Below are 71604 nucleotides of genomic sequence, written 5' to 3' on the forward strand. Positions count from 1 at the left end.
TGATGGGAGTCATGCTCTGAAATGCGAGCATGAACATGGAGATGCCAACATCTGGGCTCCACATGCGTGGTCCTCATCTGGTCAGTAGTGGCTGAAGGAAGGAGCCTGTCACCTGCGCACTAGAGCATTTCCACTGCCTAGTGGGTTTCTTTGGCCTCCCACTGCCACTCCAAGAGGGGCAGAGTTGTCTCCAACCCTTGTGTCATAGGCCTCTGCCCCATATGGATGCCTCAAACGGCCCATGGGCAACAGAACTGCTTCCAGGGTCATGTGTTCAGGCAATCCCACCCCAGCACTGCATGTGGATGCTCAGCTGGAGGGTGCTGACTTCCCATCTGGATCCAGCTCTATGGATTTGGGCCTGTGTCTCAGGAAGGAAATCCAGTTCACTTGAGAGGGCCTAGGGTACCCCATTGACATTACACTGCTGATCCAGGTCAACCTGCCTCTCCTAGAGGTCCTGGGTCCTCACTGACAGCCCTAAGCAGGGCCTTGCTTATGTCAGAGGACTACTGATTGAATTGATGTGGAATTGTCTGCAGCCCTCAGTGTCCTGCACTCATCTGTGCCTCGGGTACCTTAGACATTTGAGGTCCTGCTTTTAACCAAAAGCTTTCCAGTGATGAAGAGGGCTCTAACACTCAACAGGTAGAATTCACTCCCAAATGAAACATTATCCCAGTCAGGAAAGTAAGCAGTTACAGACACCCCAGAGCAGGTGTGATCCAGCCTCAGTGGGCTTTCTAAAGCATTTCTACAACTACCATCAAGGACAGCAGAGCTGATGAGGGTGGACATTGCCATGTCCTTGGGCACAGGTACGTGGGCCCAGCTGTAGATCTCATATCCAAATGCCTGGAGCCCTGTCGGTGGTGGCTCAGCTGGCTTCCTGGCAGCCTGGAGCCAGAGCAGCAGCCAGCTTGGGGAAAGCAGGTGCTGAATGTGGGACCAAGAGAAAACATAGCAGTGCAGACCCCAGCACTACAAATGGATGCTCAGCTAGAGGGTGCTGACTCTTCAAGTGAATGCCATCCATCGATTTGAGTCTCTTGCCCAGTAAGCATTACCCAGTTCATTTAGGACAGCCTGGAGTACTCTACTAGTTCTCCCTGTTTCAGTTTTTCAGAGGGGCTGAGAAGGTAAGACCAACTTTTACAGATGTGCTCTGCAATAAGCAAGAACAGGAAGGATAGGATCACCTTGGAGGTTTGGTTCAATTGCCCCATATTGCTGCTGATATGTAGATGCCCTGGAGTATTCAGAACATGCATGAATCAGCACATGTACATGAAAACTGGTACATTTAGAGAGAGTTTTCTCCCATTCCAGGACAGATGTACAGAGGACATAGATGAATCATCTCCGGAAGTACTGTTGCTTCTAGAAGGGAGGAGCAGACAATCAGTTCAAACTCAAGTGTCTCACTTGGTGATGTCTATGGTTAGGTAAAATAAAACCTATACTTTATTTTTTTTTTTATCTGCCACCATGATGTCTCCATCTGAGATGCTCACCTGTACTCCCTTTATCATCCCTGTGCAGAGGGAAGAACTTTGAAAGCATGATTCATCTTGTTCTGAAATAAAATTCCTAAGAAGGGTGAAATGAACTGCTCTTTCTGTAGTCCTCTCATTGAATGTAAAGAATGACTTGTTACCCATCTACCATTTCAGGGCTCTGCATTTGGGGGGGAAATTCCTTCTTTGGTGACTTTGCAAAATGCCTTAAAGTGTTTCTACAGCCAAACCAATGGAATAGTTGAATGATGGACTGCTAATGACAGGTGCTGCATTTTACATGTGGAAAAGCCCTGACTCTTCTAGCATGCAGCATCATATTTTGAGTATTTTTATTTATAAGTTAATAAATATATTTGTAAACAGGGGGGAAAGGAAGGGAAATGTCAACTTTGCTGTAAGTCTTAGGTGAGGCATAATGGCTACTGGTAGAGATACTAGCCATGGCCAAATATATCTTGAATCAGAGTAAAAGCCAATGAGATAGCCACAAGAATGAGGCACAGATACACCCAGAAAGTATCAAATTAAAAGAAGAAATATATGTGTCCATTTCTGCAAAGCATTAAGCCACCTGTTTGAAGTTTTGTCAGAGATTTACATTAATCCCTCATAAAATTAAGGATTTAGCAAATTGAAATACAAACCTCCAGGGGATACCAGCTCTAGCTCTGGCAGACAGCTGGGTGGGATTTCTCATCGCTTACTGTTGGAGTCCAACACTCTCTGACCAGGTTCTTCTAGATATTCCACACAAGGAGGGTTCAATGCTTAATACCAAATTTACCTATTTGAAGATATTTGACGTTACATGGCATTTTGATTTAGCAAAGTGATACAGCAATGCACTGAAATCACAGCATAAGCAAAATATATCAGTTGCAATATACAGTTGGATTACAATGCAAAAGTGATTCCCTTTACCAGTATCTGTACACTCACTGTCATGATGCTGGGTGTCCCAGTTGCAGGGCATGAATACATGGGTTGAAGCCGATTAAAGTTCATTGCTCTCTTCAAAGTTGATTTGTTTGGTTGTTCAGTTTTTATACTCTGTGTTGGGCTGAGCCACATATACACTCCCCCGTGCTGGCTGGTTCAGACAGATACTACTTTCTATTAATTATTTTTGGGAAGGCCATCTATATAACTAGTTGACTGACTCAACTCATGTAGTGCTTTATCTAAAACTAAGGCCACCTCAGGGTCCCCTTTGTGTTGAGAGAAGTTTGGTTTCCTTCAGTGCTATGGTCACTTCCTACTTTCTCTTCTGAGCTTCATGAGCACATCACCCTTTTCTAACTTCTCTGAGCCTTCTTCCGTGGTAGGGTTTCTTTGATTGTTCACAAGTGGAGGCATAATAAATTCATCCTATAATGACCAAAGGGCTATGGGAGCATCAGGATTAAGGTTTAACCTGACATAATATGGCTGTATGGTGGGTGAGAGGAGCTTGCTGTGGACATGGTGCTTTCTCTCCAACAGTGATGTCCAGGTGAATTTACATTGTTTTGAGGAACTTTTGGGTGGCAGAAGTTAGGAGGGAATTACTATGTTTGCTCACACTGAGGCACTTTGAAAAGCTACTTTTTCTGGGAAGTCCTCCCCAGAGTTTTTGCTTCACTTTCTTGTTTCTGAATTTGTAAATGAAGGGTTTCAACACAAGAGCTAATTCCTGTTAAAGGTGTTGACAAATCTGTGTAGATCCAGGAAGTTCTGCACTGACAGCTTTATACAAAGAAACATGGTGGAGCCATACCAGACTGTGATGCAAGTGAGATAGACAGAGCACTGTGTGTCAGTGCAGGAGAGGGCAAGGCAGGAGTCTTTATCACAGAGGAAATGATTGATGACTTTTAGGCCACAGAATGTCATCATGTCTGGATGTCAGAAAGGCCAGCAGAAACAAAGCCTCCTTGCTAGGAGCTGGAGGCCAGCTGAGCAGAAAAGACACACTGAGACTATTAGCATCACCCACCAGCTACACAAAGGAGAAGGTACTCTGTTTAACCTCCCCCCTTCACACCCCGCACCCCCTCCACCACTGTGAGCTGTTCTACTCCTTGTAATACCTCTTCTCCAGCACTGGAGAATCATCAGTGTGGCAGGAAATGGAGGCCCTCTGCTCATGAAATCCTGGGAGATTACCATTTCTGTGGACTAGTTTTTTCCTCTGTGCACAGTGTTTTTGGCCATTTCTGTTTGGTGGAGTAAAGAGCTGGCCCTGGAGAGCAGCTGTGGTGGAAGGTGACAAAAGCAACCATAATGACCAAAAGGAGTAATTAGCTGGATTTTCTTTCCTGAAGAAGCAAACATGCAACGATTTGCAGTGAGGTCTTTTGAGATGATACACAAAGCTCAGTCTTTGTGCCAAGGTGGGAGTGGATTGGGTCAGAAGGAGAGATGGGAGAAAGAGAATCTGAGGGAGGCAAAGACAATGAGGCATCTGGAGAAAAGAGATGTGGGAAACTGAAAGGTGAATGAGTAGATTCATTTGCACACAAAAACAGGGTAAGAAAATTGTGGTCTAGGTCCCAGTAGGAGGATGATTGTCATTCTGTTCATGCCTGGTAAAAAAGCAAAGATGTATGAGAGAGGGTTCAGGGTTTCATGAGAAAAGGGCATTTGAGAGACCAAATAGTGAATATGTTACAATATGCGGGCACTACTATGCTAGAATGTGTTTTTCTGTCCCTTGTACATCTGATACTAGTTCTGTTCATGGGACTAATCTTTCCCTGTCCCTTTATGTTCATAACCTCCTGGGTGGCCTGTAAAGCAAATGCAATAACTTAGAATTGCTTGAGGTTTTGGAGGACGACTTTTCCAAGACTGAGAGTGCAGTCAGAAGACATGAGCTCAGAAAACATGCTCACACCTTTCTTGTCCCTTTGACCACAGTTGGGGCCAGAGCTGGAAAAACATTGCAGGGAGTTCCAGGACCATCTTCCACATCACCATGGGCAAGTTTTCTTGTGTTACCTCCTGCCGCAGATGGCTCATACTCCACAATGACTGACCCCTTAAAAGCAGAGAAAATTGCTGGTCACTTGTTCCTCCTGTCCAGATCCCAAGGCAAGAAGGGAAAGAAGGTCACCAGAAGGTTTCTCCTCCTAAGGCCTGACTCAGGAGACATCACTTCCTATGGGGTCAGGAGCCTTTTGGCTTCGTGAGGTACTGTGGTTTTGTGGTTAATGACCTGCTTGCCCCTGAGAGGCAGAAATGCTCTGTGCTAGGCTTGAGTTATGCTGAAGTAACTGGATGATCTCTGCAAGTGTCAGGGGCCTGAGCTCTGCCTGTGGAATAACTGATGGGAGGTGATTTTTTCCACACTAGGGAAGGAATTCAGTCTTCCCATTGAACTATTCCTGGGCCTGAATGTCTGTCCTCCTCTTGTTGTAGGGCACTGCTTGCTTCCCCCTGAGTAAGGGAAGGCAACATAGAAGTCTTCACTTGCGAGCTCTACTTCTCTAAATATTAGATCATGCACTCCAGGAAAGCAGAGAGGAATGGGGGTGTGGGGTCTATGAACAATGGACCTCAGCCGTCCTTGTGAGACTTGAGCATTTGACCAAGGCACTGTGACTCCCAGCATTGCTTGCTCTAACCACTAGGTCACACCTTTCCTCCAGACATGGACCCACAAGTCCAACACTTTTAACTGGAGCTCAACAGCAACCCCTCCCTACTGAAAACCCAGGAGTCCAAACTGCAGTCCCCCAGTGTTCTCTAGACTGTGGGATTCTAGGCTCTGCCCAAGTGTGGTATCAAACAACAGAGCTGCAAACAAATGTGCAGTTTCTTCCTCCTCCAGCTCTCAGGAATGTAGACTTTCTTCGGTTTGTAATTCTGCAGAAAGCAGTATCTTATTCTGCTTTGGTACATCTTTGTCATGTCTAAAGAAAATTACTGCCCAGACAAAAGCAGGGGGCCCAAGCAGTGGCAGGATAAATTCATTGTCTCTGTTGGCATCAGAGGGCCAAATTACCCCCACTGTTGTAATTTATGGTAACCAGTTTATCCCATATAAAGCTCTGATCCTGCTTTGCTTGGGGAACAGGTGGTAGATCAGAGTAAAGATGACGTTACAGATCTCTGACAAATAATTCCTATCACAAAATGTCACAGTCCTACGCAACTCGTTACGTACATGGTAATTCCAAAGTGCATTCATTTCTGAATTGCCTAATGGGCTACATCCTTGCAAGGTGAATCATCCCCGATGCTCACTGGGAAGAGCTAATAACACACATCCATGGTGCCTGTTTGCCATAATTCAAAACCTGTGTGGAGAACTCAGAGTGTGTGGTTGGGAAGAGGAGGGAAGGCTCCAAGCACCATCTTGTCAATTCTTCCAGCATTAGCTGGCTTTGCTCCCACACCAGTGCAGCCACCCACGCTCTGAGATGTGGGCCATGGTCTTTGTGCTGGCTGGGGAGAGAGGGCTGACCCTGGTTATCTGTCCAGGACAGCATTGGCCTGCTCTTCTGCCTTGCTAGGCGCAGTAGAGAAATCCCTGCTGGGAACCAAGAGTTCTAGGGCCTGCTCCCAGCTCCTCTGGGTACTGTTAGCAAGTTGCTGAATGCCCTGTGTTACAAAGTGAAGAGGCACTGGTGAGCCCTGCCTGGCTGCTCCTAACTGAGGTTTTTTGACAGGTTCAGGGGGTTGTTATCTCCTAAAGGAAAGAAAGAAACTGCATTGGAGTTGAAGCTGTCAGGTCAGCTCCAGACGTTCAGCCAAACCACATCTATCTGCATGCAAGGAAAAAAAATAAGACATGTAGAACAGCCCCTCTTGACAAAGACTCAAGTGTTCCTCATGTTTGCAGAAAAAAAAGAAATAAACAAATGAATACACGAAACCTTGCAGGTCCCTGATGATTAGTAAACTCCTTAGAGAAAGATGTGGGGGTCTGGAACCAGCCAGAGCTCCTGTGTGGGAAGCCATGCTGCAGCAGTATGTTGTCAGTCTAGGACGAGCCCAACTTCCCACAAGCTGCAAATACTGAGGTGAGGAAATAGAAATGAAGCTGAGCTGATGAAGTTACTTCAAGCATTAATTACTGACAAATACACTCTCTTCAACAGGCAAAAAATGGCTAATTAGCAGGTGGAAGTTTTTTATCAGCATTATCAGCATGTCATTTCACATCTGTCTTAATGTAATTACCTCCCCTCTCAGCAGGTTTTCCTTTCTCCCCTCTTCAGCTTCCTTTATGAGGGGCTGGAAGGTGTGCTGGGGCAGAGCACAGGTTTAGTCCCTGCTGCAGGGGGATCCTCAAGCAGGGCTTTGAGTGGATGTGTGTCAGCAAGCCCAGCAATTTCCTGCAAGCAGTTCAGGAGCTCCCCTTCCTCAGGTAGATGACATCCTCTAATGTCTTCTGTCAGTGAAAACAATAATTTGGAATGCTTCTGGCCACCCTTGGGACATGTAGGCAACACCCCATCCTCTCTTCCTGCAATGCAACTCTCTCCCTTCCCTCTCCTCACAACACAGGAAAATGTGCCATCCCCAGCACAACTTGATGCAGAGCAAGAGGAACATCTTTCCCCAAGATCCTGTGGGGATTCTGCCCTCTAAGGGTCTCCTGCAGGTCACAGGGTCCTCACCAGAGCCCAGCACTAGTCAGGGTCCACATCCGCAGGACATGTTCTGAGGCTGTGAGGCTATTTCTCAGGGCAGACAAAGTCAGGTAGGGCCTCATGGCCACTGGTTCTGCAGAAACCTTCCTTAGCTCCAAGGGACAGGTCCTGAAAGGGGTCTACTCAGTATGTCCCATTCTGCCTTTCCTCTGGGAATGGTGAAGTGTCACCATGTGCCAGAGCCTTCACTAGCGGCTTTAAGAGGGGAGGCACCTTCTGTTGCAGTAGCAGCTGGACAAGCTGTAGGAGCCACAGCCCCCATGGTGTACTGGAATGACAGGCACAAGGATTTCAAGGACAGAAGTGTGTTAACACAGGCAGAAGATGTGGACCAAGTGCCAGAAAGGTCCCATGTAAGCAGGTGATGTTGCCCTGGGCCCAGCTACTTGCACCCATGCAGTCCTCAGCCAGACACCCAAAGTCTTCTGTGTGAGAGGACAGGTTACACCCTTCTTTCTTCCTCCATCCCTTCCTCCAAGCTTGCACCCACCCAACTTGCCAGACAGGCATTTGTGTTGCTTCCTCAGGTGAGTGGGCTGTGTTGCTGGGACATGATTGAGAATATTGCCAGCCTGTTTGGCCTCCTGCCTACTCTGGAAAGTCTCTGATAGCCCTCAGCATAGAGTATTGATGTGTCGGAAGCTTTGTTCTACCTTGAGGTGCTCCAGAACTTCCCTGGTGGCATAGGATCCAGCATCTCTTCACTTAAGTCCGCAGTTAACTTGTGTGGATGCATGTGTGCTTGCTTGTGTGGACATTTGTGCATATGGATCACTGTGAATGAATGTGGGTGCACAAAACTGTGCATGACTCCATGCGGATCTGCATGATCATGTATATTTGTGTCTCCTTGTGTGTCCCTCATCATGACGGAATGTGCTGCTCATGGCAGAGGCACTCTCCACTGTTCCGTTTGTGAGCATCACAGAGCGGCAGGTTCCCCAGGAGGAGCCCAAGTGCAGGTGAGCAGTAATGGTACTGACCTGGCAAGAGCTGCCAAGTGCACAGGCACTGTTTCCTGAGTCCTCCTTTTCCTGTCTCTCCAGATTTCACACTGCCACAGGGGATTTTAAGTCCCAGCAAGGACAGTTTCACACTAGTATGGAATTTTAGTTTAATTCAACATAAAAATAATCTACATAAAAATCAGAGTCTTTCAGCTCTGCTGGCAATCACCTTTGTCTCTTCCTCCAGGCCAGGATATGTATCCTTTCCTCAGTGCTAAGGAGTCTGAAGGAATGGGATTAATTTTATGTACAGGGAAACAGACTGAGGAATCTTCTGATGGAGTGTCATTAATGTTTGCAATGGGACACAGGCCCTTCATGACCAAGTCAATGCCAAGTGCACTCAGCAGCTCATCGACATGATTGTGAGTCAGGCAGGGTCTGAGACAAAGGGACGGGGGCTCTGATGTTGTTGTGCTGAAAGAAGAAGGATGGTCCCTGTGGGTAGCACAGGGAGAGCCAAAGTAGTTGACAACTCCTTTGGTTTTCAGCCATCAAGATCTTGAAATCTCAGTCTGAGTACCCAGCAACTGCCCCTGGGGGAAAATGGACATCTGACTGAAGGCCACACACCCCAAAGCCTGCTGATATTCCATGGATGGATCAAGAAAACATCCTCTTTCCCTCAGGGACTTCTGGCAGTGGAAGAAAGGCTGCTTTAGGAGACCGTGAAATGCTGGCCCCTTTTGGGAAGGAACTCTTCTTTTGTATTTCTTCTTGGGCTATTCCTCTTGGTTACTTGCTTCCCTGCTTCCAGATAGGCTTTCCATATCTAATTATTGCACAGTGGTGCTTGCTGGTGAGAAATAGAGGCTACCACAGCAGCAGGACCCCCTCTTCTCTCCTTGTCTCCCACACATGCTCACACAGGTCCAATTCTCCCCATGCCCCCTTCGCCTCTGCAAGAGTCTCAGGCATTGGCTTTGGGCTGCAGAAAAGCACCTGGAGGGAAAATCTCACCTTGCTCATTGCCATCCCCAGGAAATCAGTGGACACTGTATCTAGCCCCTGAGCTCTTAGACTGGGATGCCTGCCATCTCTAGAGGTTATGACCACTCAGATGTTCCAGGACAGGGCTGGTGGTGTGCTTGTTTACTCTTGCTGGGTAATCTCCAGGTCATCTGTTATGTTGTTCTCTGCTGAAGTCATCTTTTCAGTCTTTTCCCACATTTTCCTCTTTTGCTTCTGTCTGTTGGGCTCGGCTGGAGGAAGGGAAGGGTCCGATTCCCAAGTGTCAGCACTCCTGCTTCTTAGCAAACATGGCTGCAGGCACAGGGGCTGTTTTCCAGGTAACATCCAGCAGGGATGGTGCAGCAGTCCCAGGCAAACCTGGACAGTCACGGCATCTTGCCCCTGTGGGATGTCTGAGTCAAACCACAGTTTCACTGAAGGTTTCAGTTGGACCCCTTGCTTTCATCCTGATCTCACCTGTTGACATCACAAGCAAATGGAAGGAATTTCACAACCATATACAAAGAGATGCATGTAAAAACATGCTCACATGCACACACAAAAAGTGTACATACATGGTTATTTGGACACACCTTTAGGTATTGTCACAAGCATGTGTACATAGATGTGTGTGCACATCTCATACACGTATATAGGTGAAAACACACACAATGTTCCTCCACAAACACAAACATTCACTCACATGTGAGCACACAGGTGTTGGGTCTGGCTGGGATGGAATTAACTTCTCCCATAGCAGCCGTCATAGTGCTGTGCTTCATATTTGTAACTAGAATGGTGTTGAAAAAACAGCAATGTTTTGGCCACTGCTGAGCAGAGCTCATACAGCAGCAAGGGTATCTCTCCAAGCCCCCTTCCCAAAGGCCAGTAGGCTAGGGGTGGGCAAGAGGTTGGGAGGGGACATAACCAGGACAGCAGACCCAGACTGACCAAAGGGATATTCCATACCATATGACGTCATGCTCAGCAATAAAATGCAAAAGAAAGAGGAGGGGGGCATTCGTCTTCTGAAGCAACCGCTATGTATACTCTGGCCCTGCTTTGTAGGAAGTGGCTGAAAATCACCTGCTGATGGCAAGTAGAGAATAAATCTTTTTGCTTTGCTTTGCTTCTGCACGTGGCCTTTGCTTTTCTTCATGAAACTGCCTGCATCTCGACCCATGAGATTTTAATCTTATTTTCTCCCTATCCCGCTGAGGAGGCAGAGTGGTAGAGCTTCTTGGTGGGCACCTGGCAGCCAGACAAGGTCAGCTCACCCCAGCCTTTTTGGTTCTTAACTGGGACTCAAGACAATGGCAATTTTGAATTGAGTGTGCTATAGCTGTAGTAGTTACTAACTGGCAGGCCTCTGTGCAGGTAAAGGAGTTTGCTTGCTGCACTGCTTATGTCTTTATTTGGCTGAGCTTGGGAACATGTTAATAGAACCAAAGGCTATGCGCGTTGCCCTGGCATTGAGGCCCTTACTGTGCTGGAGGAGCTGTCTTGTGGAGAGAATGAGGGAATACACCTACCTCTTCCCATCTGGGTTGTTTTATTGTGCAGGCTGCAATGTCCTTGTTCACCCTTGAGGTGTTTAATTAACAGCTGTACTAATTAACACTGTTGGCTTAATGTGTGGTTTGTGGAATCTGGTGTCATGCTGGCATAGGAGGAGACAACTTTTGGGTGTGGTGACAGTGAAACATACCCTGAGGTAGCTGGTGCCTGGGTGGCAGGGTGTGTGGAAGGATTTGGGCAAATGCCAAGGGCAGTTATCACCTCCCATAGTCTGGGATTTTACACTTGAACAGGCTAGCATTCCTGGTAAATTGACATGCCACCTGATAAAAGGGTGCCTTGCCTACCCCAGTGAAAACCAGCACCTTTTAGCACAGTATTGAGGGTATGCCTATCAAGCCATGATTCAGTTCTATCAGAGGACAGTGGTTAAAACATGGACCAACCTCTGAGAATGTCATGATTAATTCAGGGATCCAAACTACATCTAAGAACATGATGGTTGAGACAGCCACCCAAATCACATCTGAGGACACCGTGATTGAGATAGAGACCCAAACAGTAATCATCCCTTTCAACCCAATGAATAATGATGTATGAGTCTATCATTCTATGATTTTAGTGTTGAGTTGTTTTCTGTGGAAACATACCCATTTCCATTCCTGGTGGCATTTGGTTTAGACTCAAGGAACAAAATAGGCATTGTCTATGACTGTGGAAGACTTTCTGGTGATAGTCCCTTGATACTAGTATATTGAAACCCCCATCCCCACCCCAAACTTAAAATCTTAACTTGGTACAAAGTATTCTCTCTTGTAAGGCTAAAGAAGCAGTAACTTTATTCTATAATGTGTTTCCGAGAAATTAAGCTCATACTCACTCAGATCTAAGAACTGTTGGATCCAAGTCCTTTCTGGGACTGAAATTCCTTTGAGAAATTTGCTCTCCAATTAGAATGTCCAGGTGGTCCAAGCTGCACTGTCATCACATCAGGGTACAGTGCTCACAGTCCATCAGCCCCGTCCCAGTGGCCTCATTGCTTCACTGCTTAATTTGTGGAACTGCAAGTGCCATTTGTATGAAGTCAAATCAGTCCAGTTGACAACAGCTGAATGACATCATTTCAGCCTTTCTTCTAAGAAGGTGAACTGATAGAGAAGTTAGACTTCTTTCCTCCATCTGCCAATGGAAATTTAGCTCTTCTAGGTCTTTCTGAGCTCTGAAGGGCAGTGATGGCAGTAGAGTGGTGCATTGGATTGTGGTGCTACTCAGCTGTGGGTATACGGTCTGGCTCGTTCTGTAAGCTGGGAAAAATTCTGCAGACTCACCAGAAAATGCCATCTGAAAATTGGAAAGTGTGCTGAGCTCTGGTTATCAGAGCTACATTCATTTCCATTGGCTCTGAATGTAGCCAAGGAGCTGATGTCCACCTGCAAAGGCATGTGCTGGTGAGTAGAAATCTCTGTCATCCTGAGACAGTGTTGCGTTAAAGTGTTACAAATCTGTAATATAAAAACTCATCTACACAATGTATGTAGGTGAGCAGGCACTTCTTTATTGCAGCGCTGGACGCACAGGGGATCGCTCCACCTAGTGTGCGTGCTTAGTTTCTCTGCTACAAAAGTTATATACCATTAAAGTATACATATTAATCATATTTCCAAGAAACAATTAACATATTCGTACAATTGCCGAGAACTCATTAATATATGTAAATGCTCGTGACACACGCGCCTTCAGGTACACAGGTGGTTGTCTAAGGTCCTCTGCTGGTCGTCCATAGTCTTCCTCATGGTGTCCTTTAGTTGAACCCCATCTTTGCACATGCTCAGGTTGGTTGCAAAATCCCATTCTTGGCATATTCTTAAGTTTTCCTTGGTTTACTGACCAGGCCTACAACTTATCATTCTCTTGACAAGAAAATTCTACCTATTCACAATGCTACATTGTTCAACAGTTGGTTTATGATTAAATCACAGATAAATCATACCTAGTTACCTTCATACAGAATATATATATAATTTAATTTTTATTAATCGCTCTCTGGATTATACTATTCTATCAATATCCATACTTAAAATAATCAATGGTTATTTCTATTAATATCTACTGATTGGCATTCTTGATATTCGAATCAAGATGGGAAAGGCAAGGAATTTTTCAAGCAGTATCATTGGTGCATATCAGGTCACATTGTCACAGGACTCAAACAAGACTTTTCTATTCAATTCTTCATCATTCCATCTCGTTACTGTTAGTTCCTTAGTATGGAACAGCGACTCCCTGGTGAGGTTCCTATGGTTATTGTTTCTAATTTAACAATCCTAAGTTATGCATTTGTATTTTATTATTTTATTTATTAATCAAATTTAACCTTTCTATATGATCGTATTTTGATTATTTTAAAAATCAGAGTATTTACAAGAAAAGGGCAAGGCAATTTGGCAGAAAATAAACCCCCTTGCGTTCCAACTTGTCCTCAGATATCAGAGGGGCTGGGGGCGGCTGGGCTTAGATTCTGAGTGATGCCCAATTCTCTGTGTTACAAGTCCGGTCACGTTCAATGTGTTGAACTCTCACGATTACGGATACACTCATAACACCATACACTTTCAGTCTAATTGCGTTCCATGAACTACCACGGCCACACTTAAGGGATTTGGTGGCATTCAATGAGAACTCTCACGGCTAGATTAGTGAATAGTGCAGTTTATTGAAGCAACAGATACACAAGTTCTTTTGGATTGCCGGTGATAAAATTACTGCTTGCAAAGCATGTGTGAATACCAAGAATATGAGTAATATAGCCTGGCTACAAACGCGTTAAGTTATAAAGCAACTCTATAGAGATTTCTAAGTTTCCCGGGGAAGCACTCGGTATAACCAAGTGTTCGAATCTTACCCAAAGGCGTCCCTGTGAGGGGGGGAAGAGAGGTTCAGCCCGTCGACTGATCCCAGGTGTCAGAGGTGGTCTGCAATGGTATCTTCCCTGGCATCCTTCCTCTCTTAAGCCATTTTTATATTATTTGTCCTTACAGGTGGAGCTTGAGTGACTCTAGTCATACATACCTCTATTATAGTTGGTGTACAAGTTTCTCATTTTACTTTTAAAGGTATAGACTAAGAAAAATTCAGAGCGCAAGCTCAGTGAGGGGTGGTCGCACCTTGCAGGTGGGTAGCTTTGGGATGGAGGTGTGTTTTCTGGTATTATAATGAGATTATAATGAGCAAAGTTCACCCAAAGGATAGTATTTTGTCAAAAAATGACAGACTGTTGGCTCAGGGTGGTAAATATGCAGCTCAGGGTAGTAAATATGCAGCTTGTCAATTCCATAGTACCTTCCAGTTCCTGTCTTACCACAGAGCCTGGCCGCGGTGTCTTCACTCCGCTCCATCCTCCATGTAGTTTCTCTTAGAGTCAGAGCACCAAGCTCTCCTGGTGTTGCCAACATCTAAGGGTGCCTAGGGAACTTCTGTGGGATGGATTCCTTGCATATTCGCCACACTCCACCCTGAAGATTTCTTCAATGCTGTACCTTTAATATAAATTTAATTCCTAAATTACCTCCAGCAATTATTCCACATAATCCACCCCGTGACTATAGTCACTCAAGCTTTATGATATTTAGAAGGAAGTGGGAATATCATACGTGTTCTCGTGGTGAGGATTATCAAGTATGTATGCATCTTGTGGGGATACTAGATGAGCTAAGTGTTTCATCATAATCCAAAGTTTGATATATAGAATGAGCGTCACAATAAAGCACAATATAGTGAGTATTAATAAAAGAACAACAGGGTGAAGTATTTTGTTGAGGATTCCTGTGGCAGTTGGTGACCATCCAAAAAGGGTGTCCCACCACTCATGTTCTCTGTCTCTTTTAACTCTTTCCAACACTCGGTGTATCTCCTCTGTATCGTGAGGGACAGTAATTAGAGTCCTTTGTCCATTCTCTTGAACCTCTTTCAACAATTGCTTCAGATCCTCATGTCGTAAAAGTCTTTTTACCAGTGTGAGATTCATTCCAACAGGAGCAGACAGAAGGTTTTGAAATAAAATATAGTTAGATTGTAGCAGTTGATGAGTTGTGACAGGAGCTGAATAATTGAAGTCACATCCTCTAATTTCAGTGAAATTATAGATACAGATATTTGAGGGGTTATTAGTATTTACAGTAGTTTCATCTGCAAGTATAGAATCGCAAAGTGTTCTCATACAAACACATCCAATTCCAGTATACACAAGTATAGTTTTGGGATTTTCATTGGGATGTATTTCAAAATGACAAATGTTTTGTTCTGTATCGAGACAGATGTCTTGGGCTTTGATGGTATTACTTTCACAAATGAACCCTTGTGGTTCTCGCACAATGCATGCATCAACATCAACAGTTTGTCATTTGTTTCCATTTTGTTGGGCCCATACTCTGTGCTCTATAGGATAGAGTATAGTTCCATGTTGATTCACTCCCAGTGCAATGTTTGGGTATATAGTATATACTGAAGCATTGCATATGGTTAAAACAAAAGCCGTGGCTTTGCTGTCAGTGGAGTTAAAAGTAAAATTAACCAAGTACTACTAGGATTGGAATTTCTTTTTGAATTCAATTGCATTGTCCCAAATTATCTTCCGGATTTCAGTAGGTAAGGTGCCTTCCTCACCTTCCCGTATAATTGCAGCTGCCATTGATTGCATCCACAGCTGAGCTTGGACACAACTGAGGGCCAGAGAAATGTTATTTTGGGCCACATCAAGTGCATCTACAGTCAACTGGTGGTCTTTCTCATTTACCTCTCCCCACCGAGGCAATATATCTGATAAGAGCCGTTGGTTTGTTCCCAGAGCTGAAAGAGAAGATTGTAAAGGGTGTTTCAATTTATTTAGATCACTGGTTACTGTTTACTAGCAAGTACCTCAGCATCTATGCTGTTTAGGACTCCCAGTCCTGTTCCCAAGACACCAGTCATATTTCTCTTTGATCGTTTTGGAGAAATGAGAGTCCGTCCCTGTAACCATGTTGACCATACTGTGTAGGAAGTGCTCAGGAACGGTGAACAGGTAGGTCTAATTGCAGAGATATTGGTCTGCATTGCTAATTTCACACATTTGAGGGAATATGACAGATTAAACAGTACTTGTTATTGACCGATATTTTTAATTATGTAAGGACCAGTGTTGAAGATGTAAGGAGTTAGACTAATAGGAGGCTGAGTTGATATATTTTTAGAGATTTGTGGGGACAGAGGTTTCTTATCCTTTACAAATGGCACAGATGTTGCTGTATCAATCATAAATTCAAATAATAATTCTGTGCCTCTGTAGCCCCAAATACAGTATACAATTATAGGTTTGGTGAAGGTGAAATTATACCAGCAATCTGAATTTGCTTCAGTTATTTTGTAGCACTCAGTATTATAGTTTTCCAGTCTGGAAAAGTCAGCATAAATGGTTTTAATTTTAATTAATTAATTTATTTTATTTTTAATTCAAGTCATTATTTGCATTTTAAGATTAGCTTCAATGGTCCATCTTTTCATGCGCAGTTCATTCAGGATTCCTGTGAACACAAGAAAACAAAAGCGTGCTCGGTCGTATTCAACCGGCAGGGTTAAAAGAGGGTGAGATCCACTGGGTGTTAATCCGGTGTACCTTTCCTGATTTGTTATATACCGTGCTGTCAGGTGGAACAGGAATCTCTGCTAGAACCTTAGCCAAAGCGTTATGAACAGTAGTGGGGGAATGTTTGGAACTGCAGCAGTTAAAGGTGCAGTATCAGCATTTAACTGTCAATAATCTGCTGTAAAACGCCACTGCCCAGTTGGTTTCTTTACTGGCCACACCGGTGAATTGTAACGTGAATGAGTCCTTTTAATGATGTCTCTTTCCTCCAATTCCATCATCACCCTGTCAATCCCCATAAGGGCTGTTGCTAGCAACGAATATTGCCGAACATTGGCAATTTTAGAGGGGGGTAAGGGTATAGATGTTTCTGACAGACTCAATTTTACTGTGCCTGACTCCTTATCAGGTTTGAACCTCCCATTGGATTTAGGGGTTTGGGTGTGAACTTGGCAAACTTGCCAGGCATGATCTGGGGGCTTTCCACTGGATGAACTGAATCAGCCCATTCCGTGTCCGTACCTATTTCTTGTACAAATTTGCTCCAGGTGGGTATGGGGGTGTGCTGACCTTGACTATGACCACGATCAGCAACTGCGGAAGCAGCTTTTAAGCGATCTTGAGTATTTGCTACAAACATCTTGAGACAATCAGGGAGACTGCGAGTAAGAGGGGTTAATCGTGTCGGGTTGATAGGAGCTAGCATCAGGGATTTCCTTAACTCATCTCTCTCATATATTGCTTGTACGCAGGCTGCTTTCTGTGCTGCCGCAGCCAGGTTGGAGTAGCCTGTAGCTTTAATCTCCAGTGGTTCTCCCCTCTCCTGAGGGTCTATACCACCTGCCCAGTATGCAGCTCGTGCAGTTGAAGAATAATTATGATCCCCTGGTGTGGTAGTTAAAAATACTCCTAGTCCACAAAAGCCTTCAGCTTCTTCCTCATTTAACATAATTCGGTCCCCCCTCTCAAAACAAACTCGCCACACATACTCAACCTCTGATTTTCCTGATTTCTCCTGTATTTTTATCAACTCTGCTGGTGACCATGGAATTGTACGCACAGTAGTGTGGACCTCGTTATCATCGTTATTTCACAGGCAGGGCCCTAAAAACAGTTCCCTACCTGCATGCAAGTAGTGTCCATGCCTCACTCCCCTGAGCTCTCATCTTAGTCCTGTGTTCCCAGACGAGCCACCAAAATGCTCATTCAGGTACAGCAGATCAGCCTGTGTGTCTGCACACCCTGGAGGTGCCTTTCCTCTGAGTAAGGCTGACATGCATGGTGGAGCCACAACCTGAACTTCTTTGGTGGTCAAGGGGCAACCTACTTAATCTGGGGAGGGAGTCTGGATTGACTGGTACAACTCAGCCCACTGCAATGGCAGGTATCTCTTGTCACAGAGATCTGAGTTACTGCCTGCCCATGCACAACCTTGAACACATCTGCAGCTCTTGTGGAGTGCAAGGGGCAATCTCAGGGAGGGTTCTGAGATGTAATTCCCCCCACCTGGGGCACAGGGCTAGCCAAGCTCTGGCCTTGTGTGGCATTTGGATAATGAGCTGGGCAACTTAACACAAAAGGGCATGAGACAAAAAGCATAAATTTATTAGAGATGTCCATACCCTTGCCCCCATCAAAAATTACTAATGTGAGACAATACCCACTGCCAGCAACCGTGCAGTCGGGCATTGACGGGGTGGTAACAGACTTGGAAAAAAGAAATATTATCACTTGCACTCACTCCACGTATAATTCTCCCGTCTGGCTGGTAAAAAAGCCAAATGGACAGTGGCGGCTTATGATTGACTATAGCCAATTGAATGCCAATACAGCACCTTTAACTGCCACTGTACCAAATATTGCAGAGGTAGTGACCCAAATCCAGAGAGCATCTCACACATGGATGGCAACCCTAGATATAAAGGATATGTTTTTAACAGTGGCAATGGTATTAACAACCCCAAAGAATTTCTATGCTTGGGAATTAAAGAACAGTTCTGGGAAAACACACCGAATTAGTGCCAGATGGGTGGTACCTACCTTTTAACTTAACTTTGCCGGTCAGAATACGACTGAGCATTCTCTTTTGTTTTTCCTTGCAGAAACATTGACAACAACAAATTACACCTGGAACCACGGTCTATCCTACATGGAGTTGGAGCGTTCTCAAGGCATGCTAATAGCTCTAACAATCTGACTTGCTTTCATAGTATTGATGATAGTTTGGCAACTGAAAGTTTTAACCATGATGCTGGTAAAATATAGTTTGAGCATTCTATTGTTGACTAGCTGTGGATGGGGTTTTTCCTCAAACCTGATATTGCAATTGATCCGTGCTTTTGGGCACATACATAATGTCAGTCAAATAACTGCATATTTCCCTCTACCTAAGTCTGCTGCTTTAGCTTTGGACTGGGGAATTTTAACCCTTGATCTAAATCGAACCTTCACAGCCATGACAAAAACTAGTGTGGGCAAGATGAAGTCTGGAAACATTACAATATATTCTCTTGGCTGGTCATACGTTGGTCAAAAGGAGACCTGCTGGGAGGGCAAATATTATCCTGCAACAATCAAAACCACATGTGACAAATTTCCCTGGGGAATGCACTTACCCAAAATACGGGACGCACCCCAGACGGGTGACTGGCATTACATGCAGACCACTTACTGGTGCACTGATTGGGATGGGACTATTGGACCATCAAATACCCTCATTGATGTATATACCAATTTTAAGATTTCCCATTCGGTTAAACCAAAACACTATAATTGGAACTGTACTGAAGTTTACAATTGCAATAGCAAAAAGAGTGAAATTCAGAAATTGGGCCCGATAGCTCGAGCCCTTTGGCTGGGTTGTATTTGCCATAAATATGCCACCTCTATCAATGACATCTGGTCACGTTTGACAGTTAACGATACCCATATAAATTGTAAGAAGCTAACATTGCCTTCTATGGGACGCACTGTTTGGGTTAGTAGTGATGGAACATGGACTACGGATTTGCCAGTGGAAGGTCCACGACGTCAGCACACATTGGGATTGTTGATACTTTGTCCTCTCTGGCAAAAACAACCTCTTGTGCCACCCCTGTGGGGGCAGATCAAACGGGAACCAGAAGACCCTTGGCAGCATCCGACCATGGGAATGGTAGTTGGATGGACTTTGGAATCTATCTTCACACCCCAGATAACAGCTTTCCAGAATCGCATGATGCTGTATAACCTTACAGGACAAATTGAAGCATTGGCTAATGCGACTCAGGTTGGACTGGAGAAATTAAAAAACAACTGCAGGCAATGTCGAGAATGACATTGCAAAATAGACTAGCTTTGGATCTGCTGTTGCTGCATGAAAATGGAGTATGCGGATATTTGGATTTAGCAAACGATACTTGCTGTGTTCATATACCAAATGTAACTAAAGATCTTGACGAACAACTAGATCACATAAAATGTGTGGCAAAGGCCAGCCGTGAATTGAGAGAAGGGATGGAAACAACCTGGTTGAATAAGCTGTTACATGGATTGGGATTTTCACTATCAGGATGGCTTGCTTCTTTATTGCAATCTGTGATTATTGTAGTTATTGTAGTAATTGTTTTTTGGATGATACTGGCTTGTGCCAAATCTACGTTTACCCGGGTGTGAACTCATCAGGTGTGTATGATCTCTGACTGTACAAAATCAAAGGTGTGTCCTGGAGTGGAGGAAAAGAAGTCTAATGTGAAGGATACCCCCAAAAGGGATTTTATATGAGTGTGATTTGGATTTCGATCCGAGTGACTATAGTCACGGGGTGGATAATGTGGCATTTGGATAATGAGGTGGGATTCCTGTGCACAAAGAACCTTTAAGACTGCCCTTGCTATCTCTTGTGTGACCCCGGGGAGTGGAGACTCGCCTGGCTAACACAGGGTGCAGATAAGGAGGGGGCCCTGTGGAGGCAGGACAGTCCTGCTTGTGGTCAGCAAAGACAGTAAAATAACAGGAATGTGAGAGGTCCTTTGTTTCTTTGAAAAGGCTTCGTGTCCGATAACTGACCTTTGCCTCATTACCGGTGAAATGTATATTACAACTCACACCCCTGCATATGCTAATGAAGAATATAGAGGTCATGCTAAACATATATGACTATAGCACTTGTCTCTCCACCCAAATCATGCTACACGTCATGTATGGGGCAAGGGAACCTCGTAGTTTTGGGGATAAAAGACAGAGAAAATGATTGTTAAAGTGGGAGAGAAGAACCTCGATACCTGATGGACCAGTCAACGGGCTGTGTTCTCTTCCTCCACCCCAGGCAGGGACGCCTCTCTGGGTAAGCACTGCGCCTCTCACCCTCTGGGTGAAAGTTATCCCCGTGTTCTTGTATTACTATCGTTTGCTAGCAATATTAACCTTAATTAGTAGCACTATCGTAGTTAGTGAATTTATCAACAGCAATCTCGAATCTGTTTCTGTCACTGTCAATAAAATAAAAAATTTCGATTTTTGTGCATTTGCTCAGTGCAAGTCCTTTTGCTGGGGCTCTGATAAATGGGTCAGTGAAAGTCCTGGGACTCTGACAGACAAATTTCGAAACTGCATTCCTTTTAATGTGACACATTGGTGTTCATGGAGGTGCACCAGGTAGCCTGGAAATCTCTGCTCTGGGGAGCTCTGAACACTTCCCCACCCTGGCCATGGTCCCAGACCTGACGTGTTAAACACTGAACGGCAGCCCCGTCCCTCCTTGCACAGACTCATTGTGTGGATCCTTACTTCTTTCCCCATGTATTTCTGAATGGATTGAGTGAATGTTAGCTTTGGCTCCATCCACCTCCCGTGACATCCAAACTGTGCTAAGGCCAGTTGTTGGGGGCACCAACCTCAATGAGAGGGTGGTGATCTTCCTTGACATGGGGTTCATTACTATGACCCATTTCACCCCCATCCTCACCTCCTATGTGTGCATCATCTCATCTGTCCTGAGGGTCCACTCTGCCTTAGGCAAGTGTCATACCTTCTCCATCTGCACTGCCCACCTCAACATAGTGGCCAGCTCTTATGTGCCCAAGGTCTCATGTACCTGAGGACAGGATCCCAGAACCCTGTGCACAGCATGGCTGCTGACTTCTGCACCACAAAAACAGCCCTGTTGAATCCCCTGCTGTTCATCCTGAGGAGTCAGGAGATGAAAGCTCACCTCATCAGGTTTTCTGGTGGGAGGGGTCTGGCCCAGAATCAGTAGGTATTTTTACTTTACATGAGACACCTGTGAACTGAGGAAGAGAAGGGAGGATCATGGTCTTGTGAATCATGATGCCAGCTGAGGAGAGAAGCTGCCTGAGAAGGTGCTGGAAAGGAGGGCTGGGTTTGTTCTTGTGTTTGAGAGGGAGGAAGGATCCATCTGACTCCGGAAACATGTTGTTTCTCTCCCAGACCACATCTCTCCCAGCAGCTCTGATTTCTCCTCTTCCACATTCAGCTTCTCCCCTTTATTTGTTCCACCTTCCCTGCCCCCACAACCTCCTCCCCTGCCTGCCCGGCCCCTGCCCCCGATGCCCGTCAGTGGTTGGGTCTTCCTGCATTTTTGCATGACAGTCAACACCTGCATTGCATCCCCTGGGGAATTCACCTGATAGCTTACTTTTCCTTTTATATTGATGGATGATAGCATCCAGTAGAACCCAGTACCCATTACTTCCAGATCTAGTTTTAAATGTCCAATTTTCCAATGAGACATTTTGAGAAAATAAGAGTACTGTAAAAATAGCAAGTACTTAACTTCCAAAAATTCCTGCTGTGCCCCGCTGCTGTGTCGTCCCTGTTCCACTTTGACTGCTTTCAGGGGACAGGGATCCCCGTGGCCAAGGTGTCCATGCTGGGGCAACCGTCATCCAAGCTCCCATACACCCAGTGTTGCTGCGGGAAGCTCAGCTCCTGCTGGTCCCTCCAATGGTGGTGCCTTCAGGCACTAGGGCTGAGCTGCAGCTCCTGCTTGCTCTGCACTCCCAGCCACTGTTTCTGGGGCTGCTGCAGGTCTTCCATGGGCCACTCAGATGGTGGTACCAGCTCCAAGGGCAGCACCAGCCTGTGGGGCTCTGGGGTGGGGGCATCAGTGTGGTTTTCGGGGTGCTGTGTCCCCATGCAACAGCATCTGACCTATTTCTGCTGCTGGGTTTCATGAGCTCCAGTAGTGCCAGGTGACCCCGTGATGGCAGCTCATCCCACCCCTGTCTGTGCTGGGCAGTGCAGGGGGACCACGGCTTGGCAGCCCTGTGCTCCCCATCCCTTCCCATTTCTGTCCCACCCACCCTGACCACTCTGCCTCTATGGACCACAGCTCTGCCAAACACCCCACTCCCACCACTCTTGCTTCCCCCCATGCCCGGACAGGGCCCAGGACCAAGTGAGACCCCGTGTGGCACCGGTGCAGGGCACTGCCCCAGAGCAGAGCTGGTGGCAACAGAGGAGAGAAGGTGGCAGAGAGGAGGCACTGTGGCTAGAGCAGAGAGACCCAGGGCTGGCAGGGGCCAGTGAGGTTTGTGCAGCAGAGCACCAGGATGTGGCAGTGCTGGGGTGCAGGTCTGGTGGGGCTGGCTGCAGTGCTCCTGGGTGTGCAGGCCGGGGGGCAGAGGTAAGGGGCCATGCTGGGGGCTACATGGGGCCAGGACTGGGGTTGGGTATGGGGTGGCCCCACAGATCCCTCAAGTCTTCTGAGACGTCTGGCTTCTTCACAGACCTCTTTGCCCTGGACTGTCCTCCCGTCCATCCCTCCCTCTGCTTTCATCCCACCTTCCCTCAGCAAACTCATTGGTCTATTCTTCATCGAACTCTCCCTGTTTCTTTCTGTCCTTTCCTCTTGTGTCTTTCTATATGATCCTGACATCCTCTGGGAACTCTTCTCCTCATCATCTCTGTATGTTCCTGAGTGCTTCTGTAGGATTTGTCCTGGGAAACAGGACAAGCAGGTGGGGCTTGGAAGAAAGCAGTTTTTGAAGTTATTTTCTTCTTTGTCTCCTCAGCAGTGGCTGTACGCAGAACCCAGGTGCAGCAGGACCCATGGGCAGAGACCACCGAGTGCACTGGCATCAGTATAAGTTGCTCACCCCGCAACATACAGTCAAATGAGTTCATCTACTGGTACCATCAGCCCCCAGTTCAAGGCCCTGCACTCATCGTGCTCTGTCACAAAGGATCCAAAGAGCTGCGGGACCTGCCGGGGTGGCTGTTGATGGCAGGAGATGGCCAGTCCAGCGCCTTGTGGCTCATCTGGCCCTGGCGCAGGGATGCAGCGGTGTATTACTGCGCCCTGGGAGGCATGGGGAGAGGAGCTGGGGCTGCGGCCGGGCAGGAACCGCCGGGGGCAGGGCTGGACATGTGTGTGTGGGGCGGGCGGACAGCCCTGGCTGGGTCCACCAGGGGGCGCTGCTGCTCTGCCCGGGGGGTGTTTTGCCTGCTTGCCCAGCACTGGAATCAGCACTAGCATTAGCATTGGGCTCACCAAAGCCCTGCAGCCCTGTGAGGTCCTTCCTTCCTCCACCACCCGCGAAACAGCTGTAGGGCTGCCCATTAGGCAGAATACCTCTCCCGCCACTCAAACACTTTTGCCCTCCACTCTCCCACCAGGATGGAGACAGAAATCCCCACATTAGCATTGGTGTTGGGAGAGGAAATCATGATGGTACCAGTGGCAGTGTGTGGCAGTGCCCAGGAAGGAGCGATTGCAGCCACCGGCCCTGCTAGCTTCCAGCGAGGAGCAGTGCCTTTCTGCTCTGCACAGGGAGATGGGCAGCAGTGATCTTCCTGCCTGTAGGTAGACAGACAGCCCTCAGTCCTGCTGCAGAGACTGGGCATTGCTGCCTCACAGTGGGTAGGGGCTTCTTCTGTTGGGCTTTTTTTTTTACACCACTAACAGCCACAGAAACCCTGAGCAGCATTAGAACAATCTGACAGTTACTGTTAGAAAAAGTGGTTTCTTGTTTGTTTACTTTGTAAACAAGCTCAGATACACAATCCTCCAATTTTGTAGTCTTCTCCCAAGACATTCCTGTTTCTGCTAGGACTTAATCTCAAAAAGTTCAACATCACCATGAGAAAGGGAACTAGAGGTTACCAACGCCTTCAAGCATCCCTCACAGTGACTAGTTTTGAGACAAAGAGCTTGTACATACTTTTCTCAACCCCAAACACAGAACCTTTGGTGTTGATGTAAGGTCTTGGAGATTGAATGAATGGGTGAACCAGACACTTGCTGTAAAGAAACTTTTTTGGGGGGCTCAAAGGAAGTTAAGTTCATACCTCAGGAGTCAATCACTGTGAAATTTGCTAAGCAGAGGTGAAGTGTTGAAGATTGGAGATTTGTCAAAGATGGAAAGAGGCCTTTGGGAAGAGAGCCCTGGGGAATTTTGGTCTGTGCCTGGTCCTATCTCTATCCAGACAGTACCTATAGAAAAGGTGGACATAGGTGGGCTTGAAGGGGATCTTTTCCATTCCCAGGATGCAGCCCTCATGTCCAGCTGGGTACTATGTGGCCAGAGATAATCATCACGGACACCTCCCTTGATGGGGAATGGTTGGGCTCATTGAGATCACCATGACGTGTAAGATGCTGGAAGGCTCCCAGCAGCCTTCTGTTGCCTGACAGTGGACTGTGTGATCTGTTCCTTAGTCTACTACATAAATTTTCAGGTGCCCAAGGCCCCTTTGACAACGTGACCTGGAGTTTGGAGGCAGCAGTTCTACAGCAGGTATGTCTGCCTGAGAGGATGCTCAAACACCTTCTGACTTAGAGGGCTGTGAAAAGCCCAGCTGCTGCCTCACTGCTCAAGTAAGAATCTCCAAGTGCTGAGGAATCTGGCCCTTGTCCCTAGGGAACCTGTGGCATAGCAAAGATTGCAACTTGATTGCTTTCCTTGGAATGAGCACCAGTCTATCATCTCTCTAGAGAGCCTCCCTGTGGGAAGGCAGGATGCGGGCCCCTGGGGTGGTCCTGTGCAGGGCAGGATGCGGGCCCCTGGGGTGGTCCTGTGCAGCTGATGGATCAGAGCTTGTTCTGAGAGAGACAAAGACAGGCCTGTGGAAAATTACAAGCGAAGCAATAAATAAGGGCTACGTGGCAAGGACTGGGCGTCCTTGAGAAGTGAGGATGTAGATAACAAGTAGTTATGATCAAAGTAGAAGGGAGTTATACAGCTGCTCAAACTGCAAGTAGAAGAACATAAACAAAAGTAACTGTTAGGCTCAAACTGCAAGTAGACGTATGTTTTAGGCTCAGCCAATTAGGATCTAACAAGTAGGTGCGTATTAGGTCTAACGGTATAAATATGTGTTGCTTGAATAATAAAGTGGACTATGCTTTATCACTCATATTGAGTCGGACGCATCTGTTCCTTCAGCCGCGAACCATCGGTCAACTCCTGGCATCGGGAAACTCCCGACATCTTCGGGAAACTCCCGACATCTGGTGCCCGAACAGGGACCGGCAAAGGGCGGCTGAAGCAGAGGGGCACCGGTTTGCAGCGACCGGGGGGTCAAGAGCGACTTATGACTGCTTTTACGGTCGGTGCGTCGTCTTCGAAGACCTGAGCTACTAACTAGTTCGCCATTTCTGCGAGGGCTACAGGGGCAAAGGCTGCTTGCTGTTTGCAGGGTAAGGTACATATTGCTTTTATTTGCCATAGTGCAGGATGTGCCATAGTGCAGGATTTGCCTTAGTGCAGGATTTGCCATAGTGCAGGATGTGCCGTAGTGCAGGATGTGCCATAGTGCAGGATGTGCCATAGTGCAGGATTTGCCTTAGTGCAGGATTTGCCGTAGTGCAGGATTTGCCTTAGTGCAGGATTTGCCGTAGTGCAGGATGTGCCATAGTGCAGGATGTGCCTTAGTGCAGGATTTGCCTTAGTGCAGGATAACCGTTGCCGTAGTGCAGGATAACCGGTTATGGAGTATGAAGTAGCCCTAGATTTCTTACAGCACCTTTTAGAAAAGCGGGGAGTAGAGTGTAAGCACTTAGCTGGTTTAATTGTTCTTGGGCGGGAGAAGTCGTGTTTTACTGCAACAGACTCGTTATTTGAAGTAACAGCATGGAGGAATCTGGGCGATGTGCTGTGGGATCTTGTGATAGATGAGGATAAGATAGCAAAGAAGTTAATGAAACCATGGAGAGACGTGATAAATGCTATAAAACGATATCAGGTTGAGTGGAATGTTGCAGCCGTAGCCATGGAAAAGCTGGGAGGAGCGGGGGAGATGACTCCCGGGGAAAGCGGCGAGAGCTCTTTGCCTTTTAACAACAGCAAAGTTCCCGGGTCACCTTGCTGGGGACCAGTCCCAGTAACAGGGGTAGATAGGTCAAAATCGCGACATGCGGGGCACGTATCCCGGCAAGTGGCCGAGTCTCAAAAAAAAAAAAAAAAAAAAAAAAAAAAAAAAAAAGAGGAAAAAAAAAGGGGGGGGAGAAAAAGAAAAAAAAAAGGGGGGAGAAAAAACAAAAAAAGGAAAAAAAAAAAAAAGGAAAAAACCCGGGGGGGGAGGAAGGAAAAAAAAAAAAAAAAAAAAAAGGCATCAGAAGGAGGGGAGCCACCCTCATCACAGGGAGAAGGGTGGACTGGAGAAAGATAATGGGAGAGGCAATAGAAGAGAACAGATGTTAGAAAAACTGAGTAGAGTACCAATGGGGAATCAGGCTCTATTAGTAGAAGCAGTGCGGGAGTTAGGGAAAGACATCATACAGGCACAGAGGCAAGCCTTTGCCGCCCTAGCCCCGCTGCGAACAGAAGACAAACGGTTTCGAGCTCCATCTCGTCGGGGAAATCAGTGCTTCCGCTGTGGCAGAGAGGGTCATCATCATCGTGATTGCCGAGTGGATCAAGTATGGTGTGAAAACTGCAAATCTTCAAACCACGATACCAGGGCTTGCCGACGATCGGGAAACGGCAAGCAGAGCGCGCAGGGTCACCGCGCTACGACAACAGTGGCGGCCCCAGCACAGGTAGAGACCCAACCGCAACCGACTGCTGCGTCTCCTCACAACCCACTACTGAAAGTACGCTGCAACCCGCCACAAGGAGGAGCCTCGGACTGGATCTGGCAACAGCAGTAGAATGTACGCAGTGGATCCCGGCGAAGTGGACAAGAGCGGTGATAGAGACATCGGACAACAGAAATAATCATGAAGATCCTGTGGAGTCTCACGCTAATCCTGATCTGGACTGATGTCCTGGACGGGTTACCGAGGGCGGCGTTTAACATAAAACAGAATGTATGGGGACTAGTGTGCCTTTCATCACTTGTCTAGTGGGAGTGCCATTGAATGACTCGGACTGGGGAACAGTGAATCAAACTGTTAATGAAATGAATGCTCGGTTGAATAAATCTGGTTGGGGAATTTTTGGGGGGTCTGCAAATACTCGGAATGGTTTTCACTAAACGGATGGCTCAAAGGACTGCTACAAAGTATTTTTATGCTTTTAATAATCGTAGTAGTAGTAATATTATGTTTAAGCTGTGTTATGTCATGTCTTCGCCGGCTAGTGGAAAAAAGTTTTGGTCAAGCTCTCCTCATACAAAAAGAAAAAGGGGGAATTGTGGGAAGGCAGGATGCGGGCCCCTGGGGTGGTCCTGTGCAGGGCAGGATGCGGGCCCCTGGGGTGGTCCTGTGCAGCTGATGGATCAGAGCTTGTTCTGAGAGAGACAAAGACAGGCCTGTGGAAAATTACAAGCGAAGCAATAAATAAGGGCTACGTGGCAAGGACTGGGCGTCCTTGAGAAGTGAGGATGTAGATAACAAGTAGTTATGATCAAAGTAGAAGGGAGTTATACAGCTGCTCAAACTGCAAGTAGAAGAACATAAACAAAAGTAACTGTTAGGCTCAAACTGCAAGTAGACGTATGTTTTAGGCTCAGCCAATTAGGATCTAACAAGTAGGTGCGTATTAGGTCTAACGGTATAAATATGTGTTGCTTGAATAATAAAGTGGACTATGCTTTATCACTCATATTGAGTCGGACGCATCTGTTCCTTCAGCCGCGAACCGTCGGTCAACTCCTGGCATCGGGAAACTCCCGACATCTTCGGGAAACTCCCGACACCTCCCTGGGTCAGCAGTGTGGGGATGTAAGGATGTCTGTCTGGAGCAGCAGTTTACAAGATTTTCTCCACTTTCCACAGTGAGGTTTGGAGGCTGTTTTGAGGCAGCAGAGGGAGGAGAAGATGGGAACCTGGAAGCACCAGCTCCCTCTTTCTTGGAACTCTGTGGGCAACCTGTGAAAGGGAAAGCATGACATAGTCTTGTTTTTTCTGGCAATCTTGGTGGGACTTGCAGTCTTTGGTGAGATGTGTCTTTCAGGCTAACAAGAATGCTAAGCTTCAGGACAGCACCACCTGTCTCTCCACTGAGCCCACATTGGTACCCACAGCATGCAGCATTGCACAGAAAGAGTGTGTGTGTTTCCCTCCCCAGCAGTTTGCTTATAGACCTCAGCTTGTCCAGCAGTGGCATGCTAGGTCTCTGCCTCCCCAGCCTGTGCAGCAAAGACAAATGTCATTAACAGTATGCTGGTGTGACTTTCTGAGTTCGGATCCAGCAAAACAGTCCAATAAAGCTGTCAAGTTCAAGGAGTGCCTGGACTGGGGGGAGAGCTATTGAAGGATACTACATGAACCACACCAGTCTCCATCAAACCCCCTGAGCTGAAACTAACTGCAGCATTGGGAATAAGTATTATAAAGATGTATCTGACTGGCTTGTCCTGCTCTCATTCTTCCCTCAGCCTCCTCTGAAGCACACTGTTGCAGAAGGGAGCCCTTGTTGTAAGACATGATGGCTTTTGTGGCTTTATCTTCTAGCCAAAATAGCCGGAGGAAGGAAAAGCCCTTCCTAGCCGTGCACCTGGGCATCAGCCAAACCCTCAGCATGTGAAAAAGACCCATCAGCCAGAGATGGGGGAAGATTTTATGTTCAACTGGATTCCCACCCATGCCCCAAGCTGTTCCATTGCTTTACAGGTGTCTCCTCCGTCTCAGGAGAATCACCATTGCTTTGCTGGGGTGAATCCCTGTGCCCCAATTTCCTGACAGAAAACAGCTGTTCACTCCATTTCTAGGAATGAGCTTGTCCCTCTGTGCACAGTGTCATGCTAAGTCTGTTTGGTGGAGCAAAGAGCTGACCTTTGAAAGCGGCTGTGTTGGAAGCTGACAAAACCAACTGTGGTGGCTACAAAGAAGTTTTAGCTGAGTTTTCCTTTCTGAGGGAGTAAAAGCATATGTGTTAGCAGTGAAGCCTTCTGGAGTGACAGGCAGAGCTTAATCTGTATCAAATTGGGGTGTGTGAGAAGGACGGACAGAACAGGGAGAATCAGAATGAGGCAAAGAGAATGAGGCACCTGAAGAAAAGAGATGTCCTGTGCCTGAGAGGGATGGAAAGGTGGATGGTCACTGAGAAGTGCAGACAGAGGTTCTGCATTAACCTGCTCAGTTAACATGCTCACATCTTCTGTGCTTCTTTGTTTACACTTACAGCTGGAAAGCTGGATGCACACTGTGTCTGTGGAGAGCTCAGGGAATGATTCCTCCACATGGCCATCTCCAAGATCACCCCCAGGTTGTCTTCCATGAAAATGTTCAGTGGGCTGTTGACTGAAGGACAAAAATGATTCACTGCCAGAGCAGGCTGAACCAGAAAGGGAGTGTTTCAGGCAAGATAAGAACAAATATTTTCTCTTCCTCACTTCTTCCTTCACCTTCCACACTGAGTCACAGAATCACAGAATCACAGAATCACTACGGTTGGAAAAGACCTGTAAGATCATCAAGTCCAACCTGGAAAAAAAAAAAAAAAGAAAAAAAAAAGAAAAAAAGAAAAAAAAAAGCCAACCACCACACAACAACAACAAGCCACAACACACCAAAAACCAACCCACCCAACAACACACAGCTCCATGTCCATCAAGCTACATGCCACATCCACACGCTCCTTGAATACCTCCAGGGAGGGTGACTCTACCACCTCCCTGGGCAGCCTATTCCAATGTTTCACTACTCTCTCAGTAAAGAACTTTTTCCTAATATCTAGCCTGAAACTCCCCTGGCGCAACTTGAGGCCATTTCCTCTAGTCCTGTCACTAGTCACTTGGGAGAAGAGACCAACACCCACCTCTCTGCAACCCCCCTTCAGGTAGCTGTAGAGAGCGATAAGGTCTCCCCTCAGCCTCCGCTTCTCCAGGCTAAACAACCCCAGCTCCCTCAGCCGCTCCTCATAAGACTTGTGTTCCAGACCCCTCACCAGCTTCGTCGCCCTTCTCTGGACACGCTCCAGCACCTCAATGTCTTTCTTGTAGTGAGGGGCCCAAAACTGAACACAGTATTCGAGGTGCGGCCTCACCAGCGCCGAGTACAGAGGCATGATCACCTCCCTGCTCCTGCTGGCCACACCATTTCTGATACAGGCCAGGATGCCATTGGCCTTCTTGGACACCTGGGCACACTGCTGGCTCATATTCAGCCGGGTGTCGATCAACACCCCCAGGTCCTTTTCTGCGGGGGAGCTTTCCAGCCACTCATCCCCAAGCCTGTAGCGTTGCCTGGGGTTGTTGTGGCCAAAGTGTAGAACCCGGCACTTGGCCTTATTGAACTTCATCCGGTTGGCCTCAGCCCATCCATCCAGCCTGTCCAGATCCCTCTGCAGAGCCTTCCTACCCTCCAGCAGATCAACACTCCCTCCCAACTTGGTGTCATCTGCAAACTTGCTGAGGGAGCACTCTATCCCCTCATCCAGATCATCAATGAAGACATTAAACAAGACCGGTCCCAAAACTGAGCCCTGGGGGACTCCGCTTGTGACCGGCCGCCAGCTGGATTTCACCCCATTCACCACAACTCTCTGGGCTCGGCCATCCAGCCAGTTTTTTACCCAGCGGAGAGTGTACCTGTCTAAACCACGGGCCGCCAGCTTCTCTAGGAGAATACTGTGGGGAACAGTGTCGAAGGCTTTGCTGAAGTCCAGGTAGACAACATCAACAGCCTTTCCCTCGTCCACTAGGCGGGTCACCTGGTCATAGAAGGAGATCAGGTTGGTCAAGCAGGACCTGCCTTTCATGAACCCGTGCTGGCTTGGCCTGATCCCTTGGGTATCCTGCACGTGTCCCGTGAGCGCCCTCAAGATAAGCCTCTCCATAACCTTCCCTGGCACCGAGGTCAGGCTGACAGGCCTGTAGTTCCCCGGATCCTCCTTCCGACCCTTCTTGTAGATGGGCGTCACGTTGGCAAGCCTCCAGTCATCCGGGACCTCCCCCGTTGACCAGGACTGTTGATAAATGATGGAGAGCGGCTTGGCAAGCTCCTCCGCCAGCTCCCTCAGCACCCTTGGGTGGATGCCATCAGGCCCCATAGACTTATGAGTGTCCAGGTGGCATAGCAGGTCGTTAACTGCTTCCTCCTGGATCATGGGGAGCCTATTTTGCTCTCCATCCCTGTCATCCAGCTCAGGGAGACGGATACCCTGGGGATACCTGGTGTGGCTGTTAAAGACTGAGGCAAAGAAGGCATTAAGTACCTCAGCCTTTTCCTCATCCTTCGTGACAATGTTCCCCGCCACATCCAGTAGAGGATGGAGATCCTCCTTGGCTCTCTTTTTGTTGTTAATGTATTTATAGAAGCTTTTTTTGCTGTCCCTCACGACCGTGGCCAGGTTGAGCTCTAGCTGGGCTTTCGCCTTCCTAATTCCCTCCCTGCATGACCTAACGAGGTCCTTGTATTCTTCTTCACTTGCCTGCCCCTTTTTCCAGAGGTGGTAAGTTCTCTTTTTTTCCCCGAGCCTCAGCATAAGCTCCTTGTTCAGCCAGGCCGGCCGTCTTCCCCGCCGGCTCTTCTTACGGCACATGGGCACTGCCTGCTCCTGCGCCTTCAAGATTTCCTTCTTGAAGAAGGTCCAGCCTTCCTGGGCCCCTTTGCCCTTCAGGACCGTCTCCCAAGGGACCCTCCCAACTAGTGTCCTGAACAGGGAGTCATTTCCAGAAGCTCTGCTCTTGGGGCTGGGAGGTGATTTTCCCACTTTCTCACACACAGACAGTCTCAGCATGCACTTCAGCTTGGTGTGGATCCCACTGTGCAAAAATGTCTGTCACCTCCTGCCAGGGTCCCCCCAGAGGGGAGCTGTGCTGTGCCTCAGCTCCCTGCTTTCCCATTGCTCAGAGCCTCCAGAGAACAGTCTGTAGTGCCTGGTCCTCTTGTGCTGGGACCAGGACACCTTCAGCAGGGTGAGGGACCCAAGGAGCCTCTATGAGAATGTTACATCCCACTTCCAGTTCCCTGTCATCTTGGATGGCTCCTGGGTCCCTGAGTACACACTCAGGGGCTATGCCTTCCTTCCACTCAGCCTAACACTTTGGCTAGCAAAGCTTAGCATGGGAAGAGATTTCCTACCTTGATGGCACTGATCTGCGCTCCATTATTTTGCTGCAAATCCTGTCAGTATGTGAGGTCTGTTGGAGGACAGATTCCCCCGGAAACAAGGCTTTGGTGTCCCAGGCAGGGTGAGGAGATGGAGATACCCTGGCACTGGTGAAGCACTTAGTGCAACTGCTTGCGGATCTCAGAGAGGAAGAAGTGAGGCCTTGGTCTGTGGGCACAACAATAAGGTGCCCACTGCCTGGATGATGAGTACGGACAATGAATCTGCCCGGAACTGCAGGCAGGAGGAGAGTGAGGGGAACATTTCCTGGTCCATGGGACCCTGTATGCCTGAGCCCTTATTTCAAGTCCAGTGGTGCCTTCAGGAGTTTCTCCTCAGCACCTAGGAGATGGCGACTGCCTGAGGGTGACAAGTGTTTAAATCACTACCTGGAGCTGAGGGTGGAGGTCAAAGAAATTGTAAAGTATAATTGAAAAGCATACCTAAATACCTAAAACCAGTTGGTTTGGGTTTTTTTTTTTTTTTTGTCTTTGTTTCTCACCATTCTAATCTATTCTTAGTTGGCAATAATTTACATTAATCTTCCCCAAGTTGAATATGTTTTGCCTGTGAGTGTAACGGGCATTTGATCTCTCTGTCTTTATCTTGACCCATTACTTTTTTACCTTATTTACTCCCCTTGTCTTGTTGAGGAGGGGGATTGAGAAAGAGTTGGTAGGCATCTGGCAGTCAGCCAATATCGAACCCACCAAAGGACATGACAAAGCTACTCCAAACAGGACAATATGATGCCCTTGAGAAACATAAACATATGCAAAAAAAAAAAAAGGTGGAGGACAGGACCAGGAACACAGCCACACAGCCCACAAAGAACGTGGACAAGACTCCTGTTTGACACCTTTCTGAGAACTGGGAATTTGCAATTACTCTTGGAAAGAATAAAATCACACAAGGGAGAATAGCATGGGTCAGAGTCAAAAAGGGACACATTTAAAAAAAATATTCTCATTATCTTGTTCAAACTGTTGAGAGCTGTAGATCAGGAGTAGCTGAACTGGAAAAAAAACCCACTGCACTTCGTTATTTTTATAGCATCCTTAAATTCCATTTATATTCACCTTTGTTCTAAGATAATGCATTCTGGGGACAGAATTGGCTTAGTGCAGATGATCATGCAGGTGATTATTTGCAATCTACAGCTGAAATTTTTATTAGTTAGGGTCTTCTTTCACGCAGAATTTTTTTTCACTTTGAGATAACCTCCTTTGTAATTTTTAGAGCCATGGCAAAGGAGAAAAAGACACCTGTAATTGATCTCATTCCCCTAGGCTTCCCGAACTCCCTAAGTGGACACATGACCCCATGTGCCATTATCTTCTCCATGTATCTTCTAACCCTGATGGAGAACGACCTCTTCATTGTCACTGTGTGGAGCAATCAGCATCTGCAGACCTTGCTGCATTTCTTCCTCATCAGGTTTCCTTCCTGGAGATCTGCTACATCACCACTGTTGTGTCAAAAATGATGAAAACTTTCCATGTCATAAGGAAAACCATTTGTGTTGCCTGCTGGCTGGCACAGTCATGTTCTCTTTTCTTCCTAGATATTACTGAGTTCATGGTCTTTCAATAAGTCTTTCAATGTTTGGCAATAATCCACACAGCCTGATCATCCCTACTTTAGAAGCCAGCATTATAGCTCCTAGGACTATCCTCTTACAGTCACTAGGGCATATGTAAATCTCTGCATAGGTTAAAAGTCTTTCCAAATAAACCAAATTGCATATTCAGCTGTCAGCTGTGCAGCATTGAAAAGTGTCCAAACAAACCGGTATATGTGCTTGTGATTAGGGCCATGCTTGTAGTAGTCATCTGGAACTTCTTCCTATGTGAGAGGATGAAATTTTTTCTCAAAAATATCCAATCACCTGTCTGAATCTCTGTTCTTTATAGGGTACAATATTGCTAATTGTGCCCTTTATTGTGCTTCAAAGATTAGCTTGTCTGACTGTGCAGTCACCTACAAATATTGTTAAGCATGAGCTGTATATTTTTGTAAGCTGCTCAGGAGAAAAATGGTTGATGTGGTTACTCCTCCTCTTCTCTTGCACATCTGTTTGAGACTTGCTCAGGAAAATTGTGCTTGCTTTGGGATGATAAAATGGATTAGATTCCAAGGCTGAATGACCTAGGAAAACCTGGTTGTTGATGTGCTGGAGGTGGGGGCCACCACTGCTGGATCCTGGTCTGCCGCCTGCTGCCACCACCTTGTACGTGCCAAAGATGACCAAAGGGCTGGGAACCTGTTCTATGAGGAAAGACTGAAGGAGTTAAGTCTTTTCTCCCTGGAGAACAGAGGCTAAGGGGGACCTCAACACAGTAGTCCACTAATTAAAGGGTGGCTACAAAGAGGACAGAGGCTCTCTCATCACAAGAAGACACAAGGAGCAGACAAGGGGCAACAACAGATCTCCAACAGCCAGGGACTGCAGTGCTGGGAAGGCCCTGGCCTGCATCAGTGGAGCAGCGGTGGTGTGAGCAGAACTAGTGCTGGCCCTGCCTCAGAGCACTTGGGGAGCCAGGGAAGCTGACTATGAGCAGGGTCATGCCCTAGTGTTTGTGCTATGGTTGGATTTGTGCCTGTCCTGTATCGCTGTGTCCCCGGGACACGACCTGTTCTCGACCTGTGGGGGTCATGCACACAGTGAGGAGGAACTGGGTGCTGGTGACTGACCCTAGTGCTGGGGCAGCAGGTCTCATCAAGGAGGAGGTGAAGCCTTGGTTTCCTGGCACAGCAAGAAGGTGCCCAGCGCCCAGTGAGATGGAGAAAGATGGTGTCTCTGACCCGAACTGTGGGCAGGAGGAGCATGAGTAGAACCTCACGTGGTCCATGGAGCACTGTGTGCCTAAGCCGTTATTCTCAGCCCAGCAGTGCCTTCAGGAGTCTCTTTTCTGCAACCAGAAGACCACAGATACCCAAGAGATGCCAGGATTTAGAGCATTAACCCGGGGCTGAAGGCCGACATCTAAAAAGAAATTTTCAGATGTCACTGAAAAGCATACCTAAATGTTGGCATTAATAGTGAAGCCAAGTCAGTCACACAGAGTCAGTGAAGATGGACACCTGAAACAAGACACAAGAAGGCAGGGAGTCATTGGACTGTGGAGAGCCCACGTTGCTGTGGGAACACTCTGTGCACTGCTGCCATCTGCCCGGCCACCATCTGCCTGTAAATGGTGGGATGATGGCCAGAAAGTGGGGATTTCCTGCAGGGATATGCAGGGAACAGATGCTTTGTGGAACTTAGGGCCTGCAGAGCTGGTATTACACAGACCCTGAAAACAGGGAAGATGGCGTCAGTGCCTCAATATGTTCATCACCTCGCTTCACAGGGCCACCAGGAGGCAGATGAAGGCTCTCATAACTGACCCTTCAGGCAGAAAGACCTTCTGTCTGAATGTTACCTTTTCCTCTGGGGAGGGCAGTGTCCAGAGTTCCAGATGTTCATGGACGGCCTTCTGCCATGGCATCTCCTCCTGGCCAAGGCCTCTGATATGCCAAGGTTTTTGGACCAGCCAGTGCCTGAGAATATCAGCCAACACAAAAAGGCTGAGAATGGCCCAGCAGAGATAGATCAGAGAAGCTGCTGGGCACAGAAACATGTCCCACTGTTGCCACAGTGGCCCAGCAGGGATGGAGTGGGTAACTGCTCTTGCACAGACCCTCTCTGGAACAGAGCTGGGAACGGCAGTGGTGCAACATTAGAGGCCCAAGAAAGCTGTCACAGGCTTGGAGGAGACAAAGTACCACAAACTAGCCATGCGTCTTTGGGCACTGGGTGCTCTCCTGGAGCTGCAGTGGCCCATGGGGGTGTTGGATTCACAGGGAGTGGGGACTCTATTTTGTGGCTGATACCAGTACTAACTTGTAAATTGCCCCAGCTCTGCATTTCTGGAGAGCAGCTGGGCCCTGCCAGGTGCTGAAGGACTGTATGAGGTACCTATCTCATCTGCCCGTGCCCATGTGTGCTGGCCATGGACCATGGACCAGCAATGGAGGGGAGGGGAAGGTGGAGATGAGACTGTGGGCTGTCCCCAGGCATTATTGTCTCCATATCCCCACTCCTGCCACACTTTGGAGCCATTCTCTATTCAAGCCTCCTTCCCCCAGCACAGCTCAATCCAGAGCTAGAGCAGATCCCTTCCGCAAGAGCCAGAGCAACTGCTGACCTAATCCATTGGCCACCTGCAGCCATGGGCTCCTCACTCGAGGGTTGGGCTCCCCTTTCACAGAAGATGCTCCGGGGCCCAGTACTCCAGGCCCAACTGGGAAGAGATGCAACAAGGCTGGAAAGACTGATGGCCGTTGGCTGTGGAGTGGCCAGAAATGTCTTCCTCAGGTCCAAGGGACAGGGCACAAAAGACAACCCAGTGCAGTGAGCCCTACCCTCTCCTTCCTCTGGGAATGAGGAAGGGTCCTCTTTTGTGCCCAATATAATCCTCTCCAAAAAGTCACCTTTTTTCCTAGGCACACTGGAAGAGTTGCCTCAGAAGGAAAGAACACTCAGAGGCCCAGGCTTGGATGCAGCACGATGTTAAGGAGTCTAAAGAAGAAAAGGAGGTGGCTCACAGGGAGCATCAGGGGCAGCAACTAAGATACGGTGGAGCTCCTGCAGGGTGTCCATCTGCCTGCCCTGCAGGGGGAGGGAGGCCAACAAGTCCCTGCTAGGCTGCGTTGGCAGAAGGCGACAGCAAAGGAAAGAGAGAGAGAAGAGAGTGGAAGAAGGAAAAGTAGACATAGGCCATGCTTAAACACAACACAGGCTGACCTCTTCCTGCCACCCTTTGCAGGAGAATCCAGGGATGAAGAGCTATTCTAAATACAAAAGTCCAAAGTTCTATCTCTTGTCCAGCACCATGTTCTGAGGTTATTACCCAAGGAAGTTGCCAGTAGATTTAGCAGGGTTGACATCTTCTGCTACAGTAGTGGCTGGTGATGCAGGAGAGGTCTCAGCACCCAGAGTTGATGGGGACTCCGTCACAGCTGAGGATGCTGCCAACAGCAGCAGAGGTGGAGGATCCCACAACGGTTTTCTGCAGGAAGAAGCTGAGGATGGGGCCGGGCAAGGTCACCACTATGGGGGAGGGCTGGATGACGACGGTGGAAGGCTGGCACTGCCTGACACAGGGCTCATGGCAGCTGTTGGCCAGTGGAGTCAGGCAGCATGGCTGGTAGGGCTGGCACTTGTCAGAGCAGGACATGTCTCAGGGTTAGCAGTGCACCTGGGAGAGAGGACAGGGAGGAAGGAGAGCACAGGGACACCTGAGCAACAGCCTGCAACCCCACCACAAGGAAGCCAAGACACCTGCCTGGTGGGCAGGTGGAGGGTGTGCAGGAGGGAACAAGGGCCTCTTTGCCTCAGCCCAGAGGCATCCTTCAGATAGCAGCCAGGCCGAGGGACCCTCCTGTCTTGCCTGTAGCCAAAAAGCTACCTCAGCCCAGCCTCAGCCTACATCCATGACAGACCATCTCTCCTCTGCCCTTTCCCACGACCATGATCTCAGAGCAGTACCATAAGACCAAGGAGCAGGTGTCAGCTGAGTTGTCCTTGAAGGCCAGGCTCCATCCTAGAGGAGGAGGTGGAGGAGAAAGGGGGTTCCAACTCACCTGGTTCCCAAGGAGAAGGAAGTGACAGAAGTGGTTGAGAGAGCGGCGAGTTAGGCTGGCTTTTATACTGGCCTCACGCTGCCTCAAGGCCAAAGGCAGTGCTGCATAAGCAACAATTTTCCTTTACACTCCTAATGAACGGAAAGATCCCAGGGATGTCTTGCTGTTTCCCTCTACCCTGCCTTTGCATTTCCTGGTTTATAGCATGCCCATTCCATCATGGATGTTTCTTTTGCGTGCTGGGATGAGAGGCCCCAGGATTTCCGGGACCAGGATGCATGTGTGTGGGCAGAAGACATGGACTAAGCACCAGAGAGGTGCAGTGGAGGCAGGTGTTGTCAGCCTGGGGTGCACTGGTGGCCTTTTTTTATGAGCATGCTGACAGGAAGGACTTGTGGGGCTAGTGTTTCTCAAACGTGCTGCCCTGGGAGTTCTCTGCTCTCCTGCAGTCCCAAATTTCTCCCTTTGCAACACAGATACACCGGACTTCTCAAAGCTGCCGCAGGGATTTGGAAGCTCTCATCTCATTGACATTATGAGGGTGTCACATTTTATGTGCTGCCTGGCACATGTAATGCAGCGTACTCTGGCCACTCATTTCCCCCTGCATGTCGACGTTTCCAGGGTTTCCTTTTTCCCTGCCTTCCACCTTCAATTTGTGTGAACTTGGGGAGCCAGAAGCCCACCAAGGTGGCAAGGAACTGGAAGCAGAATGCAACTTTGCAGCAACTGCTCAGGTCCCTCATCCCCTACAGGTGTCCTGATCCCAGCACGAGGGCCAGGCACTCCAGGCTGTCCTCCAGAGGCTCTGAGTGGCAGAAGAGCAGGGAGCTGGGAGCTGAGGCACAGCACAGCTCCCCTCCGGGGCATCCTGAAAGGAGATGGGCATTATGGTTCTGCAGTATCCACACTTGAGGCAAGAGCTCTGAGTAACTTTTATGCTTTAGAGCTCCCAAAATATTATGTTGCGAAAATGCGTATAGCTATATCAATACACACACAAAAACACACACACTGAGCCATTGCGTTTACGTATTAGCGGACTGTGAATCGTGACCGCATGCTTTCACTGGAGCGTCTCCCTGAGGAGTCTCTCTGGGACACTGAACACCACTGCCCATGCAGATGAACTTTGTCACTGTGCTCTGATTACTTCTCTCCATCCGTCTAATGCTTCTTCCTCTACATCAGGAGATATTGACACTCCTTCCTGGGAGAAATCACACCAGGTCTGGTGGGCCAAGCTGTGGGCCCAATGCACACTGCACAATGCCTGGTGTCTGTTCCCAGCCCTAAGAGTCAGCGATGTCCTGGATCAAAGCAGGGCAAGTAGAAATGTCAGACAGTGCTTCCTACCCCATGTTTTGACAGAAGCCCAGAGGTTCATGGGCCACTGTGGCGGGGCTGGAGTTGGACTCAGGACACAAGGCTTCACTTGAGGCTCTGGGAGTCCTGGTAATTAGTGGCTACGTGCTCATTAGTGATGGGCAGCCCGATTTCAGAGTTTGCTCTTGGTTGTGGATGAGAAAGAGATTCGATGTTTGGAGCAGGAGGGAGCTGGAAGGCAGGTTCTTGTTTGAGTCTTTGAGCCCCTGGGGAGGAAAGTGGGGGGCCAGCACATGCAAGCTAGGGAGCTGGGAGAGACCACTGTGGGTTTATTGCTGGTACTGAGTGGAGTGGGGTTTGGCATCCATGGCTAAGTTGTCTGACCCTTCACCGTTTGTATTTTTATTCCTAGACAGCTCTGTGGTGACTTTAGCTCTTCTGTTGTTAAATTGTACACAGTTTTTGGAACGCACTGTATATCTGAAAGAGGGATTTAAACCGCCAATAAAAACGACGCTGAAGAAAGAGGTCCAGCTGTTCTTTCACCCATGTCAATCATCAGAGAAATGCAGTATGAGGGGAAATATCAAGACTAACTGTGTCCTGAATTTGAAGAAAGCAAGCATTCGAAAAACTTTTTTCTTTTCCCCTCTAAATCTCTAAGACAATCCTCCTACATGGTTGCTTTATTCCCTGAAATGTGCCTGGTACTGCACCCCAAAGCTGCTGTGACATGCCACAGTCAGCCCGAATTCTCGAGAACGTGGGACACTAGGCTGTCGGTTGCTAATCTCCTGGCTCACAATTAGCTATTCAGTGTACACACTTTGCATTCCTTGCACATCTTTAGCTTTGGGAAATCTCTCTTCATTCTATTGATGACCCTTGCTTTACAGGGCTCTCCTCCTCATTACAGGCTACTTCCAAAGTAGCATCCCACTTTTCCTCAGCCTCTATCTTGCTCTTCCTAAGGATCCTGAGCTCTTTTGGCCTCTTCTGCAACACCCAATCCTCCCATATCCAAGCCGTCAGCAACTTCTGCCATTGCAGACAGACATTTGTCCATCATGTGCCTGAAGGAAGGACACAGTGGAATCCCTGAAGCCCTTTTAAGCATCCCACAGATCTCTTCCAGTCCTCAAGCCCCCTCTGCCTTATGTCTTAGCACCTACAGGAGAAACAGACTACACGGATGCTCCTGATAGTGCCTCTCGGTGAGCAGCTTCCACCCTTGGACAATCCCAGCTTGTCCTTGCAGTCAGTCCCTTCACTGAGCACATCTTCTCATTGATGGTCAAGGTAGCTGGCCTCCGGTAGGTACCGAAGAGCCATGCCGCGTCCCTGTCACGTGTGCAGACTGAAATGGTCTCTGCAAGGGATGGGAAAGTAAGGTCACGCCACCACCTTCTTTTGCTTCTCCAGAAAGGGATCAGAGTGTTTTGTGTGAAGTTGCATCTTCTGGCCTGTCTGTAAAGATGTGCCAGCATTGTCTCAGAAATGTGTCAAACCCAGAAGGGACAGATTTCCATCCAGCCCATGCCAGGCTGGTCCCCCCAAAGACAAAACGACAGCTGTGGGTCCTTCACTTGACAACATGGTAAATTCATTTCACATTTTCACAAATGAACTAATTGCTCCAGAAGGATGCTCGGCTTAGTGTCTCACCATAGCTTAGCTCCCTTGGGCAAAGACATTGGCAGCTCTCACCCAGCGTTCTCTCCTCTTCCCCATCACACTTGATGAACTTTCCACCCATGGTCTTCATTATAGCTAACAGGCACCTTGGGCAAATGAAGTAGGCAATTAAGAAACCAATGCACCCAGGAATTACCTGCCACACATACAATGAGGTGCAATGGGAGTCAGCCATTTTATGGCAATGGTCAGTTCCAGCAAACCGGAAATGTTGCTCAGATGTCTGCCAGGTCCTCTCTGCTCTCGTCTGCTACACGCACCTGAGCCCAGGCATGGTCAGACCGTCATCTGGGGTAAATGGGTTCTGTCAGTCAGCAAGAGGGGCTGGTTTTGTCCTTCTGACAGCAAGAGAAGTAGTAGATTTAACCCACCACAGCTTTGTTCCTTCACTCTTGTCTGGGCAGCTGATTCCTTTTGGTCATGTACTGGGTCATGGCAAAGGAGAACAAAACACCTGTAACTAATCTCATTCCCCTGGGCTTCCCAGACCTCCCAAGGTGGTCACATGGCCCCAGGCCCCATTATCTTCTCCATGTATCTTCTAACCCTGGTGGAGAATGGCCTGCTCATTGTCACTGTGCAGAGCAATCAACACCTGCAGACCTTGCTGCATTTCTTCTTCCTCATCAGGTTTCCTTCGTGGACATGTGCTACACCACCACTGTTGTGTCAAAAATGATGACGACTTTCCTTGTCACCAGGAAAACCATTTGTGTTGCCGGCTGGCAGGCACAGTCTTTTTTCCCATTCTTCCTGGCTATCACTGAGTTCATGATCCTCTCAGTGATGTCCTTTAATCGTGATGGCGCCATATGGAAACTGCTCCATTACACCACTCTCATGAAAAAGAAAATCTGCTTCCTGCAAGCCCTGGTAGCGTGGACATTGGGCTTGTGGCCATCTTCACCCAGGTGGCTCTACTGCTGACTGGCCGTTCTGCATCAAGAAAGCCACCACCAGGATCCAAGGCCTCTGCCTCGGCCTCCGCTGATCCCGATCCAGCACCCGCCGCCACTCCCGTGTACGTGACAAAGATGACCAAAGGGCTAGAGAACCTGTCCTATGAGGAAAGACTGAAGGAGTTAGGTCTTTTCTCCCTGGAGAACAGAAGGCTCAGGAGGCACCTCGTCACAGCGTTCCAGTACTTAAAGGGCGGCTACAAAGAGGATGGAGGCTCTCTCATTACAAGGAGCCGCAGGAGAAGACAAGGGCCAACAGATACAAGTTGCATGGGAAGAAGTTTCCGCCTGTCATGAGAAATACTGTTTTTACAGTAAGAACAGTCATTCACTGGAACAACGTCCCCAGGGATGTGGTAAAGTCCCCATTGCTGGAGGTTTTCAAGATGCGATTGGACAAGGTGGTAGATAATCTCATCCAGGCTCCCTTTCCCGTGAAAGATTGGACCAAATGATCTTTTGAGGTTGTGATGGGTTGACCTTGGCTGGCTGCCAGGTGACCACCAAGCCATTCTATCACTTCCCCCTCCTCAACTGGAAAAGGGGAAAAAATAGGACGAAAGGCTCATGGGCCAAAATGAGGACAGGGAGACATCTTGGGCAAAGCAGAGTCAACTTGGGGAAATTAGTTTATTTATTGCCAGTTAACCATGGAGTAGGATGATGAGAAATAAGAACAGATCTAAAAACACCTTCCCCCCCATACTTCCCTTCTTCCTGCGCTCAACTTCACTCCCGACTTTTCTACCTCCTCCCTTCGAGTGGTGCAGGGGGATGGGGAATGGGGGTTGAGGTCTGTTCATTGCATGTAGCCTCCGCCACTCTCTCCTCCTCACGCTGCTCACCTCCTCCACTGTGGAGTCCCACCCATGGGAGACAGTTCTCCTCCAAAGTGGGTCCTTCCCACAGGCTGCAGCTCTTCACAAACTGCTCTAGCATGGGTCCGTTCAGGAACGGACTGCTCCAGCATGCGGTTCCCATGGGGTCACAAGTCCTGCCAGAAGACCTGCTCCAGTATGGTCTTCTCTCCATGGGACCACAGTTGCTTCCAGGAACCTGTTCCAGTTCACGGGGTCACAACTTCCTTCACAGCACATCCATCTGCTCCGGGCTGAGGTCCTCCATGGGCTGCAGCATGGATATCTGATTCACCATAGTCCTCCATGGGCTGCAGAGGCACAACATGCATCACCCGGGTCTTCACCATGGGCTGCAGGGTAATCTCTTGTCTTGTGGCTGGAGCACCTTCTTCTCCTCCTTCTTCACTGACCTTGGTGTCTGCATAGTTGTTTATTTCACATATCCTCAGTCTTCTCTCCCGCAGCTCTTGCATAGCAGTTTTTACGCCTTCTTAAATTAAATACGTTATCCTCATGGCAGATATAGCCAGTGCCAGCTGGCTCCAAGATGAACCTGCTGCTGGCCAAAGCTGAACCAATCAGCCACGTTGCTTCTGGCATCTTCTCACAGAAACCACTCCTGCAGACCTCTCCGCTAACAAAAACCTTCCCACGTAAACCTAATAAAACCTTCCGACCTGGACTATTCTATGATTCTATCATCCTCTCAGTGATAGCCTTCAACCGTGATGTTGCCATATGCAAGTCGCTCCACCGCACCACTGTCATGACGAACAAAATCTGCATTCTCAAAGACTGTATTTCAGTCAAGACTACCGTATTTTCAGAGAAAATGGGATGCTGCATGGCTAATATCCTCTTCATTTCTTAGCCTTGTTCACCTGAAGAAACATCCCCTGCAGGCAGCAAATAACAAAGACTGCAGGGCTGGGAAGAACCTGGCCTGCATGTGACGAGCAGTGGTGGTGTGAGCAGAGCTGAGGCTGGCCCTGCCTCAGAGCACGTGGGGAGTCCATTGAGTACCCTGAGTGTGGCTGATACCAATCCTAACTTGTGAATTGCCCCAGCCCTGCATTTCTGGAGAGCAGCTGGGCCCTGCCAGGTGCTGAAGGACTGTATGAGGTACCTATCTCATCTGCCCGTGCCCATTGGTGCTGGTCATGGACCCTAGACCAGGTAATGGAGGGGAGGGGAAGGTGGAGATGAGGCTGTGTGCTGTCCCCAAGCATTATTGTCTCCCCATCCCCACTCCTGCCACCCTTTGGAGCCATCCTCTCACTGATGGTTATTGGCTGTGGAGTAGCCAGGGAGGTCTTCCTCAGCTCCAAGAGAAAGGGCACAAAACAAAATCCACTGCAGGGAGTCCCAGCAACCATGTCCTCCATTTTTTTCCCCTAGGCAGACTGGAGGAGTTGCCTCAGAAGGAAAGAACACTCGGAGGCCCAGGCCTGGATGCAGCACGACTTTAATGAGTCTAAAGAAGAAAAGGAGGTGGCCCACAGGGAGCATCAGGGGCAGCCACTAAGATGCGGTGGAGCTCCTGCAGGGTGTCCATCTGCCTGCCCTGCAGGGGGTGGGAGGCCAACAGGTCCCTGCTAGGCTGGCGTTGGGAGGTGGAGACAGGAAAGGTAGGGAAGAGAGAGAAGAGAGTAGAAGAAAAAACCAATGGCCTGAAGCTCTAAATACAAAGCCCCACAGCTCTATCTTCTGTCCAGCACCATATTCTGAGGTCTTGGAGGTTCTTGCCCGAGGACGTTGCCAGCCGCTTTAGCAGGGTTGACATCTGTTGCCACAGTAGCAGCTGGTGATGCAGGAGAGGTCACAGCACCCGGAGTTGATGGGGACTCCGTCACAGCTGAGGATGCTGCCAACAGCAGCAGAGGTGGAGGATCCCACAACAGTGTTCTGCGGGAAGGAGCTGAGGATGGGGCCGGGCAAGGTCACGACCACGAGAGGGGGCTCGATGACGACGGTGGAGTTCTGGCACTGCCTGACACAGGGCTCATTGCAGCTGTTGGCCAGTGGGGTGGGGCCGCAGGGCTGGCAGGGCTGGCAGGGCTGGCATTTGTCGGAGCAGGACATGTCTCGGGGCTGGCAGTGCACCTGGGAGAGAGGGCAGAGAGGGAAACAGAAAACAGGGACACATGAGGAGTAGTACTGCACCCAACCACAGAGGAGGTAAGGCACCTCCTGACCCAGCATACGCTGCCCAGCTCGAAGCCCAGGAGCCACCTCAACTAAGTCCCAGCCTCTCTCCCCTGCCCTCTCCCATGAGAAGCAGCTCCCAGCCCTGGGCTAGGACAGCCCATATCAGCTGAGACAGAGAATCACAGAATCAAAGAATCAGAGTCACAGAATCATTAAGGTTGGAAAGTCCTGTAATGTCATCAAGTCCAACCATGAACCAAACACCACCATGCCCGCTAAACCATGTCCCGCAATGCCACGTCTACACGTTCCTTGAACACCTCCAGTGAGGATCACTCCACCACTTCCCTGGTCAGCCTGTTGCAATGCTTCACCACTCTCTCCATCCAGCCTAAACCTCCCCTGGTGCCACTTGAGGCCATTTCCTCTTGTCATGTTGCTAGTCACTTGGGAGAAGAGACCAACACCCACCTCTCTGTAACCCCCTTTCAGGTAATTGTAGAGAGTGATATGGTCTCCCCTCAGCCTCCTCTTCTCCAGACTGAACAACCCCCGTTCCCTCAGCCGTTCCTCATAAGAATTGTGCTCCAGACCTCTCACCAGCTTCGTCACCCTTCTCTGGACATGCTCCAGCACCTCAATGTCCTTCTTGGAGTGAGGGGCCCAAAACTGAACACAGTATTCGAGGTGCGGCCTCACCAGTGCCGAGTCCAAGGGCACGATCACCTCCCTACTCCTACTGGCCACACTATTTCTGATACAGGCCAGGATGCCATTGGCCTTCTTGGCCACCTGGGCACACTGCTGGCTCATCTTCAGCTGGCTGTCGACCAACACCCCCAGGTCCTTTTCTGCGGGGGAGCTTTCCAGCCACTCGTCCCCAAGGCTGTAGCATTGCATGAGGTTGTTGTGGCCAAAGTGCAGGACCCAGCACTTGGCCTTGTTGAACCTCATACAATTGGCCTGAGCCCATCCATCCAGCCTGTCCAGATCCCTCTGCAGATCCTTCCTACCCTCCAGCAGATCAACACACCTGCTCAACTTGGTGTCATCTGCAAACTTGCTGAGGGAGCACTCAATCCACTCATCCAGATCATCGATAAATATACTAAAGAAGACCGGCCCCAAAACTGAGCCCTGGGGGACTCCACTTGTGACCAGCCACCAACTGGATTTAACTCCATTCCCCACGACTCTCTGGGCTCAGCCTTCCAACCACTTTTTCACCGAGCGAAGAGTACACCTGTCTAAGCCATGAGCTGCCAGCTTCTCCAGGAGAATACTATGGGAGACACTGTCGAAGACTTTACTGAAGTCCAGCCTTTCCCTCATCCACCAGGTGGGTCACATGGTTATAGAAGGAGATCACGTTGGTCAAGCAGGACCTGCCTTTCAAGAACCCGTGCTGGCTGGGCCTGATCCCCTGGTTATCCTACACATGCCCTGTGAGTGCCCTCAAGATGAACCTCCCCATAATCTTCCCCGACACTAAGATCAGGCTGACAGGCCTGCATTTTCCCGGATCCTCCTTCCGGCCCTTCTTGTAGATGGGTGTCATGTTGGCAAGCAACGTGGCAATACATCGAGGAAAGATCTGATCTTGAAAGAGGAGGAAAGGAGGTTTCACACTCACCTGATTCCCAAGGAGAAGGAGGCGACAGAAGTGGATGAGAGAGCAGAGGGTTGGGCTGCCTTTTATAGCAGTCCTGCACTGCCTCAGGCCCAGAGGCGCCCTCTGCGGAAGTAATAATTTTCTGACAAGCTCATGCCAAATGCAAAACATCCCAGCTAATGGTATGGGCTGTGTTCTGGTTTCCTGCACTGCTGCCTTTTCATTTCCTGGCTTGTGCCACATGCTTTCCCATATGTAGGCTTCTGTAAGTGCTGGAATGAGAGTCCCAAGGATTTCCGGGGCAGAAACAGGTCAGCACAGGCAGAAGTCTCCGCTCAAGTGCTGGTGGCATCCCATGCAGGCAGGTGATGTGCACCTGGGTCATTCCTGTGGGCTTGTTTGTGGCAAAGTTGTCAGGAAATGGGCACCACTCTTGTGCTTCTCGTCCAGATGCCCAAGGACTGCCATGTGAGAGGACATGCCACATCCTTTTCTCTTGCTCCCCCATCACTCTCTGGTGGTTGCTCATTGTTGCATGCAGGTGGGCTTCTGCTGGGAGGGTTTGATGCTGTTGCAACACTAACAGTGCTCTCAGGACAATTTTGCTGGGCTCATTTGCCTCATCCCCTCTCTGTGCAGTCTCTGCGGGTCCTCAGGCAACACCATGGGCATGTATGGGGCCTGGTCCTTCCCCAGGGTACTTGAGTCCTGTTCTGCCACTGTGGTCCCCAGCATCTCCTCAGCAGAGTCCACGGTTGCCGATGTTTTCCTGGCTTTATGTGAGCGTACAGGTTTATGCATGGTTCCATGCAGGCATGCATGAGCACACATGTGTCAGTCTCTACTTGTGTGACCCTCATCATGAGGGCATGGGCACGTCATAGCAGGAGGACTCTCCCCTGGTGTGTCCATGAGCACTGCAGCGTAGCAGGTTGCCCTTACCAGAAGGAGCCCATCTATATCTGAATGGTGGTGCCTGAGACCTGGCGGAGAGGTGCTCAGAGAACTGAAATGAAGTCTTTGCCTCCTGTGCCCTGCATTCCTTGCTTTATGTACAGGGAGAAAGGCCAAGAAAGCCTGCCTGCCTGTTCAGGCCATTGTTCCTGAATCGATCCCCTTATGATGCAGTGCTGCTGGTGACTGGGATGGAACACAGGCTCCTCGTGTCCATGCCAATGCCAGATGCACTTCTACAGCTCATCAGCCTGGTGCTGAGTGAGGCAGGGGCCGAGACCTCGCAGCGAATGGGTACTGGACTAAAGGGGCCGGGGTCCAGATGTTGCTCTGCTATGAGATGTAGGATAGTTGGACCGACGCAACTTAGAGGTAGCGTCGCTGAGGTCTGCCCCCTTCCCTTTTTTGGCCTTGCTGAGATCATTGCCAGATGGTGCTGCTGGGAGTCTTCAGCCTGAGCCGACTCCTCTTCCCATGGGAGCAGCTTTCAAGCTTAAGTTCTAGTGCTTGGCCCCAACCTGAGTTACATCTGCAGCGGTGACACATCTGTGCCTGTGTCTGGCCATGGACTCCACTGATCTCAGTTTGGACCCTGACATGCGGGTGACTTCGCAGCTTGACCTGAGACCTGCCTCGTCTCTGTGAACCTGGTGATCACTGGACTTTGTTGAACCCCGATTATTGTCGTGAGACCTCATCCGGACCTTGACTCACTGACGCGCTGTTGTTGTGGCTGTTTAACCCTGGCCAGCAGCTAAGCACCCCACAGCCCCTCACTCACTCTGCCCAAGTGGGATGGGGGGGAGAATTGCAAGGGTAAAAGTGAGACAAATCATGGGTTGAGATAAAGACAGTTTGATAGTTAAAAAAAAGTTGCAAGGAAAAAGAAGAAAAAACAACAACAAAAAGAAAGGAAAATACAACCAAGAAAAACAAGTGATGTAAAAGAAAAGAATTGCTCACCACCAACCGACGGATGCTCAGCCAGTCCCCGAGCAACTTCACCCCCCCAGTTTTATTGCGGAGCATGACGTTATACAGTATGGAATATCCCTTTGGTGAGTTGGGGTCAGCTGTCCCAGCCGTGTCCGCTCCCAACTTCTTGTGCATCCCTAGCCTACTTGCTCGTGGGGCAGTCTGAGGAGCAGAGAAGGCCTTGATGCTGTGCAAGGACTGCTCAGCAACGACTAAAACATCCATATATTATCAACACTATTTTCAGCACAAATCCAAAACACAGCCCCATACAAGCTACTGTGAAGAAACTTAACTCTGTCCCAGGCTAAACCAGTACACTCACTGACTTGCCTTTCCAACTTGACCCCAGACATACGTAAGACAAGAGCTTGAGCCAGAACACGAGCACAATGGCTTAAAACTCTGTGCACACTTGCAGACCTATGATCTTATTGGGGTTTTGGAGAAAAGCTGGGATAGCTCATGTGTCTGGAGTGTGGAGTGGCTCTGCAATACCGAAGGCAGTATTGCAACCCTGCACTGCCTAAGAGCAGATTTTTTGTCCCCTCAGGGTCCTGCCAGGCAGAATCCTTTGGGAAAGTGCCCTGCGGGGTCAAAGAGGCCCAGGGGGAATGTGAAGTACAGCAGTTAAGATCTGATGATAATAACATTAAGGAAATCACCATAACTATCTCCATCTGTTCCAAATCCCAAAGGATCTGCAAGGACATTAGATGGCTGTATTTTTGGAGCATTTATTTCAAATCTTAAGGCAAGAGTAACAATAACATTTTTCTTAAGATCATTCAAAGTTACATCTGTCCCTTACTGAAGCCTGGACTGGTTCTTTTCTGTTGAAATTTTTATACATCTGATTGTGCCTCATACTGTGTTGGACGCACTCTACCAGGCTTACGTGGCAAAGCTTTGGTAGCCGGGGGAGGAAGGTTGCAGGGGTGGCCTCTGTGAGAAGAGTCCAGGGGCTGCCCCCATGTCTGACAGATTCAGTTCCAGCCGGCTCCAAAACAGACTCACTGCTGCTCAACGCTGAGCCCATTAGCAGCGCTGGTGGTGCCTCTGCAAAAACATATTCGAGAAAGGGCCAAACACTGCACTGGAAGTGAGGAATGAAGTAAAAAAAAAAAGCATGAGAAACAACCCTGCAGACACCAAGGCCAGAGAAGAAGGAGGTGGAGGACGTACTCCAGGCGACGGTCCAGAGATTCCCAGGCAGCCCGTGGGAGAGACCATGGTGGAGCAGATATCCACACTGCAGCCCATGGACAGGACCCACGCTGGAGCTGGTCTTGAAAGACTGAAGCCCATGGGAAGGGCTCACACTGGAGCAGAGAAAAATGTGGGGACAAAACAGCGGCAGAAAGGAACCGTTGTGTACTGCCGCAACCCCCCATTCCACATCCCGTTGTGCTACTTGGGGGTGGAGGAAATAGAAGAGCTGTGAATGAAGGAGGGAAGTTGAGGCTGTGAAAAAGAGGTGGGGATGGAGGGAAGGTATTTTAGGGGTTTTTTTGGCTGTTTCTCACCATCCTGCTTTATTCGTAGTTGGCAATAAGTTGAATGAATCTTCCCCAAGTCAAGTCTGTTTTGACTGTGATAGCAATTGGTAGGTAATGCCCCTGTCTTGATCTTGACCCACAACCTTTGCCACCTTACTTTCCCCTCCTGTTGAGGAGGGAGGTAACAAGTGGGTGCCCAGAGGACGGAAATGCAGTCTCTGCCTCCTGTGCCCTCCATTTCTTGCTTTATGTACAGGGAGAAACACCAATAAATCCTGTCGACGGCATGTAGGACGTCATCCCTGAATGTATCCCCTTATGATGCAGTATTGCTGGTGACTGGGATGGGACACAGGCTCCTCATGTCCACGCCAATGCCACCACTCAGCCTGGTGCTGCGTGAGGCAGGGGCTGAGACCTTGCACCAAATGGGTATTGAACTGAAGGGACCAGGGTCCAGCTCTTGCTCTGCTGTGCGACGTTGGACTGACTCTCTGGCTGGCACAGGGAAAGTCAAACAGCTTTCAGTCAAACTCTTTTGGAGTTCAAGCATCAGGACTTCCATATCCCTGATAAAAAATGAGTCTGAAGAATTAGCAACTGCGTCTGAGTAGGCAGGAAACATCATTTAGGGCAAAATGCTAAAACCCTGCTGCCTTTTCATGAGCAGGTCAATAAAAGTCCCTCTTTCAACAGAAAGGAACTGTTGTTTACTGATTGCAATCCCCCATTTCACATCACCTGCATTTCTTTCACCAACCATCCATCCCTTACTACCTCTCTTTTCCTGCCCATCCACTCTCACTGTTTCACAGATAGGCCAGTGCAGAAGACCTTGGCTGTCTTTGTAGGCCCAAACTGCTGAGGTGTAAGCACCAAAGGCTCTTCCCCATGAGCTGTAGGCTTCAGGAGAGGAGGGAGCTAGGAGGAGGGGCACAGTACAGTTCTCCTCTCTTGGCATCTGGACAGGAGGCCCTTTCTGTGCAAGGCTGAGCTCTGGGGAAAGCGCCCGCCGTTCTCCCCTGGCAGCCCTATTTCCTTTATGCACCCAGAGATCTGCCAACAAAGATCCTCCTCCTGTGAGGGGCTGGGGTTAGTGGCCTGAGGGAAAAGGAGAAGGTGGTGAGAGAGCTTCTGCCATGGAACTGGTCTCTCCATCCAGAGCAAGAGGAGCTGCCTTGAGTGCTTGTGGGGCTGCTGACCTCCCAGGTCCTCCTGCAGCACTGGGGTCCTCCCATGAAGACAGCACAAGTTGGGAGCACCATCCATAGGGCATGCTCTGAGGCCAAGGAGAGTATTTCTGGGCAGAGGTGCAGCAAGGGCAGGGCTGATGGTCACTGGCTGTGGAGTAGCCAGAGATGTTGACCTCAGCTCCAAGGGACAGGGACTGAAGGAGGCCCACAGACAGTGTGTCCTGCCCTCCCATTCCTCTAGGAATGAGGAGGGGTCCACTTGCTCACCCATTTGTTCCCTCACAGTTTACTTCCTTTCTCCCTGGGCAGCTTTAGAGAGCATCCAGAGAGGAAAGGACCACACAGAGCCAGAGGCTGGGATGCAGTGGAGTTTAATGAGTCCAAAGAGGGAAACAAGATCTCTCTGAGGAGAGGCCACAGTGATAGGATCACCATGGGCGGCCGAGAGTCAGTGCCCCATGATAAAGGGAGAATTCCCACAGGGCACCTGTCTGGCTCCCCACAGAGGGAGAGGGGCAGGCAGGTCCCCCCTAAGCTGACTTTGGTGGTCCTTGTGGCCCAGCGAGCAGAAAACAACAAAGGAAAAGGCGGGACAGGAGAGAGTGGAGGAAGGGAACGAGAGGCATTGGCCATGTTTTCAAGAGAGCTCAGGCTGGCCTTTCCAAAGGGCTGACACTGTTTGCAGGAGGAGCAGGGCTTGCTCAGCCCCTCTGCAAGCAATGGCCACGATCTCCGTCGTTCATTCTGGCAGCATCTTCTGGGTTCCTGGATCTCCTTGTCTGGGCTGTCTGGTGGCTTTAGCAAGGGGGGCACCTTCTGCTGCCACAGTAGCAGCTGGTGATGCAGGAGAGGTTACAGTACCCAGAGTAGATGGTTTCTACAGGAAGGAGCTGAGGATGGGCCAGGCAGGTTCACCACCACGGGAGAGGGCTGGATGACAACGGTGGAGTCCTGGCACTGCCTGAAACAGGGCTCATTGCAGCTGTTGGCCAGTGGGGTTGGGCAGCAGGGCTGGCACTTGTCTGGGCAGGACATATCTCTGGGCTAAGAGTGCACCTGGAAGAGAGGAAGGAAGGCGCAGGGACACCTGAGCAACAGCCTGTAAACCTTCACTTGTCAGCACAGCAGCTCCCATTCACAGCCCTTCTTCCCCATACCCTTCAGGATCACGTTGTTCAGCTGAGGTTGTGGCAGGAGGGATGGGAAGCCCAGCTGACACAGGGCACAGGGATGAACCTTTCCTGTCTACCTCTGGTGTCAGCCAGGTTGAGTGTTATTTTGGGCCTGGAAAGGCCGCAAGGGCCCTGGCTGTCCAGCAGTTCTGCCCCTGCCCCTTCACAAGGAGCACCCAAAAGACCCTGTCCTAGAAGACAGGAGAGCCCACAGACACGCAGGCGTAGTAGAGCAGCTGGGCTCTGGGGCTGCAGGCAAGGAGATTCGGGTAGATCTGGCTACTGCATGTCTGATTAAACTACCAGCAGTGGGCACAGAGGTCCCTGCTCCTCTGGCATTCAGAAAATCTCCCTAGGTTTGGCAGCTGGAGGGGCTTTGGGCCTGCCAGCTGCAGGCTGCTTACTTGCTCCAGCTGGAGGGCAGAGTCTCTCACGGACACCACCAGCATACAGGAAACTAAATTGCTTGTTAACCTTAGACAAAACTGAAGCAATATTTCTAAGAAATAGCAATAGAAGTATTTTAACTACCCAAGGATGTTCAAGATACTGAGAAGTCATTGTACCAAGGGAGACAACATCACAGAAGAAGGTAGCAAGGGTGCCGTTCTGTATTTCCTCCACAAAAAACCTCTCAGAGGAAGAAGTATAATTGTTAATTTTCTCCATGAGATGGTACCCGAAGTACAGTAATGGCTTCAGTACAGAGACCAAATACCAGATTAAGCTCAAGGTCAGTGGTTTAAAAACGAATCTCCCAGGCAAAACATCACTATTCACTACAGAGCACAGCAAACTGAAAAAGGCAACACCAATCTTTAACAGGTACAGCCAAAAAAAGAGCATGGTGCAGATCAAATAAACTAATGTTGAGAACAGATGAATCAATATTGTGACCTGTAACTTTTAACAGATGGAAAAACTTTCTAATATGCTCTGCTGAATCTGTGATTATCTCAAACCCTTCGTGCCCCACGTTGGGTGCCAGGAAGGACTGTTGTGGTTTAAGCCCAGCCGGCAACTAAGTGCCACACAGCTGCTCGCTCACTCCCCACCATGCCCCAGTGGGATGGGGGAGAGAATAGGAAAAGTAAAAGGGAGAAAGCTCGTGGGTTGAGATAAGAACAGTTTGATAAATTAAGTGAAATAAAATAATAATAATGATAATAAAAATTGTAATGAAAAGGAAAATTACAACAACAACAAAAAACAAACAAGACAGACAAGTGGTGCAAATGAAAACAATTGCTCACCACCCTCTGACCAATGCCCAGCCTGTCCCCAAGCAGCAGTCTCCTGGCCAGCTTTCCCCCTAGTTTATATACTGAGCATGACATCATATGGTATGGAATATCCCTTTGGTCAGCTGGGATCAGCCGTCCCGGCTGCGTCCCCTTCCAACTTCTTGTGCACCCCCAGCCTACTCGCTGGTAGGGTGGGGTGAGAAGCAGAAAAGGCCTTGACTCTGTGTAAGCACTGCTCAGCAGTAACTGAAACATCCCTGTGCTATCAACACTGTTTTCAGCACAAATCCAAAACGTAGCCCCATACTAGCTACTATGAAGACAGTTAACTGCATCCCAGCCAAAACCAGCACAGTACGCTGCATTACGTGTGCCAGGCAGCACACAGACTGTGACACCCTCATAACGTCAATGAGACGAGAGCTTCCAAATCCCTGCGGCAGCTTTGAGAAGTCCAGTGTATTTGTGTTGCAAAGGGAGAAATTTGGGACTGCAGGAGAGCAGAGAGCTCCCAGGGCAGCACATTTGAGAATGACTAGCCCCAGGCAGATCAGAAGAGAGAGCTGGAAGTGGACGGCTTGGGCAAAGAAATCAGGAGAAGATGGTTGGTGGGGGATCAGGAAAGGCTGCTCTTCTTTCTCTGCCCTCTCTTTTCTTTTCCAACAGTAGCAGCACCTGGAGAAAAGATGTGGATAAACACATGAGACAACATTTTCCAGTGTTCTCTGCTCCTTAAAGAGCAGCTCCCTGCACAGACCTGACAGGGTGGTGATGGTTTCTTGGGGAGAAGAGGCATAATACCTTGAGTAAAAGCAAGGTGCCTGGGTGGTCTAATACTCACAGTTCCTGCACTCCAGTTCTCTGTCCCTGGGTGTTTGATACAATGTTTAGGGAAGCAGGGGTTGACAGTGAGGGCTTCCCAGATTTCCTTCCCCACCTTGGGGAAAAGCGGCCCTGCCCTGTCCTGCCCTGCGGTAGCGGCTCAGAGGTCAGAGACCTTGCCCAGTTCCAGGGCAAGAGTTAACTCCCTGCCCAGCATGGAAGAAATCACCTTCCATCAGCCCTGCCCAGGCCCTGGACACTTACAGAGATCACCCTGGTCCCCCAGCACAGCTCAGGCCTAGCAGCGAGAGCTTCTGCCTCTCCAGGGCAAGCGGTTCATTGACCCAAAACCACACAGTACCTCAAGAAGATGAAAGGCTCCTGCCCACAACGGAAATGGCGTCTCTGGCATCTAGCCTTTTTCAGACAGTCCCCTGATGAGCACTCTCTCCTTTTCTGCCTGAGACCTGAGCATCAGTAGTTTCACCTGCTGACCCGGTGCCAGCTGTTAGGGAGGAGGAGCCACTCATGCCAGGAAGCTGTGGAAGAATCATGGAAGATTGTGTACCTGAACAATCAGTATCAGATGTATGGCCAGGGGAAATGTGCATTTGGACCACTCCAAATCGCATTGTCACATGCATTACTAGTGCCCCCATAGTCCAACATATGTGTCATTTTGTCTCACAAATATCCTGCTTTTCTCTCAAGATCCTCTTTTACACACACCTGTGGGTACACCCAAGCATGAGGAGGGAACCAAAACCAACCTCCCACTGGGTTGCTAGCTGCCCTTTTTTACCCCTTCTGTACGTGGCAGGGGAGCTGCTCTTTCCCCTTCCTGCCTCCTCCCCTAGACATAGTCAACCTCTTTTCTCCAGATGCCTCATTCTCTTTGCCTTCTTCTGGTTCTTTCTGTCCCGTCTCTCTTTCTGACTCAACTGACCCCACATTGGCACTAAACCTGAACTTTGCGTGTCACCTCAGAAGGCCTCATTGCAAACACCTGCACATGTACTCCTTTGAGGAGGAAAACCTGGCTAATGCCCTCTTTCAGGTTTTGTCAGCCTCCACCACAGCTGCTCTCCAGAGCTAGCTCTTTGCCTCCCAAAATATGTGCATTCTCAAAATGTGTGCGCTCCCCTAATGTGCTCTTTGCTGTCCCTAAATGTTCACAGAGGGATAAACTAGCCCCCAGTGAGGGGACCAGTCATTTTCTGTTGGGCAGAGAAACCAGCATGGACTCGAGGACAGAGGGACTGCCCCCAGCCAAGTGATGGTGATTCCCTGGCAAGGAGAGACATCAAAAGGGGCATGACAACACAGCGGGTTTGAACAGAGAATCTTCACCAGGGTCTGATGCGTCTGGCTTACATACTGAGAGTTTAACTGGTCCCCAGGTGGTTTCTCTAGGTAAGCAGGTTTGCTGTCCTTAGGCCAGGAGGTATAAACACGAGGGCGGTAATGACTCCTACCAGCAGCTCCCTTCTCCAACTCTGGTCATAACTGGGTACTGAGAGAAGAGAAACAACCAGAGAAGCAGCTAGGATACTTCTCTTGAGTGTTTGCTCCAATGTTGCACCTGTTTTCAGCACAGGGGATTTGTGAACCTGTTGCTGCTTGTGGATTTTGCAGCCTGCAATACCTCCCCTCCAAATCCAGTCGCCCCTTGAACACGTTGGGATTTTTGGACCCTTTTGTTCATCCAAGGCTCTTGGTCTGAACCCAGCTGCAAAAAGTCACACTGCAATGTGCCTCACAGCTTTTCTCCCTGCTGCCCTGGCTGGGGAGACAGAGACCTAGCCTCACCGCAGCTCCTGGTCAGGCAGATTGCAGAGCCGGAGTAGCAGGCAGGGGACAACTACCCAGGGAACCCTCCACAACTTTCTACACAGTGCAGCCTGCATAATGCTGAGCTCTGTATCTGTGCTCTCTTTTTTTTTTTTTTTTTTCTTGACTCAGCCATCCGTGAATGTCCTAGCATTTTGTCAATTCCTCAGTAGATTGGCAACATTTTCTCCAATACATCCAGGAGGGGAGAATTTCCTATATGTGGTATTGATCTGTTTCCAACTGCTCTTTCAAAATATCTGTGTATTAACAGTGTGTCTCAGATGATTTGCTGTGCTGTACCTGAACCCCCTGCTCCTCTGCCATAAAGAAGCCTTCTGGACAGATAACAGACTAGTGGTTAAAACATTCATCCAAATGCAAGAAATTAAACTTCCTTCTTTGCTGTTCCCCAGGCTTCTTACGGTCGGCACCAGGGCCAGGATTTTCAGCACGGGGCAGTTCCTACCTGTGCAGTCAGGCCACAGCTGCTCTTTTCTGCCCCTGAAGTTCAGGCCAGATCTCCAAAGGGACTGTAGCAAAGTAATGAACAGTGCAGGCTGGGGTGCCGTGGCTCCTGGAGTCTCTCATGCCCTGGACGTCCATGAAGATGGTGTCCGTCCTCCTTGAGGGGGAGAGGTATTTCCCAAACATCTTTGGGAGAAAGGAGGGGAGAGAAGTCATGGTGCCTTGAGTGCCCCGTCAAGGGTGCTTGGCTAAGGCGTGAGAGCAGCTCTGGAGAGACATGTTGGGCAGTGCTGGAGCAGTGCCTCCTGAAGGGGTGGGCACAGGGGTTGTGCTGGACTGCAGCACGGCCCTGGGGAGGATATGGGCAGAAGGTCATTGGGATGGTGGGGGGAAATTGAGTTCAGGGTTCCTGTGTGATGGGCCTGAAGGAAACCCAAATTTCCCGGTGGCCAGGGGCTTCTGTTGCTGCTGTGCCCTGAGGTAAGCATTTCACAGAATCAGAGAATTGCTGAGGTTGGAAGGCACCTCTGGAGATCACCTAGTCCAATGTCTCTGGTCAGCTAGAGCATGTTGTCTAGAACTATATCCAGACTGGTTTTGACTGTCTCCACCGATGAAGACTCCACAACCTCTCTGAAGAACCTGTTCCAGTGTTTGACCGCCCTCAAAGCGAAAAGGTTTTTCTTTGTGTTCAGATGGAATGGTATGCATTTTAATTTTTGCCCATTGCCTCTTGTCCTGCCAGTGGGCACTACTGAGAAGAGTGGGGCCACACAAGACAGAAGGTCTCCACTTCCTGGTGCCCCTGGTGCTGGGGATGCACTATGCTGTCCTTTGATGACCGGCTGCCTGGAAAGGAGGGGAAACAGACTGAAGGCATGAGGGGGGAACGTGACTGACAGAGAAAGAGACTCCCCTATGCACAGAGCTCCAGGCAGATGCCACACGGTGGCTTCCCTACACCCCTCAGGAACTGCTCAGTGGTACCTGGATGGGGTACATCTCAGTGCTCCAGAGCAGGGAGGCAGCAGGGCTGAGGGAGCTGGCTTAGGGACAGGGTGCAACAAATGTGGCTTAGTGGTGTGTCCAGGAAAGTAAGCTTTCTGGGAAAGGGAGGCTGGGGGCAGCCTGGAAACACTGGCAACAGCCAACTGGACTTGGCAGGAATCACACTGGAGGAGTCAGAGCAGGCGGCTGCAGCTTCTCCAGATGAAAGACTTCTTTGGGCAAATGCCAAACCATTTTGCCAGGATGCTTGCTTTTAAGGAAAAGCTTTTCAGAGCAGAACCAGTGGGTGGTTTTGCCTGTGCGGTGATGCCAGCTGATGCTGGAGTTCCCCTCACGTCCCCCAGGCCATGGGGCCCTGAAGCCAAGGCCAAATGTCAGGGAACCACTGTTTCCAGGCAGTCCCTCATTTGAGGCTTGGAGGGGGAGCTTATGCCATGGCTGGATTCCTATAGTGCTGCTGGTGGTGGGGATCCTCGGCCCTTCCCAGTGTTGGTGCTGTTTTCTGGTGCCATTGGCTCCAGCCCTAATGTTCACCATCTTCCTCCTCCCAGCCCCACTAGCCTCTCATTCCTTTTCCCATAGCTCCTGGCTCTGGCCAAGGACCAGTCAGGGGACGGGGCTCTCCTGTCTCCACAGAACCAGCAGAATCCTTTAACCTCAAGGATGGTTTCCATGGGTCAGGAGTGAAGACCCTGGGAAACAGCTCAGTCCCTCGAGGCTGCCTGGAGGCAGCATGAAAAGTCTTGGCCTGTGTTTGGGGTTCTCTTCAGTAGGACCTGAGTGTTGTGACCCTGTCTGTGTCCCCTCAGATAACGAGGGGCTGAGTCTGTGTCAGTGCCTGGCAGTGGTGTGGAGGCATGTCACTATGGGACTTAGAAACTTGTTGCGACCGGGCGTGAGGTCAGGCACAACTATGTAGCACACGCATGCGCTAACACATACCCAACATGCACAAGTATGCACAACGATATATAAGCCCATAGATGTGCATGCATAGAATCGCACGGACGGGTACACAGTCACGCACCCACGCATGTTATTGCAGACGAGCACATGCGGGCAGAGGCGATAGGAAGGGATGTGACTGAGGAGCTGCTGGGGACCTCCCTGCCAGAGCAGGGATGGGGCACTCTGAGCAGGACAGATGCACAGGCGGCACAGCTAAAGGAGTCTCAGGGACTGTCCAGAGAGAGGAGGAGGCCAAAGAGGTTGGCAACTTCCTCGTGAGGGCAGCTTAAGGTGAAAGAGGGTTGAAAAGCTGCAGTGCAATCTAGGAACACAACAGCCACTGACTGTTGGAGTGAGCCGGGAGGGAAGGAAAGAGGAGGACAGGGCACATACTCCCAGGAGGCCTTGGGGGACAAGCCAAGGATTGCAGGGCTGGGAGCAGCTGGGGCCCTTCCTGTCAGCAGGCTGATAAAAAAAGCACACCAGTGCGCCCCAGGCTGACATCACCTGCCTCCGCTGCATCCCTCTGGCGCTTAGTTTGTGCAAAATGCAAAGGCAGTGTAGAGGGAAACAGCAAGACATCCCTGGGATCTTTCCATTCATTAGGAGTGTACAGGAAAATTGTTGCTTATGCAGCACTGCCTTTGGCCTTGAGGCAGCGAGAGGCCAGTATAAAAGCCAGCCTAACCCGCCGCTCTCTCAACCACTTCTGTCACCTCTTTCTCCTTGGGAACCAGGTGAGTTGGAACCCCCTTTCTCCTCCACCTCCTCCTCTAGGATGGAGCCTGGCCTTCAAGGACAACTCAGCTGACACCTGCTCCTTGGTCTTATGGTACTGCTCTGACATTGTGGTCGTGGGAAAGGGCAGAGGAGAGATGGTCTGTCATGGATGTAGGCTGAGGCTGGGCTGAGGTAGCTTTTTGGCTACAGGCGAGACAGGAGGGTCCCTCGGCCTGGCTGCTATCTGAAGGATGCCTCTGGGCTGAGGCAAAGAGGCCCTTGTTCCCTCCTGCACACCCTCCACCTGCCCACCAGGCAGGTGTCTTGGCTTCCTTGTGGTGGGGTTGCAGGCTGTTGCTCAGGTGTCCCTGTGCTCTCCTTCCTCCCTGTCCTCTCTCCCAGGTGCACTGCCAGCCCCAAGACATGTCCTGCTCTGACAAGTGTCAGCCCTGCCAGCCCTGCCAGCCCTGCTGCCCGACGCCGCTGGCCAACATCTGCCATGAGCCCTGTGTCAGGCAGTGCCAGACTTCCACTGTCGTCATCCATGGTGGTGACCCTGCCCGGCCCCATCCTCAGCTCCTTCCTGCAGAACCCTGCCGTGGGCTCCTCCACCTCCACTGCCGTTGGCAGCATCCTCAGCTGTGATGGAGGCCCCATCTACTCTGGGTGCTGAGACCTCTCCTGCATCACCAGCCGCGACTGTGGCAGCAGAAGGTGCCCCCCTTCCTGAAGTCACTGGTGACAGCCCAGACAAGGAGCCCCGGGAACCCAGAAGATGCTGCCAGAATGAACAACGGAGATCGTGGCCATTGCTTGGAGAGGGGCTGAGCACGCCCTGCTCCTCCTGCAAACGGTGTCAGCCCTTTGGAAAGGCCAGCCTGAGCTCTCTTGAAAACATGGCCAATGCCTCTCATTCCCTTCCTCCACTCTCTCCTGTCCCGCCTTTTCCTTTGTTGTTTTCTGCTCGCTGGGCCACAAGGACCACCAAAGTCAGCTTAGGGGGGACCTGCCTGCCCCTCTCCCTCTGTGGGGAGCCAGACAGGTGCCCTGTGGGAATTCTCCCTTTATCATGGGGCACTGACTCTCGGCCGCCCATGGTGATCCTATCACTGTGGCCTCTCCTCAGAGAGATCTTGTTTCCCTCTTTGGACTCATTAAACTCCACTGCATCCCAGCCTCTGGCTCTGTGTGGTCCTTTCCTCTCTGGATGCTCTCTAAAGCTGCCCAGGGAGAGAGGAAATAAACTGTGAGGGAACAAATGGGTGAGCAAGTGGACCCCTCCTCATTCCTAGAGGAATGGGAGGGCAGGACACACTGTCTGTGGGCCTCCTTCAGTCCCTGTCCCTTGGAGCTGAGGTCAACATCTCTGGCTACTCCACAGCCGGTGACCATCAGCCCTGCCCTTGCTGCACCTCTGCCCAGAAATACTCTCCTTGGCCTCAGAGCATGCCCTATGGATGGTGCTCCCAACTTGTGCTGTCTTCATGGGAGGACCCCAGTGCTGCAGGAGGACCTGGGAGGTCAGCAGCCCCACAAGCACTCAAGGCAGCTCCTCTTGCTCTGGATGGAGCTGTGGTGACGTAGAAAGCTCAGGCAGAAGATGGCCGTGAGGATGGAAGGAGGGCATGACAGGAGAAATCACCTTGGCTAGAGCCCAGAGCCTCCTCCTCCTAACCTTCCCACCATTCTCCAGAAGGAAGGGGTATGGCATGCATCCAAGTGCAAGGATAGGTCGGGCAAGCCCACTGTTGTAATGTCACACCCATAGAGTGCCCTGTGCAGACCAGCGGTTGGTTACACAGATTTGAAGGGCTGCAGTGTCTCGCAGACTGCACATCCCCAACTCCCATCAGACAGAGCAGCTGCAGGACAAAAAGGTTCTTCACATGGGCCTGCAAGAAGATGCAGATGAGCATCTGGCAGTTCCTCCCATGGAACTGTAGTGAGTGCACAGGTCAGAAAAGCCCATCTCTCTCTTTGCAGCTCATGGCCGGTGCAATCCCATCCTGGGGTGCGAGGGAAGACCAGTTCCATGGCAGAAGCTCTCTCACCACCTTCTCCTTTTCCCTCAGGCCACTAACCCCAGCCCCTCACAGGAGGAGGATCTTTGTTGGCAGATCTCTGGGTGCATAAGGGAAATAGGGCTGCCAGGGGAGAACGGCGGGCGCTTTCCCCAGAGCTCAGCCTTGCACAGAAAGGGCCTCCTGTCCGGATGCCAAGAGAGGAGAACTGTACTGTGCCCCTCCTCCTGCTGTATATGGAATCAGGTTATAGTAGCAGATTTTAGGTATCCTTGAGGACGGAGGTGGAGACTCACCCTGGTAACCAAGATACGCGTCCTGGTCAAGACAATGGTACTGTACAAGAAGCTTCGAGTAGACAATAACCTATTTAGTGTGTGTAATGGTGTGTAGGGATATATGATTTCTTGCAGAGAAGTATTTTGGAATTTAATCAAGACTTGTATCCTAAGCTAACCTCAGGTGATTTTAATACTAAAAAATACACCCCTAGGAGGAGATTGTAGATGCAAATATAAGTCCACCTTAGTATAATGAGTTACACTAAAATTAAGACATGCACAGATGGACTTTAGTATCAGTGGCCACTCAGTTGTTGCAGTGTGATTCTTTCTTTGCGATTGTTTCGTATAAAAGACCCTGTGTGTTGCTGAGAGAGGTGTGCTGGCTGATGTTAAAGGCCCGGCACCCCATTCTGCCGACTGGCAATAAAGACAAATATCTCGACTCAGTGTGTTGTTTGGCATTTTGCACACCAGGTGAGGAACCCTGGTTTAGGGACAACGCTCCTAGCTCCCTCCTCTCCTGAAGCCTACAGCTCATGGTGCTTACACCTCAGCAGGTTGGGACTACAAAGACAGCCGAAATCTTCTGCGCTGACCTATCTGTGAAACAGTGAGGGTGGATGGGCTGGAAAAGAGAGGTAATAAGGGATGGATGGTTGGTGAAGGAAATGCAGGTGAAGGGGGTCTGAGACATCCAAGAGAGCAGTGGTTTCTTCTCTGTCATGAGTTCTGATGGGGGATCTTTGCTAGCAGAGTCAGAAAGAGCTGAAGCAAGCAGGTCATCAGCACAGCAGCTCCCATTCACAGCTTTCCTCCCGTGTGGCCTTTGGGGTCTCCTTGTTCTCCTGAGCCTATGGCAGGAGGGTTGGTGGGCTGTGCTCTGCCCATGGCTGTAACCCTGCCACTGGTTCCCAGGTACACAAGCACAAAGGCCAATTGACATCATTGCCCACCGTCCTCTGAGGGGAACAACAGTGGGAGAAAGAGACTGCTCCTGATGGCACAGACAGAAAGCAGAAAAAAAGCATATAAACGACAAACACTCATGGCACTTGTGATTACCCTAATTGGTGCAAAACTAGAAAGACCTTGGCAGGCTTGCAGGCCCACCCAGCTGCTCTCTTCCTCTCCCTCTTCAACAGGACAGAAGGGGAAAGTAAGGTGGCAAAGGTTGTGGGTCAAGATAAAGACAGGGGCATTACCTACCAATGGCCATCACAGTCAAAACAGACTTGACTTGGGGAAGATTCATTCAACTTATTGCCAACTACGAATAAAGCAAGATGGTGAGAAACAGCCAAAAAACCCCTAAAATACCTTCCCTCCATCCCCACCTCTTTTTCACAGCCTCAACTTCCCTCCTTCATTCACAGCTCTTCTATTTCCTCCACCCCCAAGTAGCACAACGGGATGTGGAATGGGGGGTTGCGGCAGTACACAGCAGTTCCTTTCTGCTGCTGTTTTGTCCCCACATTTTTCTCTGCTCCAGTGTGAGCCCTTCCCATGGGCTTCAGTCTTTCAAGACCAGCTCCAGCGTGGGTCCTGTCCATGGGCTGCAGTGTGGATATCTACTCCACCATGGTCTCTCCCATGGGCTGCCTGGGAATCTCCGGACCGTCGCCTGGAGTACGTCCTCCACCTCCTTCTTCTCTGGCCTTGGTGTCTGCAGGGTTGTTTCTCATGCTTTTTTTTTTTACTTCATTCCTCACTTCCAGTGCAGTGTTTGGCCCTTTCTCGAATATGTTTTTGCGGAGGCACCACCAGCGCTGCTAATGGGCTCAGCGTTGAGCAGCAGTGAGTTTGTTTTGGAGCCAGTTGGGACTGACTCTGTCAGACATGGGGGTAAGCCCCTGGGCTCTTCTCACAGAGGCCACCCCTGCAGCCTTCTCCCCCAGCCACCAAAGCCTTGCCCCATAAACCCAATAGACTGGGTGCAACAGAGTGTGAAGCACAATTAGATGAATAACAATTTCAGCAGAAAAGAACAAGTCCAGGCTTCACGAAGGGATGGATGCACTTTCAATAACCTTAAGAAAACTGGTATTACTGGTCATGCTTTAAGATTTGGCAAGTAATGCTCCGAAAACACAGCCATCTAATGTCCTTGCTAGACCTTTCCGATGCCTTTATCAAGTGGAGTGGATGGAGCTAATTATGGTGATTTCCTTAATGTTATTATCATCAGATCTTAACTGCTGTATTTCACATTCCCCCTGGGCCTCTTTGACCCCGCAGGGCACTTTCCCAAAGGATTCTGCCTGGCAGGACCCTGAGAGGACAAAAATCTGCTCTTAGGCAGTGCAGGGTTGCAATACTGCCTTTGGTTTTGCAGAGCCACTCCACACTCCAGACACATGAGCTATCCCAGCTTTTCTCCAAAACCCCAATAAGATCATAGGTCTGCAAGTGTGCACAGAGTTTTACGTTGTCCTGCTCATGTTCTGGCTCAGGCACTTGTCTTACATATGTCTGGGATCAAGTTGGAAAGGCAAGTCACTGAGTCAGTGAGTCAACATCAGGATGAGGTCTCATGATAGTAGTCAGCGTTCAACAGCGTCCAGCGATCACCAGGTGTGTTCATAGAGATAAGGAAAGTCTCAGGTCAAGCTGGGAAGTCACCCGCATGTCAGGGTCCAAACTGAGATCAGTGGGGCCCATGGCCAGACACAGGCACAGATGTGACACTGCTGGAGGTGCAACTCAGGTTGAGGCCAAGCGCTACAACTTAACCTTGAAAGCTGCTCCCATGGGGAAGGGAGTCGGCCCTGCCTGAAGCCTCCCAGCAGCACCTTCTGGCAATGATCCTTCTGGCAATGGAGGGCACAGGAGGCAGAGACTGCATTTCCATCCTCTGGGCACCTCTCTGCCAGGTTGATACCACCACCACTGAACTGCAGATTCCTTTCCAACTACCATTCCTGCTATGACCTGCACATGCCCACATGATGAGGGTCACACAAGTAGAGACTGATACACGTGTGCTCATGCATGCCTGCATGGATCCATGCTAAAACCTGTACACTCACATAAAGCCTGGAAAACATCAGCAACCGTGGACTCTGCTGAGGAGATGCTGGGGACCACATGTGCCATGACCTCTCACATGGCAGTCCTTGGGCATCTGGACGAGAAGCATGAGAGCGGTGCCCATTTCCTGACAACTTTGCCACAAACAAGCCCACAGGAATGACCCAGTGCCCATCACCTGCCTGCATGGGATGCCACCAGCACTTGAGCGGAGTCTTCTGCCTGTGCTGACCTGTTTCTGCCCCGGAAATCCTTGGGACTCTCATTCCAGCACTTACAGAAGCCTACATATGGGAAAGCATGTGGCACAAGCCAGGAAATGAAAAAGCAGCAGTGCAGGAAACCAGAACACAGCCCATACCATTGGCTGGGATGTTTTGCATTTGGCATGAGCTTGTCAGAAAATTATTACTTCCGCAGAGGGTGCCTCTGGGCCTGAGGCAGTGCAGGACTACTATAAAAGGCAGCCCAACTCTCTGCTCTCTCATCCACTTCTGTCGCCTCCTTCTCCTTGGGAATCAGGTGAGTGTGAAGCCTCTTGTCCTCCTCTTTCAAGATCAGATCTTTCCTCGATGTCTGTCTTGGCTGATACGGGCTGTCCTAGCCCAGGGCTGGGAGCTGCTTCTCATGGGAGAGGGCAGGGGAGAGAGGGGCAGAGAGGGGCTGGGACTTAGTTGAGGTGGCTCCTGGGCTTTGAGCTGGGCAGCATATGCTGGGCCAGGAGGTGCCTTAGCTCCCCTGTGGTTGGGTGCAGTGCTGCTTCTCATGTGTCCCTGTTTTCTGTTTCCCTCTCTGCCCTCTCTCCCAGGTGCACCTCCGGCCCAGAGCCATGTCCTGCTCCGACAAATGCCAGCCCTGCCAGCCCTGCCAGCCCTGCCAGCCCTGCTGCCCAACCCCGCTGGCCAACAGCTGCAATGAGCCCTGTGTCAGGCAGTGCCAGAACTCCACCGTCGTCATCCAGCCCTCTCCTGTGGTGGTGACCCTGCCCGGCCCCATCCTCAGCTCCTTCCCGCAGAACACTGTTGTGGGATCCTCCACCTCTGCTGCTGTTGGCAGCATCCTCAGCTGTGACGGAGTCCCCATCAACTCCGGGTGCTGTGACCTCTCCTGCATCACCAGCTGCTACTGTGGCAACAGATGTCAACCCTGCTAAAGCGGCTGGCAACGTCCTCGGGCAAGAACCTCCAAGACCTCAGAATATGGTGCAAAAGCTGTGGGGCTTTGTATTTAGAGCTTCAGGCCATTGTTTTTTTCTTCTACTCTCTTCTCTCTCTTCCTTACCTTTCCTGTCTCCACCTCCCAATGCTAGCCTGGCAGGGACCTGTTGGCCTCCCACCCCCTGCAGGGCAGGCAGATGGACACCCTGCAGGAGCTCCACCGCATCTTAGTGGCTGCCCCTGATGCTCCCTGTGGGCCACCTCCTTTTCTTCTTTAGACTCATTAAAGTCGTGCTGCATCCAGGCCTGGGCCTCCGAGTGTTCTTTCCTTCTGAGGCAACTCCTCCAGTCTGCCTAGGGGAAAAAAATGGAGGACATGGTTGCTGGGACTCCCTGCAGTGGATTTTGTTTTGTGCCCTTTCTCTTGGAGCTGAGGAAGACCTCCCTGGCTACTCCACAGCCAATAACCATCAGTGAGAGGATAGCTCCAAAGGGTGGCAGGAGTGGGGATGGGGAGACAATAATGCTTGGGGACAGCACACAGCCTCATCTCCACCTTCCCCTCCCCTCCATTACCTGGTCTAGTGTCCATGACCAGCACCAATGGGCACGGGCAGATGAGATAGGTACCTCATACAGTCCTTCAGCACCTGGCAGGGCCCAGCTGCTCTCCAGAAATGCAGGGCTGGGGCAATTCACAAGTTAGGATTGGTATCAGCCACACTCAGGGTACTCAATGGACTCCCCACGTGCTCTGAGGCAGGGCCAGCCTCAGCTCTGCTCACACCACCACTGCTCGTCACATGCAGGCCAGGTTCTTCCCAGCCCTGCAGTCTTTGTTATTTGCTGCCTGCAGGGGATGTTTCTTCAGGTGAACAAGGCTAAGAAATGAAGAGGATATTAGCCATGCAGCATCCCATTTTCTCTGAAAATACGGTAGTCTTGACTGAAATACAGTCTTTGAGAATGCAGATTTTGTTCGTCATGACAGTGGTGCGGTGGAGCGACTTGCATATGGCAACATCACGGTTGAAGGCCATCACTGAGAGGATGATAGAATCATAGAATAGTCCAGGTCGGAAGGTATTATTAGGTTTATGTGGGAAGGTTTTTGTTAGCGGAGAGGTCTGCAGGAGTGGTTTCTGTGAGAAGATGCCGGAAGCTGTCCTCATGGCAGATATAGCCAGTGCCAGCCAGCTCCAAGACGGACCCGCTGCTGGCCAAAGCTGAGGCAATCAGTGACGTTGCTAGCGCCTCTGTGATAACATAGCTAAGAAGACATAAAAACTGCTATGCAAGAGCAACCGGGAGAGAGGAGTGAGAATATGTGAGAGAAACAACTATGGTCATTGAAGAAGGAAGGGGAGGAGGTGCTCCAGCCACCAGACCGGAGATTGCCCTGCAGCCCATGGTGAAGGCCCAGGTGATGCAAGTTGTGCCCCTGCAGCCCATGCAGGACCTCAGCCTGGAGCAGGTGGATGTACCGTGAAGGAAGCTGTGACCCCATGGGGAGCTGTGAAGAACTGCAGCCTGTGGGAAGGACCCACTTTGGAGGAGAACTGTCTCCCATAGAGGAGGTGAGCAGCGTGAGGAGGAGAGAGTGGTGGAGGCTACGTGCAATGAACTGACCTCAACCCCCATTCCCCATCCCCCTGCACCACTCGAGGGGAGGAGGTAGAAAAGTCGGGAGTGAAGTTGAGCGCAGGAAGAAGGGAAGGCTGGGGGGAAGTTGACTTTGTTTTGCCCAAGACGTCTCCCTGTCCTCATTTTGGCCCATGAGCCTTTCGTCCTATTTTTTCCCCTTTTCCAGTTGAGGAGGGGGAAGTGATAGAATGGCTTGGTGGTCTCCTGGCAGCCAGCCAAGGTCAACCCACCACAACCTCAAAAGATCATTTGGTCCAATCTTTCACGGGAAAGGGAGCCTGGATGAGAGTATCTACCACCTTGTCCAATCGCATCTTGAAAACCTCCAGCAATGGGGACTTTACCACATCCCTGGGGACGTTGTTCCAGTGAATGACTGTTCTTACTGTAAAAACAGTATTTCTCATGACAGGCGGAAACTTCTTCCCATGCAACTTGTATCTGTTGGCCCTTGTCTTCTCCTGCGGCTCCTTGTAATGAGAGAGCCTCCATCCTCTTTGTAGCCGCCCTTTAAGTACTGGAACGCTGTGACGAGGTGCCTCCTGAGCCTTCTGTTCTCCAGGGAGAAAAGACCTAACTCCTTCAGTCTTTCCTCATAGGACAGGTTCTCTAGCCCTTTGGTCATCTTTGTCACGTACACGGGAGTGGCGGCGGGTGCTGGATCGGGATCAGCGGAGGCCGAGGCAGAGGCCTTGGATCCTGGTGGTGGCTTTCTTGATGCAGAACGGCCAGTCAGCAGTAGAGCCACCCGGGTGAAGATGGCCACAAGCCCAATGTCCACGCTACCAGGGCTTGCAGGAAGCAGATTTTCTTTTTCATGAGAGTGGTGTAATGGAGCAGTTTGCATATGGTGCCATCACGATTAAAGGACATCACTGAGAGGATCATGAACTCAGTGATAGCCAAGAAGAATGGGAAAAAAGACTGTGCCTGCCAGCCGGCAACACAAATGGTTTTCCTGGTGACGAGGAAAGTCGTCATCATTTTTGACACAACAGTGGTGGTGTAGCACATGTCCATGAAGGAAACCTGATGAGGAAGAAGAAATGCAGCAAGGTCTGCAGGTGCTGATTGCTCTGCACAGTGACAATGAGCAGGCCATTCTCCACCAGGGTTAGAAGATACATGGAGAAGATAATGGGGCCTGGGGCCATGTGACCACCTTGGGAGGTCTGGGAAGCCCAGGGGAATGAGATTAGTTACAGGTGTTTTGTTCTCCTTTGCCATGACCCAGTACATGACCAAAAGGAATCAGCTGCCCAGACAAGAGTGAAGGAACAAAGCTGTGGTGGGTTAAATCTACTACTTCTCTTGCTGTCAGAAGGACAAAACCAGCCCCTCTTGCTGACTGACAGAACCCATTTACCCCAGATGACGGTCTGACCATGCCTGGGCTCAGGTGCGCGTAGCAGACGAGAGCAGAGAGGACCTGGCAGACATCTGAGCAACATTTCTGGTTTGCTGGAACTGACCATTGCCATAAAATGGCTGACTCCCATTGCACCTCATTGTATGTGTGGCAGGTAATTCCTGGGTGCATTGGTTTCTTAATTGCCTCATTCTTAATTGCCTACTTCAATTGCCCAAGGTGCCTGTTAGCTATAATGAAGACCATGGGTGGAAAGTTCATCAAGTGTGATTGGGAAGAGGAGAGAACGCTGGGTGAGAGCTGCCAATGTCTTTGCCCAAGGGAGCTAAGCTATGGTGAGACACTCACTAAGCCGAGCATCCTTCTGGAGCAATTAGTTCATTTGTGAAAACGTGAAATGAATTTACCATGTTGTCAAGTGAAGGACCCACAGCTGTCGCTTTGTCTTTGGGGGGACCAGCCTGGCATGGGCTGGATGGAAATCTGTCCCTTCTGGGTTTGACACATTTCTGAGACAATGCTGGCACATCTTTACAGACAGGCCAGAAGATGCAACTTCACACAAAACACTCTGATCCCTTTCTGGAGAAGCAAAAGAAGGTGGTGGCGTGACCTTACTTTCCCATCCCTTGCAGAGACCATTTCAGTCTGCACACGTGACAGGGACGCGGCATGGCTCTTCGGTACCTACCGGAGGCCAGCTACCTTGACCATCAATGAGAAGATGTGCTCAGTGAAGGGACTGACTGCAAGGACAAGCTGGGATTGTCCAAGGGTGGAAGCTGCTCACCGAGAGGCACTATCAGGAGCATCCGTGTAGTCTGTTTCTCCTGTAGGTGCTAAGACATAAGGCAGAGGGGGCTTGAGGACTGGAAGAGATCTGTGGGATGCTTAAAAGGGCTTCAGGGATTCCACTGTGTTTTTCCTTCAGGACACAACAACCCAGAGCAAGCTCTGAAATCGGGCTGCCCATCACTAGCCTGTAGCCACTAATTACCAGGACTCCCAGAGCCTCGAGTGAAGCCTTGTGTCCTGAGTCCAACTCCAGCCCCGCCACGGTGGCCCATGAACCTCTGGGCTTCTGTCAAAACATGGGGTAGGAAGCACTGTCTGACATTTCTACTTCCCCTGCTTTGATCCAGGACATCGCTGACTCTTAGGGCTGGGAACAGACACCAGGCATTGTGCAGTGTGCATTGGGCCCACAGCTTGGCCCACCAGACCTGGCGTGATTTCTCCCAGGGAGAAGGAGTGTCAATATCTCCTGATGTAGAGGAAGAAGCATTAGACGGATGGAGAGAAGTAATCAGAGCACAGTGACAAAGTTCATCTGCATGGGCAGTGGTGTTCAGTGTCCCAGAGAGACTCCTCAGGGAGACGCTCCAGTGAAAGCATGCGGTCACGATTCACAGTCCGCTAATACGTAAACGCAACGGCTCAGTGTGTGTGTTTTTGTGTGTGTATTGATATAGCTATACGCATTTTCGCAACATAATATTTTGGGAGCTCTAAAGCATAAAAGTTACTCAGAGCTCTTGCCTCAAGTGTGGATACTGCAGAACCATAATGCCCATCTCCTTTCAGGATGCCCCGGAGGGGAGCTGTGCTGTGCCTCAGCTCCCAGCTCCCTGCTCTTCTGCCACTCAGAGCCTCTGGAGGACAGCCTGGAGTGCCTGGCCCTCGTGCTGGGATCAGGACACCTGTAGGGGATGAGGGACCTGGGCAGTTGCTGCAAAGTTGCATTCTGGTTCCAGTTCCTTGCCACCTTGGTGGGCTTCTGGCTCCCCAAGTTGACACAAATTGAAGGTGGAAGGGAGGGAAAAAGGAAGCCCTGGAAGCGTTGACATGCAGGGGGAAATGAGTGGCCAGAGTACGTGTGCTGGTTTTGGTTGGGATGGAGTTAATTTTCTCCACCCCTTATTCCATACCATTTATGTCATACTCAGGTAGCACACTATCCAATACGTTCTCATTACCTACCATCACCCTTCCCATCCTTTGATATAGTACACAGATATCGTTCCCTTAGTCTATGGATCAACCCTGTGAAATGTCTGTAAAATGCCCATGAATATCCACAAATGTCCACAAAATGTCCATTGAGTTCATTTAGTCTATGACTTTGGGCTCCATCTGTTATGGCGGTCACTCAGGACAGAAGAGGTGTTGTATTGCATGGAGTTATTGGGCACCACAGCCAGCTCAGGTCAGGTCACTGCTGCACTTGCATTGGTTCTTGTAAGGCTTGTTCTCCATTGGTTCAGGTGGTTCCTGCTATAGTAATTCCTGTAACATGTAACTCAAATCATGGATTAGTTTCATCCAGAATTAAATCACCTTGAGGTAC

The 71604-nt window shown here is 49.7% G+C and overlaps 3 pseudogenes; 1 reads left to right on the plus strand and 2 right to left on the minus strand.

The window, feature by feature from the left end:
- Positions 1-34292: 34292 nt before the first annotated feature.
- LOC104263848 (cyclin-Y-like protein 1-B) lies at positions 34293-43635 on the minus strand (annotated as a pseudogene).
- Positions 43636-44929: 1294 nt separating this feature from the next.
- Positions 44930-47077, minus strand: LOC132321281 (feather keratin Cos1-1/Cos1-3/Cos2-1-like; annotated as a pseudogene).
- Positions 47078-65475: 18398 nt separating this feature from the next.
- LOC132321282 (feather keratin Cos1-1/Cos1-3/Cos2-1-like) lies at positions 65476-66240 on the plus strand (annotated as a pseudogene).
- Positions 66241-71604: the final 5364 nt, after the last annotated feature.

This window comes from Gavia stellata, unplaced genomic scaffold (genome assembly GCF_030936135.1).
Source record: "Gavia stellata isolate bGavSte3 unplaced genomic scaffold, bGavSte3.hap2 HAP2_SCAFFOLD_107, whole genome shotgun sequence".
In the NCBI taxonomy this organism is placed as follows: Eukaryota; Metazoa; Chordata; class Aves; order Gaviiformes; family Gaviidae; genus Gavia; species Gavia stellata.